This window comes from Bos javanicus, chromosome 2, assembly GCF_032452875.1.
Source record: "Bos javanicus breed banteng chromosome 2, ARS-OSU_banteng_1.0, whole genome shotgun sequence".
NCBI classification, from domain to species: Eukaryota; Metazoa; Chordata; class Mammalia; order Artiodactyla; family Bovidae; genus Bos; species Bos javanicus.
The window spans coordinates 132789962-132860399 of record NC_083869.1 but is presented as its reverse complement, the minus strand read 5'-3'; the positions used below and the strand labels follow the sequence as shown (position 1 = coordinate 132860399).

The following is a 70438-nucleotide window of genomic DNA, read 5'->3' as shown; positions in this document are numbered from 1 at the left end:
TTTACTGGGGGTATAGTTGCTTTATAATGTTGTATTCAGTTCAGTTCAGTCGCTCAGTCATGTCCGACTCTTTGCGACTCCATGAATTGCAGCATGCCAGGCCTCGCTGTCCATCACCAACTCCCAGAGTTCACTCAGACTCACGTCCATCGAGTTGGTGATGCCATCCAGCCATCTCATCCTCTGTCGTCCCCTTCTCCTCCTGCCCCCAATCCCTCCCAGCATCAGAGTCTTTTCCAATGAGACAACTCTTCGCATGAGGTGGCCAAAGTACTGGAGTTTCAGCTTTAGCATCATTCCTTCCAAAGAACACCCAGGGCTGATCTCCTTCAGAATGGACTGGTTGGATCTCCTTGCAGTCCAAGGGACTCTCAAAGGTCTTCTCCAACACCACAGTTCAAAAGCATCAATTCTTTGGTGCTCAGCCTTCTTCACAGTCCAACTCTCACATCCATACATGACCACAGGAAAAACCATAGCCTTGACTAGACGGACCTTTGTTGGCAAAGTAATGTCTCTGCTTTTGAATATGCTATCTAGGTTGGTCATAACTTTCCTTCCAAGGAGTAAGCGTCTTTTAATTTCATGCTGCAGTCACCATCTGCAGTGATTTTGGAGCCCAGAAAAATAAAGTCAGCCACTGTTTCCACTGTTTCCCCATCTATTTGCCATGAAGTGAAGGGACCGGATGCCATGATCTTAGTTTTCTGAATGTTGAGCTTTAAGCCAACTTTTTAACTCTCCTCTTTCACTTTCATCAAGAGGCTTTTTAGTTCCTCTTCACTTTCTGCCATAAGGGTGATGTCATCTGCATATCTGAGGTGATTGATATTTCTCCCAGCAATCTAGATTCCAGCTTGTGTTTCTTCCAGTCCAGCGTTTCTCATGATGTACTCTGCATAGAAGTTAAATAAGCAGGGTGACAGTATACAGCCTTGACGTACTCCTTTTCCTATTTGGAACCAGTCTGTTGTTCCATGTCCAGTTCTAACTGTTGCTTCCTGACCTGCACACAGATTTCTCAAGAGGCAGATCAGGTGGTCTGGTATTCCCATCTCTTTCAGAATTTTCCACAGTTGATTGTGATCCACACAGTCAAAGGCTTTGGCAAAGTCAATAAAGCAGAAATAGATGTTTTTCTGGAACTCTCCTGCTTTTTCCATGATCCAGCGGATGTTGGCAATTTGATCTCTGGTTCCTCTGCCTTTTCTAGAACCAGCTTGAACATCAGGAAGTTCATGGTTCACGTATTGCTGAAGCCTGGCTTGGAGAATTTTGAGCATTACTTTACTAGCATGTGAGATGAGTGCAATTGTGCGGTAGTTTGAGCATTCTTTGGTATTGCCTTTCTTTGGGATTGGAATAAAAACTGACCTTTTCCAGTCCTGTGGCCACTGCTGAGTTTTCCAAATTTGCTGGCATATTGAGTGCAGCACTTTCACAGCATCATCTTTCAGGATTTGAAATAGTTCAACTGGAATTCCATCACTTCCACTAGCTTTGTTCGTAGTGATGCTTTCTAAGGCCCACTTGACTTCACATTTCAGGATGTCTGGCTCTAGGTCAGTGATCACACCATCGTGATTATTTGGGTCGTGAAGATCTTTTTTGTACAGTTCTTCTGTGTATTCTTGCCACCTGTTCTTAATATCTTCTGCTTCTGTTAGGTCCATACAATTTCTGTCCTTTATCGAGCCCATCTTTGCATGAAGTGTTCCCTTGGTATCTCTAATTTTCTTGAAGAGATCTCTAGTCTTTCCCATTCTGTTGTTTTCCTCTATTTCTTTGCATTGATCGCTGAGGAAGCCTTTCTTATCTCTTCTTGCTAGTCTTTGGAACTCTGCGTTCGATGCTTATATCTTTCCTTTTCTCCTTTGCTTTTCGCTTCTCTTCTTTTCTTCTGCTTTACAACAAAGTGAATCAGCTGTATGGATCCACACATCTCCTCCCAATGGAGTCTCCCTCCCTACTCTCCCACCCTCTGAGCCATCCCGGAACACAGCTCTGGGCGCCCTGTGCCATACGGCAGGTTTAACTCATGCGGTGTATGTGTCGATCCCAGTCTCCCGACTCATTCCAACCCCAGCCCCAAGTGCACACAGCCGCTCTCTACATCTGTGTCTCTATTCTTGTCCAGCAAATAGGTTCATCTGTACCATGGCACCCCACTCCAGTACTCTTGCCTGGAAAATCCCATGGACGGAGGAGCCTGGTGGGCTGCAGTCCATGGGGTTGCTAAGAGTCGGACTCGACTGAGCGACTTCACTTTCACTTTTCACTTTCATGCATTGGAGAAAGAAATGGCAGCCCACTCCAGTGTTCTTGCCTGGAGAATCCCAGAGATGGTGGAGCCTGGTGGGCTGCTGTCTATGGGGTCGCACAGAGTCAGACATGACTGAAACGACTTAGCAGCAGCCGCAGCAGTACCATTTTTCTAGATTCCACAAAAATGCATTAATATACAATATTTGTATATTAATATTGTAATAATATTATTATTTGTATATTTGACTTACTTCACTCTGTATGACAGACTCTAGATTCATTCACTTCTCTACAAATGACTCAACTCATTCCTTTTTATGGGAAAGCCCTGTATTTGGTTACATCTGTCCAGCAAGCACTTTGAGCAGGCACTGCATGACCCACTCCTTCAATTTTCACAGCTCTTCTATGGTTGTATCAGTTAGCGCTATAATACTGGATGCTCTATAACAAATACAACTTAACTTTTCAGGGGTTTAACACAACTGCAGTCTGCCATCCCCTTCCCTAACAGTCCATTGCGGGCGTTCCTGCTCACTGGCGGTTTTCCTCTTTGAGGTGGCTCAGGGACCCTGGTCTGGAAGTGACACGTTTCTCAGTGGTAAAAAGTTGTCTTTGCATCTGGATGCAAAAGGGGCTGGAAAACGGAGACCATGGTTGGGCAGTTCCCACTATGGAAGAGGAAGCATGGGGTTTTGGTGGACAGCTAGTTATCTGTTTTGTAAATATCATCATCACCGTCCTCATCCCCATTTCTGGATGGGGAAACGGAGGCTCCAGTACTTAAATAACTTACCTAAGGTCATAGCTGATAAGTAACAGAGGCTGGACTTGGAGCCGGGCAGTCCGTTTTCCAATCCCACATGCTTGCGTTGTATCTGCTATCTCACGGTGATGAATAACAGGCAGGATCCACTATGAAGGAAAAGAAAATATCAGACATGCTCTTGAAATTTTATTTTCACGAATAAAGCTTCTGGGACTTCCCTGACAATGCATTGGTTAAGACTGCATTTCCACATCAGGGGATGAGGGTTTGATCCATGACCGGGGAACTAAGATCCTGCACGCCCTGCAGCCCTGCCAAAAAGAAAGAATAAAGCTCTTGAAATGAGGTAAACAAGCACTTGAGAAGAAGTGCTCTCACAGTCGCTCAGAGCTCAAACGCTGCATTCTCAGAGAGGCCTTCCCGCTCCCCTTACCTTCCAACAACCCTGCTCCCCCAGATACTCTGTCTCCTGTACAATTGTGTATTTTCTCCATAGCACTCTCATTATCTGAAACCAGGGACATATTTGTTTCTTGTGGATGGACTGTGTCCCTGACTAGAATAGAAGCTTCCTGTAAGCAGGGAGCTGGTCTGTCTTGCTCACTTTGTACCCCAGTGCCCGTCACGGAGCCTGGCACACAGGAAATCCTCCAGAGATTTTTGTAAAATGGGTAGGTGTATCTGCAAGGTACAGATGCATTCATTTATTCATTCTCACATTCTCACCACATATTAGTCATTCATTCATTCAGTCATTCATTCACTCTTTCTCAAATGCCTGGGCCTCATCTGAGGATTAGAATCTGATGCGTAGAGCCTACTCATTGGAAAAGACCTTGCTGTTGGGATATATTGAAGGCAAAAGGAGAAGAAGGCAGCTGAAGATGAGATGGTTAGATATCATCGCTGACTCAGTTGACATGAATTTTAACAAACTCTGGGAAACAGCGGAGGATATAGAAGTCTGGTGGGCTACAGTTCATGGAGTCACAGTCAGACATGACTTAGTGACTGAACAACAGCAACAATAATCTGAGGATAGAGAGATGATAGTCCTTGGTCTACGGGTAACTTGTGAAACCTTGGAAGGCTTCCTCTAGGAGGTGATATTAGAGCTGGAGGGAATATTTAATTGTGAATTGGAGAAAGGGGTGTGTCATATTACTTCTCTTGATGCTTTTACATCTCCCCTTGGTCTGTAACCAAATACACTGCTCCCCTGGGCTTTGTAAACTACCATTGTTCAGCACGGAGACGAGCCTGGCTACCACTTTATGATGGCAAAGTTCCTGAACCCTATCTACAATATAAAGAATAGAAAGTGGACTCACAATGGGACAAGGTGGGCTTGTCCTTTCTGTGTCTCGTAGAGGGGACAGGGGCAGGTTCTAGGTTTACAGCAAAGGGTTGGTAGCTTTCTTTAGCTTATAAATAAAAACGACCCAGTCATCCTTATGATGGCCAACCCACCTCAAATTCCTGGTCACAGCAACGCCAGTGTCACAGCTGTAAGCATAGTGTCCCTAAGGAGAGGTGTTGTTTGGTCGCTCCGGTCACTCTGCCACTCCACGGATTATGGCGCACCAGGCTCCTCTGTCCATAGGATTTCTCAGGTATGAATACTGGAGTGGGTTGCCATTTCCTTCTCCAGGGGATCTTTCTTATTCAGGTATCAAACCCAGCTTTCTTGCGTCTCCTGTATTGGGCGGCTGATTCTTTACCCCTGAGCCACCAGGGAAGCCCAAGGAGAGGTACTCAATGCTTTTCTTAGAAATTTGAGTGGCTACTCATCAATTTTCTTTTTGGGCAAATCAAGGCAGTGGATATGACAGCTACTTATTTTTGGATACAACGAATACGCTTAGATAACGTCACAAGTGACACGCCTGCAGGAATCAAAGTTAGGCTCAGCTGCTGGAGAATGAACCCTTTGACCTTTCCCAGTAAGAGGCTGCTGCACTGTGAGTTCTGATGCTAGCAGGAAGCTTTAGGAAAAGGATAAGAGCAAAGAACCAGGTGTCCCAAAGACATGGTTTTGGGAATGTTTTTCTTATTACCATTGTAATAAAGTTTCAATGTCTGAAATTCAGAAAAATACAAACGTGCAGCAATGCAAACAAAAGGAAAATAAAAATCACCTCCATTTTCAAGAGCCCAGAGATAGTCAGCTGAGCATTTTGGTGCCTACTCTTCCATTCTTTATGCATGTATATGTGTGTCCTTTTTATAAACAGAAATAGGATCTTTGTGTGTGCTCAGTCGCTCAGTCCTGTCTGACTCTTTGCAACCCCATGGACTGTGGCCCACCAGGCTCCTCTGCCCATGGGGATTCTCCAGGGAAGAATACTGGAGTGGGTTGCCATGCCCTTCTCCAGGGCATCTTCCCAACCCAGGGATTGAACCCAGATCTCCTGCATTGCAGGCAGATTCTTTACTGTCTGAGCTACCAGGGGAGCTTTATCTCTTTGCAAACTGCCTTTTTCATGTAATAACACACTACATATACATGATTCCGTTCCACTTCATTTGATTGATCATCTTTGATGAGACTATTTGGAATGTCTACAGATATTCTATGGCATGACAACATCATAGTTCATTTGACAAATCTACTCTTGGTGGATATTTAGGTTGTTTATAATTTTTTCCCATGATAACAAATGGTGTAATGATTATTTTCAAAGCTCAGCATCCAGTCAAGTGGTGTGCTTATTTCAAAAGCATAACTTGTTCTTTACCAGCAAAGTGAAGTCCTAGCGGCTCTAGCTGAACAAATTAAAATAAAGGCCAATTTAAATAAAGTGTGTGTCTGTATATAATGGTAAATACAAAAATTAAATGCTCTTTTCTTTGAATAGATCTACTCCATGGGGATCATTTTGACCCCAATTCCTTTTTCATCTAACTGGAAAAAAGGAGATGTTTGCCAGGGGAAGAGTAGGTAGGTGGAACCACCAGATTTTACCTCCTTTTGTTATCCACTAGGGTTTTTGGCCTCCTTAATCAAGAGAAATTGATCAAAGGCCAGACAAGAAATTCAGGCAAGGCTTTACTGGGGCCCCTCCTGCAGCAGGGTGGAACGAGAACAAACAGCAGTTTCCCCTGGGGGCTCGCTCCCCAAGCACGCAAGCTGGTTCCTTATAAGCGCTGGGTCCAGGGGTGGAGCCAGAGGGGTGGCTCAGTGGTTTGCCCACCCTTTTGGTGGTGTGTGTGCAGGGGGTATGCTCAGCACCCTGCTTTAGCTCCAAGATCTGCAGGAGTGGCAGTTGGACTTTTTGGTCTCTTTGTTGTTCAAATTTGCCCCATCTGTGCCTGCGCCGTTATTTTTAGTCGATTATGGTTTTTTCTATTTCGAGTTCCAGACAGAGACGTTTGTCCAGGTGCAGGGCATTGCAGGACTGCAGCAAAAGGTCGAAGGTCCCAACAAGTCTCATTTTCAGGAGGCTTTTGCACCTGGAGAGTTCACATAGGATTCTTAGGTGAATATGGGCACATTCTTTTTTTTTTTTTTTTAAAGATTCGCTGATACACACCTTTTCCCCCTTCCATCTTCTCTAAGAAGAGAAAGGGACACAGAAGAAAAGGCAGCTTCCTGGGATGTCAGAGATGTACCTTCCTCAAGGGACAGACATGTTCTTGGAGAGGGTTGATGACAGCCATTTCCAGGACCAGCAGCTGGCAGCAGCTGGCACCATGAGATTCTGGGTTTCTGTAACTGTGAGGAGTTTTCTTTTTCTCTCAATGAGCAGGTCCAGCTTCAAGTGTCAGAAATAGTTTCTTGCCAAACCAGCCTGCCAATAAAAGCTGCTCCCTTTTATAGGATAATCAGTATAGATTAGGCAGTTTACATCCATCAACTTGCAAAGTGGGCATCGGTATTTATTTTGCAGGTGAAGAGACAGAAGTTGAATGGTTAGCTAACTTACCCAGCATCACATGTTCAAGAAGTGGAAGGTTCAGGATTCTAACTCTACTCTGATTCCAGAGCCCCTAAAGTCTTGTCGCTATGCCTCATTGCTCCTCTGGTTTATTGTCATCCTTGCATTTTTCAGTTCATTTTACAGATAATTTAAACTCCTCAGAGTTAAGATTTTAGCTACTAAAGGAATTGAGTTTTTTTTTTTTGGGGGGGGGGTTGTCTGTGTTTTAAGGTTCCAGCAATGCCATTTCCTACCAATCATATATTTTAATTGTCAAAAAAACTGGGGATAAATTCTCAGAGAATTCTGAGACATGTTGACATATTCTCAATGCCTTTATCTAAAAATGTGGGCTTTTGCTTGCCATGGTGAAAGGGACTCACCACCTTTCAGGAATGGCCTCAGGATCCTCTGGGAGCTTTTCCTGATGTTCCTGGTCTGCCCTTCACTTCTGGATGGCAGGTCCTAGCACCCCAACTCTGGCACTAGAGATGTGACATCACCATGAAACGTGCAGTCTTGATGTCCACCTCTCCCAGACACGAGAGCCTTCTTATCAGTGGTGTGCTCTGCCTTGGGTACCCAGCAGAGGAATCCAGGCTAAATTTTCTAGAAGAGCAGTCCTTACTCATTCACTTCCTGCACTTGTCCATTCCACTCAACACCCATTAATGGGGCCTCTAAGGCCATAGATAATTAATACAGAGTTCCAGCATGTACTGGCCCAGTCTAGTGGAGAGAGGCTGATAGCAACCCTGAATATTTAAAAGCAAAAATTTGAGAATTAATCAACAAAAGTGACATGCATCAACATGGATAAAGTTAATAAAATATAATGTTCATACAGATAACAAATAGGCACATGAAAAGATGCTCAATATCACTGATTGTTAGAGAAATGCAAATCAGAAGTATCATGAGGTACCACCTCACACTGGTCAGAATGGCCATCATTAAAAAGTCTACAAGTAACAAATGCTGGAGAGGGTGTGGAGAAAAGGGGCCTCTCCTGCCCTGTTGGTGGGAATGTAAATCGGTGTAGCCAATACGGAAAACAGTAGGGTAGCTCCTTAAAAAACTGAAAATAGATCTGCCGTGTGACCCAACAAACCCACTCCTGAGCATGTCTATGGCGAGAACTGTAATTTGAAAAGAAACACGTGCCGCAATGTTCAGGGCAGCACCACTTACAGCAGTGAAGACGTGGAGACAGCCTCACGTCCACTGACGGATGGACGGATACAGATGCGCTGTGTGTGCATACATACATATACATACAATGAAATGCTACTCGGGCAAAAAAACAGAATGAAATAATGCTGTTTGCAGAACATGGATCAACCTAGAGTTTATCACACCAAGGTAAGTAAGTCAGAAAGAGAAAGACAAATCCCATATGATACCACTTATATGCAGAATCTAAAATATGACACTAACTTATTTACAAACCAGAGACAGACTTACAGGCGTAGAAAAGAAGCTTACGGTTGCCAAAAGGAGAAGGAGACGGGGAGGGATAGATTGGGAGTTTGGGATTAGCAGATACTGATAGATAAATAGATACATATTATATAAAAAATATAAAATTATATATAGATTATTATATATAAACAAGGACCTACTGTATAACACAGGAAACTATATTCAGCACCCTGTAATAAACCATAATAGAAAAGAACGTGAAAAAGAATAAATGTATGTATTACCGAATCGCTTTGCTGTGCCCTGGAAACACAACATTGTAAACCAACTACTTCAATAAAAATGATAAACAAGTCATAGAAGGATACATTCACTTTGGTATCGTTTATGTAAAGTTAAAAATGCTAAACCATACTGCATGTTGCGTAGTGACATAAACCTGTGCATGATAAACAACAAATTTATGAGTGTGGTTACCCCAAGGAACTGGGAGGGAGCAGGTTTGGGGGAGCATGGGTGTGGGCTTCAGCTGTATGTGACATTTTGCTTCGCAAGAGAGGAGGGTCAGGCATGTTAGCGTACGCTGCATTACTCTTAATTCATGTTTGTAATCGTCAATATTTCATTTTAAAAGGCAGATTTTAAAAATGCACACACCTGCACATACAGTCTCATCTTAATTTTGTATTTAAAAATGCATTTTGTTCATCATAGAGAAAGGGTGGGAGGAAATGTGAGGTTAAACCACATGAAACTGTTATTTTTGTAGGTTATAAAGTGGTCAATTGTCAGCGATCTCATATCAACCTCATACACTGAAATTGCAACAATCACTATCTCTGACAGCGGGATTATGGATGAGTAAAAAAAATTCTTTAACGTCTTTTCAGGTTTTCTCCTGTGATAGGTTGTATTTTTCCTATCAGAAAAACTTCCCTGCGGATTGTCTGGGAAGAGAGAAAGCTGTCTCTCTGCTGCCCCCTTGTGGGCCCTGCAGCACAGGGCTCCTCTGCCCAGCGCCTGCCAGTTAATCCGCGCCGCAGCGTGGGGTCCTGGCACGTGAGCTGATGAGGCGGCTTCAGGTGGTTTGCCCAGATGTCTGATGATAACCACGGACACTGCGGGCTATTAGGATCCTTGGCACAGAGACACCAAACAAAGAAATTGTTCTGGAGCCGTACCGATAAGTCCTGCAGCTCAAGGGCTAGAAAGTGATTTTGAATGAGTATGAGCATCTCCTCCAGGACTGGGGGCTCCCATTCCCACACCCATCACCTTTCATCGCCTTCAAGGGGCATTGATAAAATGGAGAAGTCAAATGAGGGCTGCGTGGAAATAAAAACTTTGTTAACATTTTTTATTTTTAGAATATCACTCTATGATTAAGGGAATGTTCTTTTCAAAGAAATTGGGACAATTTGGTCTACATTATAATAGTGAAATACTGTTTAAGAGTCAGTATTACTTCCTTTAAAATTTTTTAAATTTTATATCAGAGTATAGCTTATTAACGGGCTTCCCTGGTGACTCAGACGGTAAAGAGTCTGCCTGCAGTGCGGGAGACCCGGGTTCGACGCCTGAGTTGGGAAGATCCCCTGGAGAAGGGTGTGGCAACCCACTCCAGTATTCGTGCCTGGAGAAGTCCATGGACAGAGGAGCCTGGTGGGATACAGTCCACGGGGTCGCAAAGAGTTGGACACGACCGAGTGACTAACATACACATAGCCAATTAACAATGTGATAATTTCAGGTGGACAGCAAAGACGCTCAGTCATACATATACAGGTATCCATTCTCACCCCAATTCCCCTCCCATTCAGGCTGAAAAACCTGTGTCTGTTAATCCCCTCAAAAGCCAGGTAAAATATTCTGTTTAGTTGCCAGGAAAATTAACAATGTAGGATATTGAACTATTCACTTTACATGTAAATGTAATTTGGTATTGCAGACATGAAATTAAAAGACACTTACTCCTTGGAAGGAAAGTTATGACCAAACTAGACAGCATATTAAAAAGCAGAGACATTACTTTGTCAACAAAGGTCTGTCTAGTCAAAGCTATGGTTTTTCCAGTAGCCACGTATGGATGTGAGAGTTGGACTACAAAGAAAGCTGAGTGCCAAAGAATTGATGCTTTTGAACTGTGGTGTTGGAGAAGACTCTTGAGAGTCCCTTGGACTGCAAGGAGATCCAACCAGTCCATCCTAAAGGAGATCAGTCCTGGGTGTTCATTGGACGGACTGATGCTAAAGCTGAAACTCCAATACTTTGGCCACCTGATGTGAAAAGCTGACTCATTTGAAAAGACCCTGATGCTGGGAAAAATTGAGGGCAGAAGGGGAAAGGGACGACAGAGGATGAGATGGTTGGATGGCATCACCGACTCAATGGACATGGGTTTGGGTGAACTCTGGCTGTTGGTGATGGACAGGGAGGCCTGGTGGTTCATGGGGTCGCAAAGAGTAGGACGTGACTGAGTGACTGAACTGAACTGAATATATTTTTACATAAATATATATATATATAATTTATATACATATTTATATCAGTTTTATAGCCATTTAAGGGGAACTGGAGAGAGTCAGCAGTGGTGAGGTGGAAAAAAAGGAGAAGTAAGGGAGAGAGGAGGCAGGAAACTCATATTTAATGGATTGGGCACTTTCTGAGGGTTGTGATATTAACATCTCAGAAAAACTCAGAGAAGGAGCCACCGCTGCCCTCATTTCTGGGACAAGGAAACCGCAGCTTGGGAAGATGATGGAAAGCAGGGCTGGTCACACAGGAGGCTGGCAGCAGACATGGGGTCTGGACTTAATTCAGCCTGACCGCTCCGAAAGCCTTTTCTTTTTCATCTACCCTATGCTGAGGGAGTGAGACAAAGGAGGCACTGGAGCTTCAGAGAAAGATGCCGAGAGGGGAAAACGAGAAGGACAGAGGCACCCACGGGGAGCAGCCGCCACCAAGAAGAGGGGCCGTAAAGGGAAAGAGGCAAAGGGGGGACAAGGCTTCACGCGCGTGTGCACACACGCACACACCACCCCCACCAGACACAGAGGACGCCCGAGAGAGACAGAAAAAAAAAAAAAAAAGACAAAACGTTTATTTGACTGTGTCACGCAGGCTTTTGGTTGTGGCATGTGGGATCTAGTTCCCTGACCAGAGATCGAACCCAGGCCCCCTGCATTGGGGGGCGCAGAGTCTTAGCCACGAGACCATTAGGGACGTTCCAAGACTTTTGCTGAACAACATTCTTCCCTGTGGCCTGCTATGAGACGGAACAGAAGGCAATCAAACCGTGCTGCATTGCCACAACATTAAGCACAGAGGATGAAATGAAAGACCTGGCCTTGGTACTCTCTTCCCTGAACTTGTCCTCTGAGACTCTGCCAACCAGCCAACTGCACAGAGCACCCACCCTGCCCAAGTGAACATGCAGAGTGGTTCCGGGGGGTGGGGCGAGGGGACGTTCTCTGTCCTGAGTACTTGATGTCTACATATCCGCTGCATGCCCATCAAATGGAATGACGTGTCATTAACTCAAATTTAGTACTAAAAACATCTGTGATAGTTTGGACATGGCTGAGTTGACACTTGATTTTGCTTAGAAAGCCATGTCCTGGGACTTCCCTGTGGTCCTGTGGTCAAGACTCTGCCCTTCCTGTACAGGGGGCATGGGTTCTATCCCTGGTTGGGGAACTAAGATGCTGCACGCTATTGAGAGGCCCAAAATTAAAAACAACAAAAAAAGCCAGGTCCCCACAGGAAGAGCAAATTAACAATACAGTGAGATTGATCTGAGGGTGGTACAGTGGGAAAGGCAAGAAAGCAAGATGCTAACGACGCTTAAAAGACTTAGGGAAAAGCAATATGCTTATCACCAATTCGTCTTACCTGATAAAGCAGGTCCCCCAAAACTCTATTGAGCTTCAATGTGAAGGAAAGTATAGATTTTATTAGCCCAGTAAAAACAAGAAGGCAATGGCACCCCACCCCAGTACTCTTGCCTGGAAAATCCCATGGACGGAGGAGCCTGGTGGGCTGCAGTCCATGGGGTCGCCGAAGGTCGGACACGACTGAGCGACTTCACTTTCACTTTTCACTTTCATGCATTGGAGAAGGAAATGGCAACCCACTCCAGTGTTCTTGCCTGGAGAATCCCAGGGACGGGGGAGCCTGGTGGGCTGCCGTCTGTGGGGTCGCACAGAGTCGGACGCGACTGAAGCGACTTAGCAGCAGCACGTAATATACAACCATATTGCACTCGTTAAAAAATAATGTGTAAAGATAAACGCACTGCTGCTCTTTCCTCCCTCCTCGTTCCTGTCAATTTGTTATTTATATTTCCAGACCTTTTTTTTCACATATTTAAGAACAGCCAGCATGGACTTCCCTGCTGGTCCAGTGGTTAAGACTCCTCCTGCCAATGCAGGGGACATGGGTTCCAGGCCTGGTCAAGGAACTAAGATTCCACACATGCCATGAGCCACGTTCTCGGGCCTGCGTGTAGTAACTCCTGAAGCCTGTGTTCAGGCTTCTAGAGTAACTACTCTCGAGCCATTTTCTGTATCAAGAGAAGCTACAACCATGAGAAGCACTAGGGAAAACCCACGCACAGCAGCAAAGACCCAGCAGAGCCCAAGTAAATAAATATAAATAAATACAACCAAACTAAAAAGGAACAGTCAGCCTTCTGTATCTGGGAGTTTCCCACCCATGAATTCAACCAGTGGTGGATCCAAGGTTGGTTGACTCTGCGAGTGGGGAAACCGTGGTTACACAGGAAGGACTGTTACAGTTGTTTTATACAATGGATTTGAGTGCCTGTGGGTTGGTACCACAGGGGTCCTAGAGCTGTTTTCCACACATACCAAGGAGTGACCATACACATGTATAGTAGAAAACATATAGCTCTTCTGTTTTGTTGTTTTTTACAAAGATTACGTGGAATGGATTGCTTTGCCAGGTGCTTTTTCGTTCTACCGACATTCAGGAAAGCTACCCATGTGAGCTCATCCAGACCTGCCTCATTTTCCCTTCACCATTCTTTTAAATGGTTGCCTAGTATTTCACAAATGACTACTTCATAGTTGAAGAAGCTCTTTGCCTCCTGATGGGTCTCACTCTATTTCTGATTACTTTCTTTTACTCACTGCTATGCCACCTCCTAGTGCTGGTGTGCAAGATTTGTTTTAGAACAGTTAACAAGATGGGATATTTCTAAGTCACCAGCATTTAAATGTTACCAGAGACTGCCCAAATTGCCCTCCTAGTGGCCAGACTAGTTTACCTCCCAAGGGTAGTGTGTGAGATTTCTCATTTCCTCATACTCTCACTGTATATTCTTGCAAGTCTTAAAACTGCATTTCTTCACTAAAATTCTACTTTCTTGTTGTTAAGTCATTAAGTCACGTCTGACTCTGTGGCCCCATGGACTGCAGCACACCAGGCTTCCCTGCCCTTCGCCATCTCATGGAGTTTGCTCAAACTCATGTCCATCGAGTCAGTGATGCCATCCAACCATCTCATCCTGTCGCCCCCTTCTCCTCTTGCCCTCAATCTTTCCTGGCATTAGGGGCTTTTCCTATGAGTCAGCTCTTCGCATCAGGTGACCCAAGTATTGGCGCTTCAGCTTCAGCATCAGTCCTTCCAATGAATATTCAGGGTTGATTTCCTTTAGGACTGACTAGTCACACTAAAAATTTTTTAAAAAACTAATTTTATTTGGCTGTGCTGGGTCTTAGTTGTAGCACATGGGTTCCTCAATCTTCCTTGAGGCATGAGGGATATTTTCAGTTGCAGGATATGGGATCTAGTTTCTTGACCAGGGATCAAACCTGGGGCCCCTGCATCGAGAGATGGAGGCTTAGCCATAGGACCAGCAGGGAAGTCCCTAGTCACACTTAAAAAAAAACTAATTTGGACTAAATGCCAGTCAATGAGGTTCAATGATTCTTTTAATTAATTCTGGAGAAGCTAGAATTAGAACGTTCATTTTTATTCACTAGTCGTCCCTTCCTTTGGCCTTTAGATATAATTTATAAGCAGTATTGACTTTCACTCAAAGGGAGACATTGTCAAACACAGGCCTGTGATGACAGAAGAAAGACAAGCTCGTTCAAAATTCTAGGCATGGCCTGACAGGTCAAGGGCTTATGCAAGAAAAGATTCTACAGGAAGGGCTGCAATACGGAAGAACGGACCTGCCTGCGTATTAGATCTGCTTTTTACTTTAACCTTTGATTCGATTGCTTTTGCTTCCAGTTAAGAATGTTGCCTATAGCCTGAAATACACAAGATAGCCCATTCTCAAGGCTCTGACCTTTAAGGGTATAACACTTTTCTACTCATATAGAGAAAAGAAGTCGCAGAACAGAGAATAAGATTTGTCATATTGATGGTTTACAAGAATATTGTGACCTGACCTGTGTGGACAGCTGCAAGAACAAAGGATTTCTACACTAAGAAGTCTGGAAAAACCAACTAAGACCCTCTCTCACCTTGTCTTTGAAAATGGCTTGCTGAAACCCTTCTAGGAGTTTGGAGTTTTGGGGGCTCAAGTCACCCATCTCCTTGGGGCTTCCTAGGTGGCATTAGTGGCAAAGAACCTGCCTACCAAAGCAGGAGATGCAAGAGACACTGGTTTGATCCCTGAGAAGATCCCCTGAAATAGGAAATGGCAACCTGCTCCAGTATTCTTGCCTGGACGATTCCGGGGACAGAACAGCCTGGTGGGCTATAGTCCATTGGGGTTGCAAAGAGCAGGACACGACTGAGTGACTGAGTGACTGAGTGTACATGCGCGCACACACACGCACTCCCATCTCCTTGCATGGCCCTGCAAGAAAGCTTTCTCTGCTCCAGACACTGATGTCTTGGTTTGTTTGGCCACATGAACTTGTGCTCAGTGCGCAAGTCTTTGCAGTTGTCAGTATTCCCACGTGTCCTGCCTTTCCGCGTGTTTGGGGAACTCTTCTTTTGTGGAAACTCTTCTTTCCTGGTTTCTGAGGTTTGCAGTGTCACTCTTTGCCCTGAGCCCAGGAGTTTTCCACAAACAGAGGGACGATTCAAACAGCTTAACTGTGCTGGTGCCTGCTGCTGACCTGGGGCTTTACATTTTTATGTCATTTTTACAGTGCTTCCTCCCATTCTAATGTTATCTTAGTCGTTTTGCAGAATAGAAAGCTGAGGTTCAGAAGTTAAATAACTCATCTAAAATGAAACCAGGATAGAAACCCAGGCCTACCAGGCTCTGAATCTTTATGATGCACTTTAACACGGAGAGAGTGCAGATGGTAGTGATATCTGACAACAGATACAGTAGAAAGCCTGTATCGACAATTATGGGCAGTGTAAGGCAGTTAATAATGAGATAAATTCAGGTGTTTTGTAGAGGGCTGTCCATAGTTTAAGAAAAAGTTACATGTGTGGTATAACACAGTGGTTAAGAGCACATACTCTGGAGCTAGGTGGCCTGGCTTCACATCCTATCTCTGCCACTGCCTGGCTGTGTGACTTTGGGCAAGTTACTTGACCTCTCTGTGCCTCAGTTTCCTCAACTACAAGGTGGGGATTAAAAATAACACGTTTCAGTAGGTCAGACAGAGAAAGAGAAATACCATATGATATCATTTACATGTGGAATCTACAAAAAGGGTACGAATGAATTTCTCTACAAAACAGAAGCAGAGTTACAGATGTGGAAGACAAATTCATAGTCATCAGGGAGTAAGGCAGGGGAGGGATGGACTGGAAGACTGCGGTGGACACATACACCCAGCTAAATATAAAACAGACCACGTAAGGACCTACGGCACAGCACGTGGAACTCTACTGCATACTCTGCGACGGCCTATACGGGCAGAGAACCTAAAAAAGAGCAAATACACGTGTACGGATAACAGACTCACCGTGCTGTGTACCTGAAGCTAACATGACATTGTAAATCAGTCATCAGTTCAGTTCACTTCAGTCGCTCAGTCCTGTTCTGACTCTATGAAACCCCATGGACTGTAGCCCACCAACCTGCTCTGTCCATGGCGATTCTCCAGGCAAGAATACTGGAGTGGGTTGCCATGCCCTCCTCCAGATGAGGAATACTCAGCTCAGTCCAGTCGCTCAGTCGTGTCTGACTCTTTGCGACCTCAGGGACTGCAGCACACCAGGCTTTCCTGTCCATCACCAACTCTTGGAACTTTCTCACACTCATGTCCATCGAGTTGGTGATGCCATCCAACCATCTCATCCTCTGTCGTCCCCTACTCTTCCCGCCTTCAGTCTTGCCCAGCATCGGGGTCTTTTCCTATGAGTCAGTTCTTTGCATCAGGTGGCCAAAGTATTGCTTTTTCAGCTTCAGCATCAGACCTTCCAATGAATATTGGTGTGTGTACTCCTTTCCCAATTTGGAACCAGTCCGTTGTTCCATGTCCAGTTCTAACGGTTGCTTCTTGACCTGCATACAGATTTCTCAGGAGGCAGGACAGGTGGTCTGGTATTCCCATCTCTTGATGAATTTTCCACAGTTTGTTAAGATCCACACAGTCAAAGACTTTAGTGCAGTCAATGAAGCAGATGTTTTTCTGGAATTCTCTTGCTTTTTCTATGATTCAGCGGATGTTGGCAATTGGATCTCTGGTTCCTCTGCCTTTCCTAAATCCAGCTTGAACATCTGGGAGTTCTTGGTTTATGTACTGCTGAAGCCTAGCTTGGAGAATTTTGAGCATTAGTTTGCTAGTGTGTGAAATCAGGTATACTCCAATAAAAATTAAAAAAAAAAAAGTTCAGTTTCAAAAAACCCCCCCAAAATTTCCCTGGGTTGTTGTAATGATGAAATAAGGTGGTATTTGTAAAGAATAGAACGATGCCTTTACCTGGTAAACACTGCGAAGCGTATCATTACTACCACCGTGATCGTCTGTGGTCTGCACTGTTCCTCCCGTTTTATAGGTGAGGCAAAGGGTAAGCGACTCACCCACGATCGTGGAGTGAGCCACGAATAGACTTGGGCCACAACCTGGGTCCCTACCATCCTGTCCAGGGTTCCCCACTCCTATAACTGCCTCCCAACTTCACTAAATGTAAGCAGAGGGGTTGCTGCAGGCCTTGGAATGTCGGTTGCAATTAAAGACGGGGCCAGGTATAATTCATGTTCTCTCTGAGAACAAAAGGGGGATCTGTAGAGGAGGAATTTCAGGAACTTCAGAGAAGCATGTGAAACATTCCACAGCAGTTCAGTCCAATTCTGTTTCATGAGCTTTTTCTAGCACGTGAATCCATCTTCCCAATCTACCACTCCCCTTTCTCTCCATCCCAGACTCAGCATCACATCCCCATCACCTGTCTTTGGATAGCTACAGGAACTTTCTGCCTGGCATCCTACCTTCAACACATTCTCCTAACTAAAGCCAAAGATATATTTTAAAGGTAAGCCTACTCATGTCAGTTCTGGATGAAAATGCTTCAGTGTCTCCCCATGGCTCTAAGGACTTGGACTAAACCCTTTCCTCTAGCCTGCAAGACTGGGCTCAGAATGGACCCTTCCTTTCATTTCCTATCTCATAACTCATGTTCTGGGCTCCTCGGTCAAATTAAACTTCCTTCAGTTCCTCAAAATAGAGCTCTGGTGTTGGACACACAATCCCCTCTCTTTTAACCGTCTTACTCTGGCCAAGTCCTACTGATCCTCTGAGCTTCAGCCCAGAATGCAGCTCTTCTGGGAAACCTTTTTGCATTTTTCACTCCACTTTTTGCACTCTTGATAACACATGTCATGCAGCATGGAAACTGCTGTATCCTTGACTGTATCTCTCACTGGAATCTGGGCTCCTTGAGGACAATAGCCGTGCCTCTTTGATTCAATGCTACACCCACATCTAACACAAGAGCTGAAGATAAATACACTAGTTGAAACTGAGGACACGGAGGCTATTCCCAAAGAGGAACTTGTAGGTAGAGTGCGAAAATAAAATTATTAAGGGCAGAAACTTTAGGAACATTTCCAGAAATGGTGAAAGAGGCTGTTTGGAGGGTCAAGGGGTAGGCAACACCGTGGCAACACCTGTGGGAAGAGAGCGGTAAGAGAGCCCGGAGCGAGGCAGGAGAGGGGTTCTGCAGGGGAGAGGCGATTACTGACGGAGTTAGCTTTTAGGGGAGCTAGATGTGGATTAGGGTTACCCAGCTACTTTGGTTTGCCTGGTGCTGTCCCCGTTTTAAAATCGAAAGTCCTGTGTCCAGTGAAAACCCTGGGTTCAGGCAAACCTAGGTTGGTGGCGTTAGGGTGGAATCCAGATTATTAGAGGAACTGGTGGTTCTGGACAAGGGCTACTTCTCTCTGAGTTATGAGAGAAGGCAGAGAAGGAGAGAAGGGCAGGATTAAATCAAGGGTGTGGGCTGAGCCATCAGGCTTCCCTGGTGGCTCAGATAGTAAAGAGTTCAGTCGCTCAGTCGTGTCTGACTCTTTGGGACCCCAAGGACTGCAGCACGCCAGGCCTCCCTGTTCATCACCAAATTCCAGAGTTTACCCAAACTCATGTCCTTTGAGTCGGTGATGCCATCCAACTATCTCATCCTCTGTCGTCCCCTTCTCCTCCCTCCTTCGAACTTTCCCAGCATCAGGGTCTTTTCCAGTGAGTCAGTTTTTCCTATCAGGTGGCCAAAGTATTGGAGTTTCAGCTTCAACTTCAGTCCTTCCAACGAACACCCAGGACTGATCTCCTTTAGGATGGATCGGTTGGATCTCCTTGCCGTCCAAGGGACTCTCAAGTCTTCTCCAACAGCTCAAAAGCATCAATGCTTCGGTGATCAGCTTTAAGACAGTAAGGAATCTGCCTGCAATGTGGGAGACCCAGGTTCCCTCTCTGGGTTGGGAAGATCCCCCTCTAAAAGGGAATGGCAACCCACTCCAGTACTCTTGCCTGGAGAATCCCATGGACGGAGACTACAGTCCATGAAGTCGCAGAGAGTCGGACACGACTGAACAACTTTATTATTTAATTGTTCCTCATCGGCTTTGGAACCTTTCCCTGTTCTCTCTGGTCCCAGCGGCGCCGCAGTTAGGAGGTCTGCTCACCGCTAGGGGGAGGAGCGGCGCAAACAGACACGGGGAGAGCCCCTCTAGCTCTCGCCGACGAGCTCTCTATGGCGCTTGTCAGCCCGGCCAGGCCGAGGGGGGGGGGGAGGGGGTCCCGCCACGTGACCGAGGTGCCTCTCCCTCCCCCCCACCCCCCCGCCCCCGCCCTCAGGCCGGCGCAGGCGCGGTGGTCGCGTCGCCGTCGCCGGGCTCCGTAGCCCGCGCCGCTTCTCCTCCTTCGGCCCCTGAGGCGGCCGCCCCGGCGGTGCTGCGGCTCTTCCTCCTGCGGCTGCGGGCCGCGGGGGCCGAGGCCATGTCCCGGAAGCAGGCCGCCAAGGGCCGGCCGGGCAGCGGCAGCCGCAAAGCCGAGGCCGAGCGCAAGCGGGACGAGCGGGCGGCGCGCCGGGCCCTGGCCAAGGAGCGGCGGAACCGGCCGGAGTCCGGCGGCGGCGGGGCCTGCGAGGAGGAGTTCGTCAGCTTCGCCAACCAGCTGCAGGCCCTGGGGCTGAAGCTGCGGGAGGTGCCGGGGGACGGGTGAGGCGGGCCCGGGAGCGCGGGGCCGGGGGGCGGCGCCGCGGTTCGCGCCGGGGCTTGACCGTCGCGTGCGTCGGCGGAGCGCGGGACGCCCGCGAGCCGAGCCCGCCGGGCGCCTCGTCCTGGCGAGCTGTGGGTCCTGACAGAAGGTCTCCCTTAGATCGGTGGCCGGGAAGCACCCCCTCCCCCCAGCAAAAATAAGGTGACTCTTAAGCCGAGACCTGAGGGAATGAGACGGAGCCAGTCAGAGAGCAGGGCCGTACGAAGAGCTGTCCTGTCACAATGACGGTCAGACAGACGCAGAGAGGTGTAAGCCCCACTTGACAGGACGCTCGGACTCCTTTGAGCCCTTACTGTTGGGCATTGCCCTCCTGCCACACTCGGGAAATTGGGCCTGCGAGGCCCTGTCGTTTGCTAAGTTGAAGGCAGCTTCTCTTGATTCTTCCTTGCATGGACTTCAGTTTCTCCTCTGTAACCAGTGGCGCTTACCCAGGGTTGCTTGGGGGGTTTAGACAGGAATCTAAGTCCAGCTTTGTAGGTCCAGCTTTTTGAAAGGACACGGGGTAAACAGATGGGATAGTAGGAGGGAGAGAATGGATGATGGGAAGGAAAAATGACCCCAGGAAGAGGGATATGGATCCAGGAGTGTGGAGGAAAGAAGAAAAAGGGAAGGGAGAGGGGAGGAGATCAGTTAGCATCCCCATTGTGGGGGTAGGTAAACGGGAGTCTGGTTGCAGGAGTGTGGCACTGTGGAAGAGGCAGTATTAATAACAGCCTGGCTATTGTTTCTTCCTTCATCTGGGGGCTCAGCTAGGCAAAGAGGCAAGAAAGATGAAGCTGAAGACCGTATAGAATTGCCTTAGCCTTAATCGTGGAAGAGGAGCAGGAAAACGTTTTTTGGATTACATTATGTTGCACCTTATTAATCAAGACTGTTCATGACCTGGCCTTAATTTACCTTTCCCAGTTTTCCTACACGGAGAAGGCGATGGCACCCCACTCCAGTACTCTTGCCTGGAAAATCCCATGGATGGAGGAGCCTGGTGGGCTGCAGTCCATGGGGTCGCGAAGAGTCGGACACGACTGAGCGACTTCACTTTCGTTTCTCACTTTCATGCATTGGAGAAGGAAATGGCAACCCACTCCAGTGTTCTTGCCTGGAGAATCCCAGGGATGGGGGAGCCTGGAGGGCTGCGGTTTCTGGGGTCGCACAGAGTCGGACACGACTGAAGCGACTTAGCAGCAGCAGCAGCAGCAGTTTTCTTACATATGTGCAGTGTTTTAGGCAGATTGGATTTAGAGCTTGATTGCAATTTATTCGCCACCACCTAACACACTGCCTGGTACATTAAAGGCATTCACTGCATTTTTGTTGAATAAATGATGACAAGAATATCATAGAGGAAGGCTACCTAGGCCCTTAGCAGGGCCCCTCAAAGAGGTGTTTTCTTAGTGGAGTCGCTACAGTTCAAAGGTTGCTTTGCTGGGTCTTGCTTTTAGCCTAATAGCTTGATTTTTGTCAAATATAGTTTATTAAATATTCTGGGCACTAGCCACTCATAAGCACAAGACATTGGTATATAAACCGAAGTACTAGTTGAATTTGGTGGGTCTGAGCTGGTGTCTGACTCTTCCTTACAAATGATTGGATTGCTTGTGTCTGCTATACTGGGGATGGTATTCCCACTGTCAGTGTGTCCAGGAAACTGACATACTCAACAGAAGGTTGCTTATGAGCAGGAATTGCGGCACAGGGAGTTGTAAGATCTTGAGGGAGTTTTCATAATGCTGTGGGAAACTTGGGGAGTACTGCTTCTGCTCCCCTGCCCCTGAAGAGAGCGTATTTCTTTAGTTAATTCGGCAAGCGTTGGTTGAGGAACGTGCTGGGAATACATTGCCTAGTAAGAGAGAGACAGGACAGCAGGTCTCAAACATTCTGGTCTTAGGATCCCTTTGCCCTCTTTGGAATGAATGAGGACTCCAAAGAGCTTTGGCTTATGTGGATTACGGTTATCAGTGTTTACTATATGAGAAAGTAAAATAGAATAAAAGCATGGTATGCAAACACATTATATTAGCTTTCAGAGTGATAGCATCAGATATCGTATATCAAGTAGCCTCTAGAAAACTCCAGTGTACACTTGTGAGAGAAGTAGAGTGAAAAGGATAACTGACATTGGTTGCGGAGTCAGAACTCTGAAAAGGCCTCAGAGACACCCTCCCTTCCCAAACTGGGCCGTACTCTAAGAATGAATGGTATAAATACTTAAAATACAAGTTGACATATTCTTTACAGTGACTGATTACAGCATACTATTGAGAAGAAAGCGGCCAGCACTCCCTGAAGTGGCCAGGGAGGCCGCGTCCATTCAGCACACGTTCATCGAAACCTGCCCTGCGCTAGATGTCTCTCAGAGAAGGCCATGCTCAGGCTGGGTCATGAAGGCCAATAGAAATATGCCAGGAGAGCGTTCTGGACTGAGGAGTAATATGTGGAAAGGCACAGGAGCGCTTTATTTTTGAGAGATCTGCAAAGTGTTGAGTATGACAAGGCCGGAGGCCAGCTTGACTGCAGTGCTCATGTCTCTCCCTTCTGACAAGCCTGTTCTTTGGACAGTGTTAGGTCAAATGATAATGGTAATTCCTCCTCTGTGGGCTCCGTGAAGCGAACCCCTTTCCGTTCACAAGTTCTTCCCATGGGTGCCATGCAGTGGGCTGTTTAGTCCTCTTTAGTATTACCCACTCCAGTACTCCTGCCTGGAAAATCCCATGGACGGAGGAGCCTGGTGCGCTGCAGTCCATGGGGTCGCTAAGAGTCAGACACGACTGAGCGACTTCACTTTCACTTTTCACTTTCATGCAATGGAGAAGGAAATGGCAGCCCACTCCAGTGTTCTTGCCTGGAGAGTCCCAGGGACGGGGAGCCTGGTGGCTGCCGTCTGTGGGGTCGCACAGAGTCGGACACGACTGAAGCGACTTAGCAGCAGCAGCATTGTCAGTTTTGGATATGGTGAAGACAGGCTTTATCACCATGCAGTGGGTGGTGCTTCCTGTGTTTGTTCGGGTTGGTAGATATCAATGGATTATTTTGTTTGTTGATATTTCTTGAGTACTCTTGGTGAAATATGAAGTTAGGTAATGAAAAAATAATCAAGTCTGCACTCTTCTGACTTTCCATTCTGGTCTGATAAGAATATTGAATAGCCCGAGATAGCATCTCGCTATATAAATGTATTCATTGTTGGCAGTGTGGCATTTGTAGCGTGCTAGAACCTTTGGGTGCTTGGGAATAAACCAGCTGGTGTTCTGTAATGTAGCCTGCATGTGGGCTGGACCAGTGTGGCATGGGTTAATCAGGGAGCCGCTTATGGGGTGTTGTGATGCTTCGTGGGCCACCTTCATATTTATTGTGTTGTCTGCAGGGTGGCCCCACATAAATTGGATTCAGTTTCAAAACAGGAAATATTTTAACCTTGATGTGGTTCTTAAAAACATGATTGAATGTAGCATGAACAGAATCTAATTGGATTAGGCAGTACAATAGTAACATTTCTCTGAACTCGATCCGGTTGTGTCTTCCTAAATGTAGCCTCAAATAACAGGACTAACTAGTAGTGTTCTAATATTAAAGCATTAAAGAGTCATTAATTTTAGCTACTTATTTCTGTCTCAGACAAGTTGTTTTATTTTTAAAGTTTTACCTTGTTTTTATAATTGTAGGATTTTAGTGACAGAAAGGTATCTACAATACCCGTTAGTTCCTACATCACGTGTATAGCAGCCTCATCTTTTGAGTCTTGCTCAGTGGTTTTCCACCTTGGTGGCACAATAGAATCACTTGGGGAGCTCTGGAAAAAAATACAGTGAGTGGGCTCTGCCCCAGATCAGCCACACCAGAATCTCAGGCAGTGGGGCCTGGTTGTGAATAATTGGGAAAAAAAAAGTCCACATGTGATTCTCAAGTGCAGTTTTATTGAGAACTGCTGATTTAGAGTCTAGACCCTAGTGCTGCTCAAACTTCAGCATAAAACAGAATCACCTGGAGGGCTAATTAAATCCTCAGTGAGACTAGATTGCTGGATCCCAACCCCAGAGAGTTTGACTCAGCGGGCCTGGGGCGGAGGGCTCAGAATTTTCATTTTGAACAAGTTCGCAGGTGATGATCAAGTTGCTAGTCAGAGATCACACTTTTGAGAGTCAGTGATTGAGCCCATCGCTGCCTGATCGAAATCAGAACCACATGTATAATTTGAAAATTTTTCAGGAGCCATATTAAAAACGTAAAATGAAAAGATGAAATTAATTTTAGTATATGCGGCAAGCCACTGTGTCTAAAATGTCATTTCAGCATATAGTCAATGTAACAAATTTTAATGAGATACTTTACATTTTAAAAAAAGTGTTCAGAATCCAGTATTCAACACTGAATTTGGATTAACCACGTTTCAAGTGGTTAGTAATCACCTGTGGACAGTGGCAACCGTCTTGTATAGCACATAAGTGGACAGTTCCTGAGGCTTGACAATAGAAATGTACAGAGTCCTTAGTCTGTGCAGTCTGTCTGTATAAAACTAACACAGAGTCGCCTTTTGTTTGTCTTTGTCTCTGTAGCTTCCTTGTTTTGGTTTTAGTTTTATTGCACAAGGATAACATCCCTTTCACCATGACAGACAGTTGGAGGCAGCTTTCATGTCCCCTGGAGCCTTCTTCTGGCTGAAGGTCACCAGGTTTAAAGCCACATCACCTCACTTGAACATACCTTAAAATGTACTGATAATAATTATATCTAGTACTCTAGCAGTGGTCTGACCTCAAAAGTGAAAGTCACTCAATCGTGTCCAACTTTTTGCGACCCCATAGACTATACAGTCCATGAAATTCTTCAGGCCGGAATACTGAAGTGGGTAGCCATTCCCTTTTCCAAAGGATCTGCCCAACCCAGGGATTGAACCCAGGTCTCCTGCATTGCAGGCGGATTCTTTACCAGCTGAGCCACCCTGGAAGCCCAAGAATACTGGAGTGGGTAGCCTATCCTTTCTCCAGCGGATCTTCCTGACCCAGGAAGTGGACGGGGGTTTCCTGCATTGGAGGTGGATTCTTTACCAGCTGAGCTACAAGGGAACAAAACCTGACCCGCCACCCATTTTTCTGCATATTGTACTATTACTGCACCCTGTGTGTGTTTTAAGTCGCTTCAGTCGTGTCCAACCCTTCGACCCTATAGACTGTAGCCTGCCAGGCTCCTCTGTCCTTGGGCTTCTCCAGGCAGGCATGCTGGAGTGGGCTGCCATTGCCTCCTCCAGGGGCTCCTCCCAGCTCAGGGATGGAACCCAGGGCCCCTCTGTCTCCTGCACTGGCAGGCAGGTTCTTCACCACTGGTGCCACTTGGGAAGCCCTACTGCACCCTAAGAGCCCGTTAGTTATGTTCATGCCTGTGTTGCAATATTGTCTCGCGCTAAATTGTTGAGCCCCCAAAGCCCTTGGATGCTACTTGTGTGATTGATGACTTGTGTCTGTGTATCTGTAGGGATGGTGACGTGGTTCTGAAGTGGGGAGGACAGCGGCTGGAAATGCTTTTGGCTGTCCCATTGGCAGGAGAGCAGTGGCAGTGGTGCTCGCGGCCTCTAGTCGGTCGAGGCCGGAGATGCTGCTGAACACCTTCCGGCGCGTGGGACAAGGGACTGTCAGAAGACCGGCAGTGTGAGGGCGGAGAGGCGCTGCTCTCGAGTAGTAGGTGAGGGCGTGGACCCGGAAGACAGCGGGTCTCCTGAAGGCCCTCGGGCACTGGCCGCACTGTTCTCCTGAGGGTGGTGCGTGCTCTTCCTGGGCTCCCTAAGCGAACCCTGGTCATTTGTAGCGTGTGTTCACATTTCCTGTGTCATTGCCTTATAACTTAGGAAAGGAAGTGATCATCTGTCTTGATTTTTCATTTTGACTATTTTTAGTGAGCTCGAGGAAATTTTTTTTAAATATAGAAAAGTATATTTAACATTTTAGGTACTCCCAGCTACCCAGGGGTAACTTCACTAACATTTTGGTGCCTGGCATTGAGTCCTGGATGCACCACCTACTGATTTTGTGACCTTGGGCACTTTACCGTAGGGGGTAGTGATTGTGCCTGTCTCATAGAGTTAATTGTAAGGACTGAATGCTTTAGTGCGTGGGAAGTGCCTGGAACAGCCCCTGGCACGCTGTCAGAGCTGCGTAAGTGGTGGTTTCCGTGCTTTTTCCCGCGTACATCTGTGCGTGTCTCTGCATCTGTGTACGTGGTATGCAGATGAGCGTGTTGAGCTTATGCAGTGTACACAGTTGTATACCTGCTTTTTTGACTTGTGTGTGGAATATTCGCCCGTTACTGAAAGTTCTTAGAAGACATGTTACTTTCTGTAGAACACCATGAATTTTGAGATATCAAGTGTAAAATAACTTCATATGTAATTTTTTGCCAAATCGCACCTCTTAAATGGAGTTCAGGAGTAAACTAGTGGTAGCAGTTGGTAACGGAGAAGGTGCTGGCCCCACCCCAGTGCTCTCGCCTGGAGAATCCCACGGGCGGGGGCGCCTGGTGGGCTGCGGTCCACGGGGTCGCTAGGAGTCGGACACGACTGAGCGACTTCACTTTTGCTTTTCACTTTCCTGCATTGGAGAAGGAAATAGCAGCCCACTCCAGTGTTCTTGCCTGGAGAATCCCAGGGACGGGGGAGCCTGGTGGGCTGCCGTCTATGGGGTTGCACAGAGTCGGACACGACTGAAGCGACTTAGCAGCAGCAGCGGCAGTTGGTAAAGGTTTAAGAAAAGTTTGAGAGGGAAGCTTAAAATGGAGAACATGTTGTCCACTGGCTTCCTTTTTTACCCCTGTGGTGGAAAAAAGACCACCATTGTTAGATTTGAGCAACAGACCCCTCATTCTAGTGTATAGGACTGTTACGTTCTAGTCCCTTCTAGAATGTTGCCCCAGATAGATGCAGAGTTTCTTGGATTCTTTTGTTTATAGAATCTGTTGCCTTTTAAATCTCCCTTCTTACCTCCCCACCCCCCAAAAAAGTATAAATCCTTATACGTTTGATGAGATTCCTGCCTCTCCAACTTTCTGTTGAAAACTCACTTTTCTAAGTTGAAAATAAAAAAAACCTCCGTCACCAAACACTTAGGTCTAAAGCCGTTTGAGAAGTGATGAGTTTATTTTTGGGATTAGAATGTCATAGATTTTCATTTGGAAGAGTGAACAGTTTGATGTGAAAGTGGGCAACTGTTTGGCTTCAGAACGGCTCTTGCCTTAGTTTTGAGGATGCCAGATTGTGTTCCAGTCTCTGTGTATCTGGGCTCTGTGTTTGTGATGTAGTTTGGAATTTTAGAAGCCGTTAAGGGGTGTGAAAATAAACTCTTAAGATTTATTACCAGCATTTTAACTTTAGGAAGAAAACAAAAGGAAAACTAGGAGAATTTTCATCTGGCAGAAGTAGAAACATCACTGTGGCTCCTCGAGTAAGAGAAGAGGCGCCAGGGAGGGAGAGTGTCGCTGTGAGCTTGCCTGTGGGCGGCCCCAGTGCTCTCCCTCCCAAGCCTTTCTCCACTGTGTCCTCAGGACTCAGAACAGGGTGGGACGTGTGATTGCTTCTATTGGGAGCTTGACAGAGTGCTGTGTTTTTGATAGTTGTTGATTAGTTAGCTGTGCAGCCATAGTGGAAGGGCTTTCGAAAAAGAGGTAGTAGATACGATTTACCATTTTGGAAGGAGATCTGAGCGTCATAGATAGCCCTTAGATGTGGAGTGGCCATAGTGTCTGGACCCTGTCTTCAGGTGGTTAGTAAATCACCAACTCCACTTGAAGCAGTGGAGGCTCAGAGAAGTTCAGTATCTTTCCCGAGTCAGCCAGCTCGTAAGTGGGGAGTAGATTCTTGTTTGTTGCCTCTCAAAAAGGTAATGTGGTTGAATATCTTCCCTGGTGCTCTCCTGCCCCTGGTATCTGGGAAGAATCCTGGGCAGTCAGAGGGTTGAAGCTTTATCTCTTCTCTGTGTGAAAGATTACCTTGGATGGCCTGCCATGAAGCATCATTGTTTGAGATGAACTAAGCTCATTTTTAAAAGGTCTTGACCAGCATTTTTGTTTTGATAGCAATTGCCTCTTCAGAGCTCTTGGTGATCAGTTGGAAGGACACTCACGAAATCATGTCAAGCACCGACAGGAGACAGTGGACTACATGATAAAGCAGCGGGAAGATTTTGAACCCTTTGTAGAAGATGACATTCCTTTTGAGAAACATGGTAGGTTCACCGTGGGACACTGGATCCTCCAGGAGTAACGCATTGGGCAATTAAATCCGTTAGCATCCCCGACCCTCCCAGCTAGGGGTTTGATTACATAAATTATGGCATTTTTTATTCAAAAAATATTTGTTTGTCTGCTCTGTAACAGGCAGCATGTTAGGCAGTTAAGAATCAGTACGTTTAGATGTGGGTGCCATTGATAAAAATGATGATAATTAACTAGAAAAGTGACTTTATTTGGGGTGGAGGGGAAGGGAGAAGGGGGAAGCAGGTTATAAAACAGTGTGTTTAGATTGATCCTATTTTTAAAAAAAGTTTTATTTATTTTTGGCTGTGCCTTGTCTTCGTTGCTGCACACGGGCTTTCTCCGGTTTCAGTGCGGGGCTACTCTTGACTGCAGTGCGGGGCTTTCTCACTCCAGGGGCTTCTCTCGTTGCGGAGCGCAGGCTCTGGATGCACAGGCTTCAGTGGCTGCAGCATGCAGGCTCATGGTTGCGGCTCAAGGGCTTTGGAGTGCAGGCTCAGTAATTGTGGTGCACGGACTTAGTTGCCCCGCAGTATGTGGGATCTTCCCAGAGAGGGATTGAACCTCTGTCCCCTGCAGTGGCAGGTGGATTCCCATCTACTGCGCCACTCCGCATTCCAAGATTGACCCTATTTTTAAAAGGTGTGTTTATACAAAACACATTAGGGAAGGTCTGTAGTAGGTGTCTGACTCTCTGAAACCCCATGGACTGCAGCACGCCAGGCTTCCCTGCCTTTCACTACTTCCAGAGCTTACTCAAACTCATGTCCATTGAGTCGGTGATGGCCTCCAACCATCTCATCCTCTGTCGTCCCCTTCTCCCGCTTTCCATCTTTCCTAGCATCAGGGTCTTTTCCAGTGAGTTGGCTCTTTGTATCAGGTGGCCAAAGTATTGGAGCTTCAGCATCAGTCCTTCCAATGAATATTCAGGGTTGATTTCCTTTAGGTTTGACTGGTTTGATTTTGTAGTTCAAGGGTCTCTCAAGAGTCTTCTCCAGCACCACAGTTTGAAAGCCTCAGTTCTTTGGTGCTCAGCCTTCTTTATGGTCCAACTCTCACATTCATACATGACTACTGGGAAAACCATAGCTTTGACTATAAGGACCTTTGTTGGCAAAGGGATGTCTTTGCTTTTTAATATGCTGTCTACATTTGTCATAGTTTTTCTTCTAGGAAGCAAGTGTCTTTGTATTTCATGGCTGCAGTTTCATGGCTTAATTTCATGGCTGCAGTCACCACCTGCAGTGATATTGAGCCCAGAAAAATAAAATCTGTCACTATTTCCTCTTTCCTACCCTTCTATTTGCCTCAGAATAATGGGACTGGTTGCCATGATCTTAGTTTTTTGAATGTTGAGTTTTAAGCCAGGTTTTTCAGTCTCCTCTTTCACCCTCATCAAGAGCTTCTTTAGTTCCTCTTTGCTTTCTGCCATTAGAGTGATATCATCTGCAAGTCTGGAAAGATGCTAACAGTTTATGGTTGTTAGTTATGTTTTATAACTCTTGGCTCCACTTATTTATCAGAAACCACTCTCTTTCAAGAACTTCTATTGAGGGGAAATAATAGGACCTAATTTCTAGGGGGTTTTAGTAAAGAGTAAACTAGATTATGCAATTAAAATAAGTTCTTAGTAAGTGCCAGCCATCTGAGGATCCTGGGACTATTGAGTATTTAAATTATCTTCTGTAGATTTTCTGATTTTTAAGTGATTATGAATTACTTTTATAATCAGAAAAACCAGTAAGGTCATTTTAATTTCTCCCCCAAACCCAAAGACAATCTGATTTCTCTGAGGCAAGTCAGGGATTTAAATTAGTACTTTAATAGGCTCAAATCTAGTAAGAAAATACTTACGAGTTTTAAGCTTTGATTCTGACAATTATTTACTGAGACTGCTGTGCTAGGTGCTAATATATTTATGTGTTACAAATAGCATTTTCATCGCAGGGCTCATAGTCTTATCTGTCTCAGGAAAGAGAATCATTCTGTGTTTTGGAGCGCTGACTCTGGGAACCAGTCAGGAGTGGGTGGGGGAGAGACTGCGAAGGGGCTGAGGTGGAGGGCTCTGCACGTTGGTGAAGGGGTGAGCACGTTCCCCCAGGGCTCTTCCTGGGGATGATGAGTGGGTCCAGGCCAGCCCCCAGTGTGGCAGTGTAGTTGACAGGCCTCCCTGGAGGTGGCAGAGACAGAGATGATTTTGAAGTTGTGCTTGAGGAATGGCTAGGGTAGCTGTGCTTTAATAAATTAAAAGGCAGAGGAGGAACACATTTGAGCAGGAAGCTTTTCTCATTCATCACTGGGAAAGCACTCATTCATTAGGCACAAGCAGCAAGAGAGACACAGCAGCGAAACTCCACTGAGTAGTTTATTCTAGTCCCTGACTTCTCACGGTCCTCTTCCTGGATCATTTTTTGTCTGGCAGGCACCAGTTAATTAGGTGGTCACCAGTTTATAGATTAAATATGGATATATGGAGCAAGTTTTGTTGTTTAATGATATATGAAATGAGTTGAGTCATTGACTCAATAAATATTTTATGTGAAGAGAATCTTTAGTTTGTGACTTGGAGTTCTGCTTTGGCCCTCTTCAGTGAAGACCATGCGGCAGGTTTAGGGGGTGGAGGACCTTAGATGCACAGGTGCTGTGTCTTGGTTTGAGTATCACAGGGTAGTGGCTCTGATTGCCATAGCAGACAGAAGTGAAACCTGGAATCTGCACGTTCTCCTTGTGTGTCAGTGGAAGCCTGGACTTGCTACGTTTCCTGCTCGTGTAGTTATGTGTTTTTAATGTCTACCTTGTTACACTGTGAGATTCTTGAGGGCAGGAACTGTGTCTGTTCCCCACTGTGGCAATGGCTGGCACATTCCACACTCATATTTGTTGATGGAATTGAATGACTCACTTAACTCTTCAGGACCTGGTTATCCTTGCCTCTGACTGTGTCTTTTCTCTGGTCTATGGCTTTGGAGAATCAGCATCATCTTTTCCCTAACTAAACAGATACCCACCAGAAACCTGCATGTTCCTAATGCCTTCTCATACTGCTCACTTGTGAAGTCTTGTCACTTTTCCTGTAGTGTGTTTCCCTCATTTCTGCCGCCTCACAGAACCAGGCCTCTGACCATTTGCTGTGGATTGCTCTCACTGCCTCCTGACCCTTTCACTTTGCTTTCCGTGTGGAAGCCAGAGAGGTGATCAGACATATATTAAGTAGGTCTTCCCCCGTCTAACACTTGTAGGCAGCTCCCCATTGACCTCTAGAACCTTCCAGCTCTTTAGCCTTTATGATGTGTGATTTTCTTGTTCCCCTACCCTCTTGCCATTTCCCAGTATATTTTCTTGCTCCCCCGCCCTGCCATCTCAGCATTCTAAGTTCCTGCCAGTACTGTGCAGTCCGTAAACTCATTGTGTTCTCTTTCTTGCTTCTGCTTGGAACACCATCCATTCCTCTTCTGTTTGTCTTTTACCTGCCCTTTGGGAAGCATTGTAGTTGTCTCAGCTGAGAAGCTTATCTGGTACACCTCCCCACCCCTCCCCACTGTTCACACTGGCTTATGTTCCCCACGTGGAGTTAGCCAAGCTGCAAGGTTTGAAGACACAGTCTTAAGACTGACTTCTGACACCAGCTGCAAATTTGTGGTTTCTCAGAACCATTCTCAGGTTTGATAGTTTGCTAGAAGGAATCACAGAGCTCACTGAAGTCTGTTATACTCACAGTTATATAGTGTATTACAAGGAAAAGATCCAGGTCAAATTAGCCAAAGGGTAGAATCGTTAGAGAAGACTCTTGAGAGTCCCTTGGACTGCAAGGAGATCCAACCAGTCCATCCTAAAGGAGATCAGTCCTGGGTGTTCTTTGAAAGGACTGATACTGAAGCTGAAACTCCAATACTTTGGCCACCTGATGCGAAGAGCTGACTCATTTGAAAAGACCCTGATGCTGGGAAAGATTGAAGGCAGGAGGAGAAGGGGACGACAGAGGATGAGATGGTTGGATGGCATCACTGACTCAATGGACATGGGTTTGGGTGGACTCTGGGAGTTGGTGATGGACAGGGAGGCCTGGCGTGCTGTGGTTCATGGGGTTGCAAAGAGTCGGACACGACTGAGTGACTGAACTGAGAATCTTGGAAGGTTATACAAGGGTAAAATATCGGAAGGTTACACAGTACACAGTACTGTCAACCAGGGAACCTCACCCAAACATCAGTGTCCGGAATTTTTATTAGGCTGTCATCATGTAGATGTTATTGATTGATTGCCTAAGTGGTTGAAGTCATTCTCTAGTCCCTGAGGTCTTCCTAGTGTGACTTGACCAGAGAGGTCCTCCGAAAGTCACCTCATGCATAAACTTAGCATAAACAGTTAAATGTGGCTGAGGGGCCCACTGTGGATAATAAAGACACCCCTGTCACTTGGGAAATGCCAAGGTTTTAGAGGTTCTCTCCCAGGAGCCAGGGGCAAAGGTCAGACTTCTCTGTGTAAGGCCAGATGCTTTACTTCGTGTTTCTTTCCTGAAGCTCCTGCATATCACAGTGTCTGTTTTCTTGTTTGTCCCCCACTGGTTGTAAACTCCTTGAGGGCAAATTGTGACAGGCTGTATAACGGAGTGGCCAAGAGCCAAGATCTTGGAGTCAGGATGCCTGGGGTAGAACTCAGCTCTGCTGTGTACTGACTTGTGACCGTGGACACAGTTACAAACTGCCCTCTGCTTCAGTTTCCTCATCTGTAAGACGGTGTGCATGGTAGTACCTCTTTCACTTCTCTCAGAGGGCCGTTTTGAGGGTTCAAAGTGATTTATGAGATAGAGAACGAACTGTGAACATGCAGACTGCCAGACTCTGACAAAGCCATTGGACTTTGCTAGGCATATACCCTGATTTCTCAGTTGTGGAACTAAACAAATACCAAAGCGTGTTTGCATTTGGGTTTTTCCATTATAAAGACTTTGTTTTTCTTTCCTATTTCCTTCATACAGTGGCCAGTTTGGCAAAGCCTGGAACATTTGCTGGCAATGATGCAATTGTAGCCTTTGCAAGAAATCATCAGTTGAATGTGGTGATTCATCAACTTAATGCCCCTTTGTGGCAGGTAGGTCATCTATTGAGGAATTTATGTTAAGCCTTCATTTAAAAATTATCGTTGGGGATATCCTAAGATAATGGGGCTTGACTGATAATATTGAACTATGCAGGGTAGCTTGGACTGTGAACCTCACCAAGCTTGTGGTGGCTTGGAATTAAACCCTGCATTACCAATGGAGGCTGAAGTATAATTCAGAGACTTAAAATGCCAGAAATACTAACTAACTAACTAACTAATACTACTAACTAACAGTTAGTTAATTGGGTGATTTGGGGCAGAGAGCGTAATGTGGAAATAGCATAGATAATTTTGTAAAAATCTCTGGATGAGAATTCAGAGGATTTGCATGCAGATTCTAGTGTGAATATACCTGTTCCATGTGTATGTTTTTGTTTTTTAGATGCAGAGAAACAAAGACCAAATTGACTATAATAAAGTGTTGCTAAAAAAGAACTTTTGAACAACAAAATTTCATGGCCTAGGGCGTCAAGCTCTATGTCTGTGCTCTCCCCAGCTAGCCGTAGCATTCTGATAGTGTTTCTGCAGCAAGTAGGATTTCACAAGTGTTCAGTTTGTGCTGTGGGATGGCAGAGCGTGATGTTGAGCCGCTTAGGCCTCCCTTCCCCTCCTCATACCCCTTCGCCCTTGCCGTTGGTATTCTAAGTTACCTTTGTGTTCTAAATTAACCTGATCTCCCAAACAATCCGTGAAACCAAACATTCTGGAGCGTGGAAGTCAAAGGTCGGGATGAAAGTGTGCACAGACCACCCCTGCTCGCCTTCCTTGCACTTGGCACCCTGTGGCTCAGCTCCTGGAGACCGGCCAGGCGGTTCCCACCAGACTCCTCCCTCCCCTTCTCTACTGCTTCCCCAGTTCTAGCTTTGTTTACATTAGAAAGTAAAACATAATGATTATAGAACAATTTGAAAATTCAGAAAAGCCCATAAAGGCAAATAAAAATCACCCACACTTCCTAGAGATAATTGCTGTTAACATTTTAGTGTGTATCCATGTTATTCACACCCACTTTTAAATATACAAACATTCGTATGCGACTGGGAAGAGACATACCACAGTGCCACAGTTTAAGAACTGGCTCAGGGGTAAAGAATATGCCTGCACCGCGGGAGCTCCAGGAGACTCTGGTTCTGTCCCTCGGTCGCGAAGGTCCCTGGAGGAGGAAATGGCAGCGCACTCCAGTACTGTTGCCTGGGAAATCCTGTGGACAGAGGAGCCTGACGGCTACAGTCCGTGGAGTTGGACAGAGTCGGACACGACTGAGCGACTGAGCATGCACACACACATAGATACATCCGAATGTATATATCTACACACAGTATATATCCCTATATATCATATTACAAACGTAGCAATGACCTTTCTTCCCTCATTGTTTTCCTGTGAAAAGCGAAAGTTTTAGTTGCTCAGTCATGGCTGACTCTTTGGGACCCCATGGACTGTAGCCCGTCAGGCTTCTCTGTCCAAGGGATTCTCCACGCAAGAATAGTGGGGTGGGTTGCCATTTCCTTCTCCAAGGGTACTTCCCAACCCAGGGATCAAACCTGTGTCTCCTGCATTGCAGGCAAATTCTTTTTTGTCTGAGCCACCAGGGAATCCCATTTTCCTGTACCACCTGCATATATATTCCTTTGTAAATTGCTTATTCCTTTGCTTAGCTTTTGTTCTTTAAAAATAAAGTCAATTATAGATACATAATTTACATATATCAAAATTCACCCTTCTCTGGTGTATAGTTTGTGTTTGGACATAGTCATGTAAATGCTACCATTACCTCAGTTCAGTTCAGTCACTCAGTCGTGTCCTACTCTTTGTGACACCATGAACCGCAGCATGCCAGGCCTCCCTGTCAATCACCAACGCCCGGAGTTCACCCAAATTCATGTCCATTGAGTTGGTGATGCCACTCAACCATCTCATCCTCTGTCATCCCCTTCTCCTCCTGCCCTCAATCTTTCCCAGCATCAGGGTCTTTTCAAATGAGTCAGCTCTTCACATCAAGTGGCCAAAGTATTGGAGTTTCAGCTTCAACATCAGTCCTTCCAATGAACATCAGGACTGATCTTTAGGATGGACTGGTTGGATCTCCTTGCAGTCCAAGGGATTCTCAAGAGTCTTCTCCAATACCACAGTTCAAAAGCATCAATTCTTCAGTGCTCAGCTTTCTTTATAGTCCAACTCTCACATCCATACATGACTCCTGGAAAAACCATAGCCTTGACTAGACAGACCTTTGTTGACAAAGTAACAGCTCTGCTTTTTAATGTTCTGTCTAGGTTGGTCATAACTTTCCTTCCAAGCAGAAAGCATCTTTTAATTTCATGGCTGCAGTCACCATCTGCGGTGATTTTGAAGCCCCAAAAATAAAGTCAGCCGCTGTTTCCCGATCTATTTGCTATGCAGTGATGGGAGCAGATGCCATGATCTTAGTTTTCTGAATGTTGAGCTTTAAGCCAACTTTGTCACTCTCCTCTTTCACTTTCATCAAGAGGCTTTTTAGTTCCTCTTCACTTTCTGCCATAAGGGTGGTGTCATCTGCATATCTGAGGTGATTTATATTTCTCCTGGGAATCTTGATTCCAGCTTGTGCTTCTTCCAGTCCAGCGTTTCTCATGATGTACTCTGCATATAAGTTAAATAAGCAGGGTGACAATATACAGCCTTGACGTACTCCTTTTCCTATTTGGAACCAGTCTGTTGTTCCATGTCCAGTTCTAACTCTTGCTTCCTGACCTGCATCCAGGTTTCTCAAGAGACAGGTCAGGTGATCTGGTATTCCCATCTCTTTCAGAATTTTCCACAGTTTGTTGTGATCCACACAGTCAAAGGCTTTGGCATAGTCAATAAAGCGGAGATAGATGTTTTTCTGCAACTCTCTTGCTTTTTGGATGATCCAGTGGATGTTGGCAATTTGATCTCTGGTTCCTCTGCCTTTTCTAGAACCAGCTTGAACATCTGCAAGTTCACAGTTCATATATTGCTGCAGCCATGCTTGGAGAATTTTGAGCATTACTTTACTAGCGTGTGAGATGAGTGCAATTGTGTGGTAGTTTGAGCATTCTTTGGCATTGCCTTTCTTTGGGATTGGAATGAAAACTGACCTTTCCCAGTCCTGTGGCCACTGCTGAGTTTTCCAAATTGGCTGGCTTATTGAGTGCAGCACTTTCACAGCATCATCTTTCAGGATTTGAAATAGCTCAACTGGAATTCCATCCCCTCCACTAGCTTTGTTCGCAGTGATGCTTCCTAAGGCCCACTTGACCCCGTATTCCAGGATGTCTGCTACCTGCGTATAGAATATTCCCACTGCCCCAAAAAGTACCTCATGCTTCTTTGTAGGCACTAGTCCCTTCTCCTCTTTCCCAGATTCTTGGAACCACTAATCTCATTTGCCTCTTGTAGTTTTGCCTTTGGTTTTCCCTGGTAGCTCAGCTGGTAAAGAATCTGCCTGTAATTCAGGAGACCCTGGTTTGATTCCTGGGTCTGGAAGATCCCCTGGAGAAGGGATAGGCAACCCACTCCAGTATTCTTGGGCTTCCCCAGTGGCTTGGACAGTAAAGAATCCACCTGCAATGTGGGAGTCCTGGGTTCGATCCCTGGGTTGGGAAGATCTGCTGGAGGAGGGCATGGCAGCCCACTCCAGTATTCTCGTCTGGAGAATCCCCAGGAGAGGGAACCTGGCGGGCTATAGTCCATGGTGTTGCAGAGCTGGACACGACTGAGCAACTAAGCACAGCACAGCACGGTTTTGCCTTTTCAGAGTGTCATATAAATGGAAATATATCACTTTTTGTGTCTGGCATAATGTCCTCCTAACAATCACACTACAACAGGATCAAGTAGCTACTGCCTAGATGGGTGAGGACTCTTACTTTACAGGGACACGGCGAGCCGGAGGAAACGGTATCCTCGTGTGCTGTTTGCTCTGGGGCAGTGTCGTCGCGTGTCCTCCCAGGAGAGCCATCATGTTACTGAGGCGCGCTCTTCCTCCGGATGTCTTTGAGTCAGGAAGACTGGTTACCTCCTTCATTGTCCCAGTTCTGTACTGCTTAGCAGAAGTCATCAAAAGCATTTGAATATACAGCATAACAATCCTATTCTTGAAGGAGTATACTCTGTGCCATCTTAGTAACTACAGCTTGCCTATTGCTCCATCAATAGCTTTTTTAAAGTTTCTTAATTTTCTAGGTAGTTGTGGAAGATATTTTTCAGTTAGACTTTTTTTTTTTCTCTTAAATCCATGTATTTCTGTAGTGTTTCCTTTTATGAATTGCTTTTTTTCCCTCTTAAATCCATGTATTTCTGTAGTGTTCCCTTTTATGAATTGCTTAACAGTCAAAGTGTGTGTTTTCAAAATAAATACATTTTCTGTATACTGTAATTATCCACTAGGTTTCCCCCATCACCCCCTACCCCAGTGAAGCATCTTATAAAATTTGAGAGTTAAAACTGAATTAGCTTTTATATTAATAATGAGGTTTATACTCAGCCTACTATTTTTTTTTTTTTTTGGCTGCAGATAGAATATATGCTTCTGTAAACAGTATAGACACATGTAAGTATAGACACGTATAGAAAGTGAACGTCCTCTGTGAGCTCCCTCACCTTGAGCAGCATAGTTAACACTTTGGTGACTGGTGCTCAAGTTATTTTTTCCTCTGGATAATACATACATAGTGTGTTGTTATTATTTAAATATGTAAGTGCTGTAGGGATGACATCACTCACAGATTCTGATTGGCTAATTTCCTTCCCAGTAGTCTTCCTGGGAGATGAGCAGTGCTCTCTGTATTTTCTATGTGTCAAAACCAGACTCTATGCCCTTTGAGACCTAGATACTCTACCTGGAGAAAACTGCTGTGATTCTGACCGCTAGACCTGTGTGGTTCCTGTTTGTTTCATGGTTTTGCTATGTTTTTAGACCACAGATCAGATCAGATCAGTCGCTCAGTCGTGTCCGACTCTTTGCGACCCCATGAATCGCAGCATGCCAGGCCTCTCTGTCCATCACCAACTCCTGGAGTTTACCCAGACTCACGTCCATCGAGTCAGTGATGCCATCCAGCCATCTCATCCTCTGTCGTCCCCTTCTCCTCCTGCCCCCAATCCCTCCCATCATCAGAGTCTTTTCCAATGAGTCAACTCTTCGCATGAGGTGGCCAAAATACTGGAGTTTCAGCTTCAGCATCATTCCTTCCAAAGAAATCCCAGGGCTGATCTCCTTCAGAATGGACTGGTTGGATCTCCTTGCAGTCCAAGGGACTCTCAAGAGTCTTCTCCAACACCACAGTTCAAAAGCATCAATTCTTCGGCGCTCAGCCTTCTTCACAGTCCAACTCTCACATCCATACATGACCACAGGAAAAACCATAGCCTTGACTAGACGGACCTTTGTTGGCAAAGTAATGTCTCTGCTTTTGAATATACTATCTAGGTTGGTCATAACTTCCTTCCAAGGAGTAAGCGTCTTTTAATTTCATGGCTGCAGTCACCATCTGTAGTGATTTTGGAGCCCAGAAAAATAAAGTCTGACACTATTTCCACTGTTTCCCCATCTATTTCCCATGAAGTGATGGATACTATTTAATAATAATGTCTTAGCTGCCTATGACTTTGCGCAAAGATAAGGAGGTGCTGATATTTGGGGGATTTAACAGACAGTCTCAGCCTTCTAAAGGACAGATTGAGGATTACTCTGGAGCCTCTGTGGAGATGGTGGTTTGGGGGAAATGCCTAGGCTGCATCTCAGGGCGTGTGTTTCGCATGACTCCTGGGAGCGCTGTTCTGGCTGGGTTGTGCTCCAGGGGTGCAGTCACACAGAACACTGTGAGAGCAACACCTCTGGGGTGTGCAGTGCAGGAGTGCTGCTCAGCTATACGTGGTTTTGTTTTGAAATTGACATAGATGGGACATTTGTGTGTTTCTCAGTATGTGTTTGATGAAAAATGCTGTTTTTATTTTAAAAACAGGGTAGATTTTCTGTGAAGCCTAAGTATGAGGTCTTTCAATTTTATGGCCCCCTTTCAAGGTCTTGGGAAGGGTGATAGCAATTTTATATATTTTTTTCATCAAAGAGGGCCCCCAGTTTTCTGAGATGCAAGGCTCACAAATCTGCATCCTGAGCATTTGAGGGGCTGAGGGGTCCTGATGCTCCTGAAACTTAGACTTACTTAACTTTGTGGTAAATTTGCCCACTTACTTAACTTTGTGGTAAATTTGTTTTTGAACATGCCTTTTCAAATGGCTTTATTTCTACTTAGTTGCATATTAAGTACATGGAGTCATACACACATGAGTGGGAGAAAGATGATTCAGAACTTGGTTAGGACGCATCACAGTGGTGCTCCCAGTCGGTGTTGTAGAGAGCCTGTGGACGGGGCGTCCTGGGGGCCAGGTGGCCTTTCTCTTCCGACGTGGACACCGCAGACCCTCGCTGGCATCTCCTCTCCCTCTGCCTGCAGATCCGCGGCACAGACAGGAGCAACGGGCGGGAGCTGCACATCGCGTACCGGCACGGCGAGCACTATGACAGCGTGCGCAGGCTCAACGACAACTCAGAGGCGCCCGCACGCCTGCAGACGGAGGTGAGCGGGCCGGCGTCCTCTGCTCTCAGCCCTGTGGGGATCCGGTCGGGGGCTCCGAGCCCTGGAGCCAGAAGCCAGGCACGTTTTCATAGAAAGCTGCCTCTAAGAATCTGTGGGCTTGTTTTTTTTTTTTTAAACTTTGTTCATTTGGGTGAGGGCAGTGGATAAAATTGTCATTCTGCTGCTTTCCCTCACAGTGATGGCTGTGGTTGCATGACTATAATTTATATAAACATTTAAAATTACTTCCATGTTTTAAAATTGATTCATGCTTCGTATCTAAAATTTGGGAACTATAGAAAAAGTAAAGAAGAGAATAAAACAACACGAATCAGCATTTTTGTAACTGTTTTCGTATTTGTATAGCTTTTCCCATTATTTCCTATGTCTTTCCTCACGTGATCAGACACTTTCTTTGTAATTTAAAGACACACGGTGCGGGTCACTCTGTCCCCGTTTGCCTCTCTGGTGACAGTGGGTGCGGCCACTGTTGTTAGCACACCGTAAAGCTGCCTACAGGTGTGTGCGTATCAGGCATCACGTGCGTGTGTGCATGTGGTCTAGCTTAGCTAGAGTGCGCGCTCCTCACCCACAGTCGTGGCATCCTCTGCGTAGCGTTCTGCGCTGCACGTTTCAAATGGAACATATCTCGGACTTTAATTCATAGCAGGACATAAGGAACTTCCTACATCTTTTTAAACGGCTCCGTGGTTACTTAGTGTGTGGATGCATTATGATGTGCTTCATTAGGCCCTTCGATGGACTTTATATGGCTTTCAAACTTGGTTTTTACAAACAACACACAGTGCCTTACATGCATGCTTTTCACACACGCGCGGGTGTATCTGTGGAGTAAATCCCTAGAAGGCTCTTTCCGCGTGGAGGATGTGTGCGTCTATGGCTTGGTGGCTTTGCCAGGCTGTTCCCTGCCGCAGTCTCACCAGCCTGCCCTCCCACTTGCAGCGTGTCTCTTCTGTACCTTTGCCGACACAGTGTGTTAGCAGTTTTTAAATCTGTGTCACTCAGCGAAAAATCCTAACAGAATTTTAATTTCTATTTTTCTTATTAATGAGCTTATACATCTTTTCTTGTGTTTAAAACCAGTTTGTACTTTCCTGTGTGTGAACTGTATGCATGTTCTTTATTTTTTTTCTGTTCAGTCTTCTTAATGATTTTTGGGAAATCCTTTATGTACTAGGGAAATTAGCCTCTATTTGAGATATGAGTTGCAAAATTTTTTTCAGTCTGTTATCTTTTTATTATTTCTCATATTGTCTTTGCTATGAAGGAATTTTAGATTTTTATGTGGTTAAATTTATCTCATTTTCAAGACATCAGGTAAATGTCTTCTGGGTTTTTGGGTCATAATTAGGAAGCTCTTTCCCATTCTGAGTTTAAAAAGAATTTTCACATACTTTATTTTAGTACTTCTGTATGTTCATTTTTTAAAAGAAAATTAGGTCACGTCTCTATTTGGTACTTACATTGTACAGATGTGAGTGTATGGATTCAACTGTATTTTTCCTTGTTGTTACTTCCTTGAGCCCAAACTGTTTATTTTTATAATTACACGTCTTTTTCTCCATTGATTTGGCTTGCTGCTGCTTCCATGTACTAAGTTCCCATATGTAGTTGGGTCTATTTCTAGACATTGAGTCTATTCCACTGTTTTTTTCTGTTCAGATGTTCATGTGTTCATTGTTTTAATTAAGAAAGTATATTTTAAAATCTAGTAGAATTTTTCACCCATCATTATTTTCTTTTTTTATGGTTGCCTGTATATTTTTGCTTTTTTGTTTTATATATATGACTGTTAGAATAAGTTTGTCTAGCTAAAAAGTCCTGGTAGTATTTCCTTTCATTGTAATCTCGTTAAATTAACAAACAAGCAGACACTGACATCTGTATGATATTGGATCTTCCTAGCCGGGAACCTGGTGATCTTTTTATTTGTTTAATCGACTGTTTTCAGTTATCTGCAGGAGCGTTTTTTCATATAGATCTATCCCATTTTTTGCTGATCTTACTCTTACATGTTTTGTGTTTTCCGTCCCTTTTGTAAGGAAAGGGTCTTTTTTCCCTTTACATTTGTAGATATGAAATTTGATAACAAAATATTAGTTATGGATATACTCAGCTAGCCTACAGAGTTTTCTTTTTAATTGAGGTAAAGTTCACATAACGTAAAATTCACCATTTTCATGTGTACAGTTCATTGGCACTGAATACACCCACAAAGCTGAATAAACACTTCCTCTATCCAGTTCCAAATAATTTTCAACACCCCACAAGAAAGCCTGGTGCCCATTAAGCAGTTACTGCCCATTGCTTTTCAGCCCCAGCCCCCACCAGTCTACTTTCTGTCTCTGGTTTTACTTTTTCTGGACATTTTTTATAAATGGAATCACACTCTGTGTGGCTTTTCAGGTCTGGCTTTCCTCAGCGTGATGTTTCTAGGTTCATCCACGTCACTGCACATCCCATTACTTAGTTCCTTTGCAGGGTCGAGCAGTACTCCCGTTTTATTGATACACCACGCTTTGTTTACCGTTTCATCTGTTGATGGGCATTTGAGTGGTTTCTGTTCTTTGGCTGCTGTGAATAGCGCTGCTGTGGTTATTTGGGTGTAGTGTTTGTTTGCGTACCTGTTCTCAACGTTTTGGGAGTACAGTGACCTTTGAACAAGGGGTCAGGGGTACCAGTGATGCACAGCTGAAAATCTGAGTGTAACGTACAGATTCACTTGCAGATCTGAGCTTCTGTGTCTGCAGTTCTGCACTTAGGTTTGGCCAGTGCTGAATTGCGCAGCACTAAGGCCTTGGCCCCTGGGAGCGTCTGTGTGAGCGCACCTGTGCGGTCCAGGTCTGTCAGCTGGCTGTGGGAGTGACGCGCTGGGCCCTGTGCTGACTCTGCCTTTAGCTTTCTGGGAAACTACCGTGCTGTTCTCCGCAGTGCATAGCTGCTCTGTTTCACGTCCCCACCAGCGGAGTACGCAGGGCTTCACTTTCTCTCCATCCTCACAGCACTTGTTATGTTTCCTTCTTTCTTGTTAAAACTGCGGCCAGCCTACAAGATGTGAAGTGGCATCTTGTGGTTTTGATTTTCATTCCGTGTGATTAACGATATTCAGCATCTTTTCATGTGCTTGTTTGCCATTTGTTTATCTTTGAAGAGATGTCTGTTCAAGTCCTTTGCACGTGTTTTAATTGCACTTTTTGTGATTTGGTTGTTGAATTCTAAAAAGCTCTTTATATACTCTGGACACTAGATTCTTATATGACTTTCCAGAATTCTTTTTGTTTGAAGTAGTTTTTTTTGTTTTGTTTTCTGTCTCTCTTAAAGGTGTAGAATTATCTGCAAATAGTGATAACTTTTCTTCCTTTTCAGTTTTATACTTCTAATTTTTCTTTACTGGGGGGCTAATTGCATTGCTGTTCTCCAAGACGTTGTTAAATAACCACGGTGGTGGTGAAGCTCCTTATTGTGTTCCTTACTTGAGTGGGAATGAAGCTCCATTCTGTGGGTAATTTAACTACACCCACGCTCAGAAACCTGTAGTTGTTGGCAGTTATTCACCACCCTTCGTGGCAGTGGGATGAGCACTTTTACATAAATCCTTTCTATCTGTGATATTATTTCCTTGGATAAATTTCAAAGAATCCTGATACACATAGCCAAACTGTTAGGGTAAAGTTTTAGAATAGGTTTTGCTTTTTATTATACATTCTATGGAATATACTGCCCGTCGCTGGCTCCCACTTGCCTTTTATTGGCAGAAAGCGAAAGTGTCCTTGCTTATGTTCCACTCGCTGCATTAGTAGCAAGCAGAGGGAGAAAGTGGTCGGAAGCCACGGACGGATGACTTTAGCTTTTCTGAAATGGGCTTAGGTCATAAAGTCCTGTGGACACCAAGTGAGTGGCCCTTGGTGGCTTTAGAATTGGGACTACAGGTTCCCATGAGTGTGGTGGTAGTACGGGAAGTTGGCAGACTCACGCTCACCTGTGATGATCTGCTCTGGACAGGAGCTCCAGCACACAGCTTGCTGAGCCAGTAGAGCCTAGGGAAGCAGGTGAGAGTCGGGTGTGTGTCTCTGCAAGGTGAGCTGTCCTGCTGAAAGAGCTCATTGGGTGCTCACGTAGAAGACTGATTCTGTTACTAGGCCCACAGTTCTAGAATCCAGCTGAGACAAGTATGTGCTGCCCGAGTCAGCAGTCATTGCCAAAATGTTGGTCTCTAATGCCATTTTTAGAGAAGGCAATGGCACCCCACTCCAGTACTCTTGCCTGGAAAATCCCATGGACGGAGGAGCCTGGTAGGCTGCAGTCCATGGGGTCGCAAAGAGTCGGACACGACTGAGCTACTTCACTTTCATGCATTGGAGAAAGAAATGGCAACCCACTCCAGTGTTCTTGCCTGGAGAATCCCAGGGGTGGGGGAGCCTGGTGGGCTGCCGTCCATTGGATCGCGCAGAGTCAGACCCGACTGAAGTGACTTAGTAGTAGTAATGCCATTTTTACTGAACAGTTTATCCCATATCTTAGGCCTTCTTTAAAAAAAAAAAAAAGCTTTATTTGTGCCAGGTCTTCGCTGTGGCACCTGGGGCGTTTGATCTTCACCGCGCCTTGCAGGAGCTTCAGTTGTGGCTGTGAACTCTGTGTGGCGTGTGGGAGCTAGTTCCCTGACGGGTCAGACCTGGGCCTGCTGCATTTAGGATGTGGGGTCTTCGCCACAGGACCAACAGGGAAGTCCCTGGGCCTTTCCTCTTAACACTTCAAGCCGTGGCCTGGAGTCTCAGTGTGTGCATGAAATGTAGCTTCGTGCTTTCTGTTCCTTTAAGATGGTTTCTGAATGTTTTTTCATATATTTGAATGTTTTGAGAAGATGGAGTATTTTCCTGTATTCAAAATTCTGAACATAAGTTGCTAGAGTTCCATGATTATCACTCTTTCTGCGTCCTTTAGTTTCAGATGCTTCATCAAGATGAATCAAATAAAAGAGAGAAGAGCAAGGCAAAGGGAGTCGACTCTGAGGATGACCTGCGAGATGAAGTAGAAGATGCTGTCCAGAAAGTCTGCAACGCAACTGGGTGTTCTGTTAGTATTTGTCGTGTGGTAACTGTGATTTAGCAGCGGTCCCTGACCTTTTTGGCACCAGGAAGTGGTTTCGTGGAAGACAGTTTTTCCACAGATCAAGGGGACCTGGGGGATGGTGGTTTTGGGATGATTCAAGTTCATTACATTTACCGTGCACTTTATTTCTAATCTAACGCCACCGCCGATCTGATAGGAGGGACTGGTCCGTGGCCTGGAGGTTGGGGATCCCAGGTTTATAGACAGGCATTGTTGAAAACCGGTCGGTACAGGTTTAACTTTTTGAGAAACTGCCACACTGTTACGGCCTCACTCTAGCATACCAACACCTGGTGAGCCAAAGCAGGCCCATGATGTTTGTAGTTTGATTTAGTTATGTAGTGTGACTTACTGAGAGCTGTTTATTCGTTTCTGTCTTGTTTTCTCCAGTTTACCCAGTATTGTTCAAAATCCTAAGAAAGTATGTGGATTTATTATTTTCTGACTAGTGCACTTTTATACGAATTCACTTTATTAAACAGTTATTTCAGGTGTTCACCTTACTGAGAATATTAAGACATTTTCTAGATAGAAAGTCTTGAAACCTTGCCTCAGTTGCATCATTTTGTGCATCAAATTGTTGACGTAGAGATGGATAGGAAAGTACACCCAGGTTCCGATGTGTTCTTTGTTTCTTTCATAGGATTTTAGTTTGATAGTTCAGAACCTAGAAGCTGAAAATTATAATATTGAATCTGCGATCATTGCCATGCTGCAGATGAACCCGGGGAGAAGAAATAGTAAGTCTGTGATTGATATTCCTAAGCTTTCAAGATGATTATGTTGGTGATTTTTCAAATATTTAATTTTAATATTTTTATTAATAATTGGAGAACAATCGCCTTATAATGTTGTGCTGGGGTCTGCTGCACAACAGCATGAATAAACTCTTAAGTACGCATATATCCTTCCCTGTGGGGCCTCCCCTCCGCAGTCCCCCCCAGGTCATAGGTCATCATAGGCCACCAGGCTGAGCTCGCTGTGCTGCGCGGAGCTTCCCGCTGGCCCTGTCTACACGGGGTGGTGTGCATATGTCAGTGTCACTCTCTCAGCTCCTTTCCACAGGTCGGTTCTCTGTGTCTCTGTCTCTGTTCCTCCCTGTAACTAGGCTCATCAGTGCCGTTTTTTTAGATTCCATGCGGTGCATTGATGGGATCAATTTTTCACTTTTAATCACGTGGCAGGTAGTTAACTGTATTGTCATTTATTCATTTAGCAGTTGTTTATTGAGCACCTTGTGTGTGCAGGCGATTTTTCCTGGGTGCTAGCTCTGCATCAGGAAGCGTGTAGTCTGGGGGTGGAGGGGCAAGGTGGAGGCAGGTAAGTAAATTGGCGTAATCATATGTAATGAAGTTGGGGTACAGGGTGCTAGGGCGCGCATGTGAAGGCCACCTAGCCAGTTTTGGACGAGTGGACAGTGTCAGGGAAGACTTATCCTTTTAGAAAGAAGATTCCGTTATAATACCAGAATGATAACTGAAGTGGAATGGAGAGAAAAATTACTTTTCTAATGGAAATATTTACATTATTAGCATCAGTCAACTGGTGATGATTCAGAATTTTTCTTTGCTTAAACTGAGTTTAATTGTATGATTCAGAGGAAGGAAAAAAATGTTAATATCTGTTTTTGCAAGTTATTTATTTTTTGAATGATTTCAGTATTCATTGCCAGACATTTTATGCCAGATACTGTTCCTGGCATTATATTAATACTTTTCTGATTGGGTATTTTATTATCCTCCTTATATGTTTGTTGTACCTTCTTAGAAAGCTGATCGTGTGATTTTAAAGCAGCGCCAAACAGAGTCTGTGCTACCCCGTGTGGGTAGGCTAAGTGAGGGGGCTAAGTGAGGCTGAGGAACTAAACTTAAAATTTCATTTAACTTTATTTTTAATTTAAACAGCCACATGTGGCTAGTAGCCACTGTATTGGAGAGCACAGTTTTAGAGCTTATTTCCTTTCTGTTTTAGGGGTACAAATGAAAGATTTCTCCCTAAAAATTCATGTTAAAAAGTGGTTTAAACTGATAAAGCACTCAGCTGGTAGGAAGCTGATGAGAGGATTGGTCAATGGGTTATTATAAAATTTCTCTTCCAAATTTTACCAATAATTTTTTCCTTATGTTCCCCACTGTATTGACTTGATACTGGAATTTTGCCTCAAGGAAACTTGCTCTCCGAATGACAGTGATATAGGGAGCCAGGTACTTTGAGTCTTTTAACATTTGTCATGGTGTGTAACTATCTTAGATTTTCAGTTTAACAAACCGTCTTTCTCTGAAAGATGCAGAGGAGAAGCTTGAGCCCAGTGGTGGAGTGCTGACGCAGTGCGGTCCTTTATGGGAAGAGGGTGGCAGTGGCACCAGAATCTTCGGAAATCAGGGTGTAAATGAAGGCAGGACCGAAAGCAGTAAGGCGCGGGCCAGCCCTGCTGAAGAAAACACAGCAAATAAAAACCAGCTCCCAAAGGTAGGCGTGCTGGGGTTGCCGGGGTAAATGGTGAGTGAGTGAGTGAGTGAAGTCACTCAGTCGGGGCTCTGTAATTTGGCAGCTGTGGCGGGAACTTGGAGCTCGCATTCGTGTGTGATTTTATTTTGATTTATAAAGTGGTTACTGTAGGAAGTACGGGGAGTGCCTGGGGGTATATGATGAAGCGGAATGAAGACCCCACTTGTCCCGGTTGGACTTTGCAGTGACGCACGGAAGGAAGTATACTCTGAGTTCCTGCTCTGTACACACAGATCGGCTCCTCCTCCTGCCTAATGTCACCGCGTGTGGGTGGCTTTCTTGGCTGATCATGTGATTGCATCCCATTTGTTGTAAATGCTGTCATCTTTAGCGAACACCTTGTGTATAAATCTTTGTATATTGCATTATTCACTTGGCTAGAGTCCCAGAAGAAGAATTAACAGGTTAAAGGGCATGGAAATGTGAATCTTTTTAAGATCTTCTGGTAAGTTGTCAGATGCTTCCAAGAAAAGTTGTGCTTCTCCCTTCCCAGCCCAACACTCAAAAGCAATATATGACGCCATGACTTTTACTGAATTTGGGACCTCTTGTTAAGATTTTTACCAGGAAGTTCTGAGCTTAGAATGTAACGTAATGTAAAAAGTCACAGGCAGGGGCTGAGATGCAGGAAGCTTGTAAGGATTCTGTTAGGACCCCTGGGGCAGTATACACAAAAAGGCATCCTGTGGCATTTTTGAGCATTGTCTCCAGCTGGCCTAGGGTTAATGTTTCTTTAGGTCACTTTGACTTACTTTATGAGGAGAATGGAATTGCCTATATTTGCTGGCCTGGTGCGGGGGTGTACACTTGGACTGACTCACACGGCAGTCTCCTCTCTCAGGTCACAAACAAACAGAGGCGAGAGCAGCAGCGACTAGAGAAGAAGAAACGACAGGAGGAGAGGCACCGCCACAAAGCCCTGGAGAGCAGGAGCCACAGGGGCAGCAACAGAAGCGAGGCTGACGCAAGCACCCAGGTCACCTTGGTGAAGACCTTCGCGGCTCTCAGCATCTGACTCTGGCCTCCTGGGAGTTGGGGAAGCGAGTGGAAAGTGGAGGGCTGTGTGCCAGGCTTTCCAGTAAGGCCGTCCTTTTACAGAACAAAACTCAACCCACAGAATCACTCACTGAGTTAGTTTCCTTCAAGCTGCCTCTTTTTTGTTCAGAGTTTTGTCCAGTGATGTGTTTTATTTAATGAAAGTGCAGTGAAGCCATTCATGTTCTGTGTTTAAAATACCGAGTTTTAGGGGTGGATAGTTAGGTAAAAAAAAAAAAAACACAAAAAACTTTTAAGTGTGGTTTTATTTGTCCTGAAAATTTAGAGTTTGGTGACCCTGGGATCTTTCCTTAACACTTGGGGTGAGTTTTGCTGTAATTGTGGATGAAGTAGTTTAGATTAATTGCTAGAAATTCAGAGGACAAGTTTCCTTTGTTTCCGTTTCATTTTCAAACAGACATTAATATGCAGGATAGTTTATAAATGATCTCCAACTCAGGTACATGTTTAGAATTAACTTTCTTCTACTCCAAGTTAATCAGAGAATAATTCAGGAAATGTTTTTCCAAAGTAATGTGATAGGGAGGTTGTGGCCTGTAGTCAGGGTGGCGGTTAAACAACCGCGTTTCTCTTCCTGGTGGTGATGTTCAGATGGGATTGCAGGCACTGCCGGTTCGTTTGTACTCAAGCCATATGATAAATGGGCCTGACTGTTAACTAGGCCTGGGCCTTGCGGGAAAGTTGGTCGTGTTGCTGAGTGTTTGATACTTGCTTCTTGGTGGTAAGAAGGTGTTGCATGACTGCTTATGATACAGGTCTGGGATTCTGAAAGCATGCAGTCCAGAATCCGTAGTTGTGAAGGGAAAGATCACGAGAGTCTGAGGTTTTGCATAGGAGGAGTCTGAAGAGTTCTTTTTGTTTTGTATGGAGAGAGTGTCTGGAAGACTTGCTAAGGTTTTTCATGTTCACATTTTAAGTGAGTGACTGTCTTTTCTTTCTTGCTATTCTAGATTTAGAGAGATTCCTTCAGAGGGAAAGTAACTTGAGCTGTTGCTTAATTTGTTAGTATTGTGAAAATGAAATCCCATAAAGTGCTGCACTTTCTTCTTTCTAGTTAAGCCCTGATTGGGATTTTGCTCTTGGGAAAACTCTCCAGCACCCTCTGGAAGTCGTCAGGGACTTAGGTTAGACCAGCTGGGCTGAGAAAGCACTGTGGCTGAGGCCCTGCCGTGGCTGCACAGTGCTGAAATAGTCGGGTTTGGGCAGTGGGAGGCATCGTTCCTCAAACTGAGTTAGATGGATGTGAGCTTTAAAACTGACCCTTCAAGTGGCCAGTCTTGGACCGTTTTGCCTTTTGAGGACCTGGTATTGGAAGAAATAATATATGCTGAACTGAAAGGTGAACTACTGGTTTTCTCCTCCATCTCAAATTTCAAAATTACAAGAGTTCCAAGGCAAACGGAAAACGACAAGAAGGTTTTGACATGTATAGACATAGCATTGTGTGGGCTGCCCTTGGATTCAGCGGGTTGTCTCTATCAGCAGGTGATTTGCTTTCTTTGGTTTTGATTATGTGTTTTAATTTTCTGTGTGTTGGACTTTGGTAACTTTTCATGGTTGGAGCCTCAGTAGTCTCTTGGAGGTTGCCCCCAAGACACGCTGGTACAGTACATGAGCCTAGCAGGTTTAGAAACGACAGAGCGTTTTTTCTTTGCACACTGCAGAGTGTGAGTAAGAGCTTCTGGCGCTCAGTGCGAGGAGGTGAGCCGTCTCTGTTGCCTCGCTGTCTCCAAGGGAGCGCGCACCACTGCTTCAGGCTCTGTTCTCCTGGCTTTCCACTGTGGCCGAGCATCTGAGTGGGCGCTGCTTCTTGAATGTTTGTACTGTGAGGATTCAGGAGACCAGCTCCTCTCACACGATTAAGCAGTTAGGAGTCTGAAATAGCTGAGGGAGACCCATCGTCAGAAGTAGGATTGCTTTATTTTCATGGCTAAAGATCGTGGCCTTGGGCTCTGTTGGGTTTTAGAAGTTGCTAAAGAGGTACTATAGAATATTGGGTGCATTTATTTATGAATTACCTAATTCTGAGGATGCGCTTCGCCTTTTCTTGGGTAAAGTAACTGGTTTTAAAAACTAATCTAGTGGCTTCAGTAATTGTCTTTTATTACTATTTCACAGTTTTCCAGTTATAATTGGTCCGTGTTCAGTATGTTAATTATTAGGGATGGGGTACATGTATCCAACTGTAGTGACACCTTCTAGCTAAGGGTTTAACTGTAAACCTCACTGCCTCTGTCCCACCAGAGTATGAGGTAGGTGCAATCCATGTGGTGGCTGGTGGCCTTGGTAGGCTCGGGAGAACCCCCTTATTGGCAGCCAGGTGGGGGCCTGGCGTGTTTGCTGGTCCTGGGCTGACTGCTCAGTGCCGGTTGCCCGTGCAGTTACTCAGGGGCACAGCATAGTGAGGAGTGACGTTTTCTTAACCTCTGAGGCTGTTAGATGTTTGTTCTGGGGGGTTATCTCCGTAGCTTTGGTCAGGAGAAAGGGGATGGGGTGGTGGTCCATAGCTGCTTACTTGTCTTATAAGCTGTACATAAAAGTTTCTTGAATTTTTTTTAAAAAAAGATTTTTTTTAAAGGTCAAAATAAGAAATAAAATTTTAGTGGCAACAGCTTTGTACTAGAGAGGTAGATGCATTAAAACAGCATAGAACCAGAAATTCTAAATTAATATAGTTGCCACCAGGAGATGTTAGAGAGAAGTTGTGTATGTATATTGGATTTTTCAATAATAGCGTATGCTTTTAGGAGTGAAGTCTGGCTGAAGAATTGTGGCAGAAAGGAGTCTCAAAGGGTCGAGCTTGTCTGTGGTTCCCCCTGTAAGCTCTGAATACACTTCCACACCCCGTGTGATTCCGAGGGCTGGTGAAGTGGGAGCTCTGCTGTGGGGCAGCTGGGGCCGGGCTTGGAGGGGGTGGTTCCTGACGCGCCGCCTCCCCGCCCAGGGAGCTCTGCCGGCGACGGGGGCGCCGCGCCGTGTTCCATAGGTGGGATCAGGACTTGGCACAGGGCCGTGCCTGCCTCGTGGGAGTCCTGTCCTCGGTGTGCAGTCTCTCTCACTCTGAGAAGCTCTCTAGACTGCCTGGGCGTTACCAGGTCCACAGGGAACACCGTCAGGTTACCTCTGTGAGACGTTCAACCCAGAGCGTGCAGTCGGCTGAAGGAAACTCGGGTTCCTCGTCAGGGCTGGCTCACACTCAGCCTGGCCAGAAGGGTCGGTGTGGGCGGCGTGACGGGGGAGCTTCTTGCTTTCGGTGCCGTGGCCCTCTGGCTCCACTTGGGGTAGACGCGTAGCTCTTCACCTTTTTACCTCAAGGCTCTGTCTATCTGTGGCAAACCTTTAGACTCAGAGTCTGATGCAGTTTTTTTGTTTATTTTTGTTTGTTTGTTTTGGCGTTTTCATCATTCACTGTTTCGTCATCTCAGCTTTCAGAACAAGTGTTGCTCAGACTCTGGGGCCTCCGACGGCTGTTCTGAGGCGATTTGATAACGGCACTTTCCACGAGGTGTGTCTTTCTGACTCTAAAGCAAACTGTATGTTTCCACTGATGTCGTTAAGTTGAAGATCTCGATTTTAAATGATGGCCGATCTTCTGCCGTCACCTACGAGAGAGGGGACCGACAGTTGGTTTGCAGCAGAGACACTGAGCAGCAGTCACGAAGTGCGTGCACGGAACTGAGCTCAGAAGGTGCCCCCAGAACCCGGCCCTGGGCAGGATTTGGGCCTTGTCCACTGCCTGTCCCCATGTGTCCAGGGTAACATGCCCCGTGGAAACCTCAGGCTCTTACCCATTTCCTCAGAGGGATTACCTTCTAGAGTCCTGCTCCCGTAGTTCAGACTACTTTGTAACTCGATTAAATTGTCTAGCGTCCTTGCAGAGTTACTCGAGAAGGAGCTGATGCCAGTGAAGAAGAATTTCTGTGAAAGCGCGAACGTGTGTGTGGTGACCTTGCTGTGAGCAGGGCGTCCCTCGATCCAGAACCACTGGTGCTCGCTGTGCCGCAGCGCCGGGCAGTCACGACCGCTGGGCAAAAGCTCGGCGGCCCAGCCTCCCGCTCCCATCTCAGCATCCACCGGGGCACCGTTGCCAGCTGTCCGTGATGGGGGTTTGAGTGTGGCCCCAGGCCTCGGCCTGCACGCCGATCCCTCGGCCACAGCTGGAGTGCGGCTGGGGCTCCTCTCCTGGTTCATCTTCTGGGGGGAATGGCCCTCGGCCTCCCCGGAGCAACCCTTCCAGCATCCACCAGCAGTGAGCACCGTGAGAAGGGAGGAGCCGGGAGCCTGACGGCAGACCTCTGTTCCCCGTGCTAACGGGGAAGCGCTGGTGGGCGTTAGTCCCCTTGGCGAGGGAGGGCAGGTGGGTCTGTGGAGAACACCAGAGCCCCTGTGGCTCAGCCACCTTCTCTTTTTCTCCTAATTGCACTATACTTGCTCTCGCTGCAGTCCGGAGATACCCAAGACCTCCGTGGGGTCGTGACCCAGAGACTTGGCAAGTCTCGCCTTATCTGTGGAGCTCGACAGGGAGAAATGTGACCATTGTCTGATGTCTGTAGTTCATTTCTTCCTTCTTTGCTTGCGTTGTGTTACTCTGAAGCGTTTTGTTTTTATTTACCAAAGTACTGTACTTGGCTATTTGCAGTGTTTCCAAAACCAAATATTTTCCTTTTTTGTGTTTTTAATCTTCAATACTTGGTGCAATAGAAGCTGCAAAGATGTGCCACTTTATCTACGAAATGGAGTTTTGTACACCAATAAATTCTAGTTTAAAGACAGAGTTTCGAGTTGTCTTTGTCACTATCTGACCGCCGTTTGACGGCACGAGATGGAGAGCCTGCTGGTCCTTCTCAGAGACTTTGCAGGAAACTGGGCCTGTTCTGCCCGTGGACAGTCGTTTGGGATCTCACTGAGCTCAAGCATCTGATTGCAGCTTCCGTCCAGATGAGTGTGGCCGCGCACACGGGGGGCCCTCCTCCTCTTTCCACCTGGTGTCTAAGAAGGTCTCTCATAGTTAGCAGTTGTCTAAATACAGAGCAGCTGTCTTTTGGCTGCCCTGAGGGTTTCTCTAGAACTCTGGGGCTTGGTTTGACTCCATTCCAGGAGGGATCGCCTTCCCCCAGACACACGTGGGCAGCAGTGACTGCACAGGTTACCTGGAAGAGGTGCTCGGGACGGGGAGGGGCAGGCGGCCACAGAGCGCCAGACGGATGGGACCCCTGGGCGAGACCGCCGGGGCCGGTCCCGAGGCCAAGGTTGCTGCCGTCTGGCCAGCCGCATCGCAGCTTTCTGGTTTTGGCCTCTGGGTTCCCGCCTGATCTTGTTCTGTGTGCTCATCAAGCAGCCTGTGGATGGGCTCCACGGTACCTCGACACCGAAAGGGCTCTGCTGCCACCCTGGGTGGGTGAGGACTCCAGCAGCTGGCGAGGCCGTCCCTTCCCTCTCGGTCACTGTCCTCCCCATGCGGTTTGCCTCCCTCCATGACCCGGAGACCTTGGGGTGCACAGATGCTACCCAGTTCCTGAGCCCACGAGGCCCAGACGCCGGACCCTGCTCACCCGACTGAGAATCTCTGAAAGATCTGCTAGGACTGGAGTGCCGCCCCATGTGGGGATCTGTCCCCCGACCCCAGGCGGAGAACGTCCACGGCCTCCTTGGTGCTGTTCCTCAGTGGTTCACCTGGGGCTGGGGCCAGGGGCTGCCTGCTGGGCTGCGTGGTGGTCCTGGGGCTTCCTGCCGGAGTCTTGGCGACCTGTGAGGTTGGGTGAGTCTGCAAGGGCAGAAGTGTCCTCGGGCGTCAGGGGACAATTAGAGGAGTACAGTTTGTCGTTTATGTTTTCCTCCAGGCTGCAGCCTTGCTGACTCCGCGTGAGGGAGAGTTTATGGTGCCAAAGACTGAGATGCCATGAAGGGCAAGTGGCTGTTCCCATGTCCCCTCTTGGTAACTAGTCATGGTTGTCTAGAAGAAAGCAGGGTTGGAAAACCCAGCATTAAAGTTACCTGTTCCCCAGATGGGCAGAAAGTGCATGTCAGCCTTGAGATTCAACCAAGATTTGTCATAAATGCTCTGCTCCAGTATGGGTTTAGCTGGACTGCTGGACAGAGCGGGCACTTAGCCCGCAGTGATGCAGTGATTTAGAACTTTGTACGTTAAATAGGATCTAGACCAGTCCTGCTGATTCATGGATTCTGGTTTGGCAGCAGAAAAACTTTTCCGTCTTGGAGAAACTTGTCTGAGATTCCCTATGTAGAGGGACTTAGATATATCAAGATAGTCAGCTTTTGTTCAATATATTCACCAAACATCCAGGAGTTTATCATTTACTCAACCTGTGCTGTGTTGGAATCTTTATTTCTGGGCATTGAATCAGACATGGACCTTGTCCTCGAAAACCTTTCAGCCCAGCGGTGAAAGTGGACACATAACTATGACCCAAGAGAAGACAGGCCGTAACAGGAGGTTCTGATAGGAAAAGGCTGTGAGTTCAGAAGGGAATGAAGTGTCGTTTAGATGAGGCATGAAAAGGGAAATAGGAGGTGTAAATGGGGAGTGAGGTTTTGAGGATCGAAGGGCCAGCATAAACCCCTCGAGTGGGAGAGTGGGATGTCCCATGAGTTTGGGACAGAGTTTATTAAGGATGGACAGTTCATTTGGAGGCAGACTGGGGACTCCTTCAAACGCTAGTCACATGTCTTTTTGCTCCCAGAAGACTATTCCTGCGCTTGCTGAATGAATTCCAAACATCAGGCATTCCCGATCCCTCCTGACCACGTATTCTCGATGTTCCAAGTCCGCCTCCGTGTGCATTTTTGACCTTGGCACACATCACAGGTAGCGGCCCTCCAGGAAAATGCTGCACGCCATCTCTCGAGCCAGTTTTGCCTTACTGCCTCTGTAGGACATATGTTCAGGGCACAAAAGGTTAATGATTTCCAAACACATGTCCACTGAAGATAAATGAGCACTCAGAGTAGTGAGCCAAGGGGCTGTTCAAGTAAATTAGTACAGTATTTATCATGTGTATGATGCCACTTCCGTAAAATCACCATGATCATGTATCTGTGGATTCAGTTGAACACATACTTAGCATCTGTCGTGTGATGGATTCGACAGGGGAGACAAAAACGCAAAGTGACCTAGTGCAGATGGAGCTCTCTGAGGCTCTAGGCACTTTGGATAAGTTGTCTCACTTAAACCTCAAAACCACCTGGTGAGGTTGATGGTCCTGTCCCCATCTTACACAGGAGGGAATAAATGATGGGTCCAAGACCACAGATTTCAATTCAGGGCAGTCTGCCCGCACCATGTAGGAACCCAAAGTGAGAGCCCAAATAATGGGTACGTATTCCTAGGAAAGGTAAGGACACATTGCTTGGTCCTTCAGAGAAGGGCGAGATCTCCAAGTGGAAAAACATGGAAGAGGCAGCATTTGGGATGTGCCTTCAAGCACGCGGATGTGAGCGTGGTGAGGAGTCTATGAAGAGGGAGCCTTCTAGGTTGCAGGAAGCTATTGTGGAGCTGCAAAGGGAGGTGGGCCTGTCCTAGCAGTGGTGAGGAGCATAGAGAAATCCATGTGGCTGGATGAAGGCCTGGAAAAGCCCATGAAACCAAGCTTGAATGCCAGGGGTTGGTGGACAATGGGGAGCCATAGAGGGTTCAGGGCGGAAGAGTGATGTGATAGAAATCAAACTGGGAAATGAAGCTGGGGCTGGTGGACTGGATGGAGAATGAAGGGCTGAGGAACATTTGGTTCTGAGAGCCCGATTTTGGCTCCATTACAACACTCGCTAGTGAAGAGTGACTGGTGGTGTCTGTCTGGAGGTTGGCCACATCAGACTTGTCTGTCTCCAGCATTCAGCGAGGGGCCAGGAGCATAGTTTGTATGAAAGTGTATTGAGGGGAAGAATGAAATTTAATACGGTATTCAGTTCTCCAGAGACTACAAAGAACCCTGAGGAAGCAGACAAATGTCCATGAAGTCATAATGGGACTCAACTCGGGAATTCCAATGTGATTTGATTTCTAACCACTTATTCAGCAAGTTATTTGATTGAACACTTGGTTCACAGCTTATGCTAGGGGCTAAGTGGGAACAAAAGCAAAACTCATCCAAGTCCTGTCATCAAAATCGGAGAGGCAAGCTATGACACCTTCAGGTGACAGAGCTTTCTTTCAGCCTCGGTTTAGTCCCATGCCTCATTCATTCATTCACTTGCTCAAAGAACTGAGAAACAGCATTTATAACAGTGCCTGGTGAGCGCCAAGCGCGTGATAAATGTTAGGAATTGTTACTACGACTGTCATTCACTTATGGGATTCTTTATAAGGCGCTCGGCATTATTTTGTGTACATTCATACATGCTAATTTATTAAACCTTGCTACAACCAGCTTGCCCGGGAAGTGTCACTGTTCCATTTGACAAGTGCGGAAACCAGAGCTCTGGCCATATATCAGGGCTCTTTGATTTCAGTGTATGTATGAACCACCTGGTCTTGTTAACCAGCAGGTCTGGGATCAGGTCCATGATTCTGTTCTAATAAGCTTCCTGAGCAGTGAGGTCTTGAATGACCCACTGCTGCTAACTGGCAAAGCAGAGGGCTCTACCTGGAACCTCCAACATCAACTTCAGGGTTCTGCTTTCCTCTTTTCAGTCCTTTCTACCAAGTCTACAGCTGGAAATCAAGTGTCAGGGCTATAGAGATACACAAACAGGACTTAGATGGAATCATTGACTCGTTCACCAAATATTTATTGATTCCTGGGAAAGCGAGCTGCGCCGAGGTTGTTCTCAAGTTCTACTTTTCACCCTGTCAGATGGTTAAACAGCTGTGGCGTCACCAGGGCCTCCTCCCAGCGCCACATCACGCCCAGAACACCGCCTTGCCTTCATCTCTCCCGAGTCAGACCCTTCTTCCTGGGCTTCTCGTGTGTGCACTGGCACCGTCATTCTGAGATGTCTTTAAGGACTTACTACTTCTCAGCTTGTTTATTACTGAAGATACGAGAGGACTGATTTCACTAGCCCTGAAACACACTTTGCCCGCCCTGACAAAGGGAAATCGAGGTTTAAACCAAATTTGTTTGCTCCCGGCAGCCTGAACAAAACGGACGCCAGAGGGCGCCTCAGGACCACGCTTCCTAACAAACGCGGCCCTCTCTTCCCCACCCACTCGCTTTGCACTTTAAGACCTCATCTCCTGGTGATTTTTCACACAGGATTTGAGTCAGTCACAGCAGCAAAGCACACACATCTGCCCTTCTCTTGTTTGTTTGGCCAGCACAGAACTGCTTCACCGTTTAAAATTTATGATGATCATCCTTTCGATGGCATCAGGCTCTTTCCTGCCCTCAAAGCCCTGAATGTTGTCCGCATGCCAAGAGATGGAGAGGGAGTGAACGTTTAACCCTGTCCACTGTGAGCTTTGCCCGTGCACTGCGTTTTTACATGCTTTATCTCACTGAATAGGCTCATCCCAGCCCTGGGAGATTTTATCCGCATATTACACACAGTGGAGTATCATGTCTATATTTAGGAGTAGAATCTGCTGAAGTTTATTTCTTCCCAGGTAGGCTGCATTCCAATTTGATGGGAATCCTTTGGTGCATTAAACTGGCTCCAAAGTCAGTCTCAGGATGCTGGATGTAAGATGTAGAACTCTTTCCTCTTCCCCTCCTGGTATCAGGAGCCGGGCCTGGCATGGGTATCCTCACAGCTGACCTTCCCTGGGCACTCTGGGTTGTCCATGATGACAATCAGAGGGGTGGTGGGCAGTGACTGATACCGACTCATGCAGAAGAAGGTCCACTGGCTTGGGAGTGAGGACACCCCTCCAGGTAGAACCTTCCCTCTCTGACCTCCGGGGTGCCCCTCTGCCAAGGGAGGGCTGTGAATCAGATGATTTGAGAGCCTCTTTTCACTCTAAGCCAGATTTCTAATGGGAGGGAATTGAAGCCTGATGACATGGTGGGGGCAATGTTTTTAGGTTGGCATTTGCGTGCTTTTCACATTACGCCATATGGCCAGAAATATTCCTGCTAGAGACTGCCATTATTATCTCGGATAAGACGGTAAAATGTTAGAAAAAAAGAGAATCACAAAGACTCATTGTAATGGAAAACTCAAAGGACAGAGTGTTGGAGCTGCATGCAGGGGCCACCCGAGCCAGACCCACGCTATGTCCCCGTGCTTAGCACATTTCTGGGTGCTCGAGAAACAAAGGCGTGAGTGAAACCGGAGACTGATGAACCCTGCGACACAATCTGAGGGCCAGTGTTAGAATCCTGGGCAAACATTATTCACATATCAGAAGAGGGGACTGAGATCCCAGGGGACGGGTTGTGGAATCTTCCGGGTGTTTCAGGAGTCCCCTGCCCCCGGTGTGGCTCTTTTTGAGGGCGCTGTGGCCAGGGAGGCCAGGGACGGTCCAGGGCTGAGTCTGGGGCCTCTCAGGGAAGGATGGGCTTACGGGAAAGGAGTTTTCTGGCGGGAGAGCCTTTGGTGCTAACCCTCCCGAGGCCTGGGGCCCCGGCAGCTGGAGGCCTCAGCGGGAGGCAGAGTGCACCCTTAGCAGGGCGGGGTGGGCCCAGTGCACAGCTTGTTGGGGTAATGGGCGTATTTGCGGTTGTAGGTGCCCAGGTTGCGACGAAAGCAGAGCGCGGCCTTCTTGTCACATTCGCAGGTCTGTCGCTGGCAGCTGGTTCTGCCGGCTGGATGGGATGTGGGCAGTCAGGGCCCGGGAACCTTGGGCCCGCCACTCCCAGCCATGTGCAGGGGAGCGTGCTGGGGTCCACGTTCTCTGCCCGGAAGCCCACGCTCACCAGGGGGATGCTCCGGGGGGATGCTCCAGGGTTGGGTGAGAGAACGGGCAGGGTGCTGAGGCCCTGCTGGGGCCAGGGATGCTGGAAGCCTGGAGATTTGTCCTTGCTGTCCCTTCCTCTCCCAAACCCACTCCACTCCCCTAAGCTCCTTCCCCACGGGGAGACCACTTGTCCCAGCCCAGGGAGGGCTGTGTTTCTGGGCGACCCTTCTCCCACGTAATGGATTGCTAGTGGTGTCGGCAGCCATGAACCAGAGAGGAAAACTACTGAACGGCAGCAGCTCGATCCCGGTGACCTGGGCGTGCCCCGGAGGGCCTGGAGCTGGGGCCTGCGCCTGCCTCCCTCAGCGGGGATGGAGCCCGTTTTTCCAGCATTTATCTCAGGGCTCCCCCTCCACGTGCGCACACACCCAGCCTGGGGAGTGGGGCGGGCATCAGCTCTGTGGGCTCCAGGGGCCCCAAAGCCTCCTCTTGCCTCCATCGCCTCTGTCTGTCCTCAGGGGCTCTGGCTCCTTTTTGTCCCCACGAAGACATCCCCCCAGCTCAGACATGTCCGGCTTCCTCAGGGTCCCTCGTGAAGGTCAGCCTCATTTCCCATCTGGGTTCTGCTCTCCCCTGCTCTTTCCCCAGAACTCAGATTTGGCAGGGGCTTAACAGCTATGTCAGCTCCCAGGAGCTGGGCTAAGCTGGCAAGTGTGAGGTTAGGTCTCCCTTTTACAGATGAAGAAATAGGAGGGGTTCTATTCCTTGCCCAGAGTCACACGGCGGGGAGGGGACTCCCTGAACCTGTGTCCCATTCACCTGACCCCTCCCTTCACTCACCCTCTCAGTGCTGTCCCCAACAGGTGGCTTCCCAGCCTTGCATGAACTCCCCGTGACGGGGAGCTCATTACCTGCTAAAGCCACTTTGCTGAGTGGATGGCGATGGCAACAGGACACTTGGAGCCCAGCCTGCCTCCCGCAGCTCTGTTTCTTGTCCCGTCCCGCCCCCAGGACAGACCCCAGAGATCTGAGTCTTCTTTGACCCTCCCAGCCCCCTTGTGCTGTGTCCTTCCAGCTCCAGGCCTGCCCTCCGCCTTCCAGGCTACTCCTGGCTTTGCGGCAGGAAGAAGAACCTTTGGTTCTCCGATGTGAGTTCCCTTCATGGGGCTGGGCTGCATGGAGCCCTTTACACTGATTCGGGTCCAGCTGTTTCCCCAGGCTGGGGAGCAGAGGAGAAGGCTAACTGGTCCAAGTGGGCATGGGGCCTGGCGAGGAGGCGCCCCGGTGTGGTGGGTCAGCCTTTGGGGGTCTGTGGTCCCCCATCCGAGCTCCAGCCTCTGGGTCTGGGGCTCCGCCCTCGAGGCCCTGTCCTGGGGCTGTGCCCCTAGTGGCTGCCCAGGCCCTGGGGAGGGCTGTCTGGGCACAGCTCCTCTAGGCGGGCTCGGTGCTGTCCCTCTGCTCTCCCCCCAGAGGCTGGAGCTGGTGGGGGCGCCTCTGAATGGGGGGGTGTTCCTGGGGTCCCAGGGCAGGAGCTGATGGGTCCTGGGCTCTCCAGACCGGGTGCCATGGGAGCATCTGGGCGCAGGGACACGCCTCTCCCTGATGCTGTGATGATGGAAGACCCGCCTCTCCTGCCCAGGTGACCAGGCTCAAGGGTCTCCATCAGGAGAGGGGTTCCTGGCTGAGTCCCCTCCCTCTCTAGGGGTCTGGGGGACCCCCGGGTCTGCTCACTCACCGCAGAAGATGCTGTGCCTGGTGGCTGAGAAGAGGTACCTTTCCATTTTGGGTTCACAGCCCAGCTTCTCCAGGCGCCCGTAGCAGCAGTCATGGGCATGGCAGCACCTGTGAAGGTCGTGGACGGCCTGAAGGCGCCTGTGAGCCCAGCTGGGCTGGACTGGGGGCTGCCTGGGGGGCTTAAGGCCCAAAGGGGCTCGCAAGTGTGGTGGTCATGCCTCAGCTTCCTAGGTACCCCCAGCTCCCCGCAGGATGCTCCCCCTGGCGCCTCCATCCTCCAGGCAGGACGGCGGCTGGGCCGCCTGCTCACCAGTCTGTCTTGTCCACCGGCCAGTGGGAGCCACCGACACCGCAGTAGCAGCCGTAGTCGTTGTACTGCAGTGCGGGCTTCCCCGTCATCCTCTCGATCATCACCCCAAACTGGACCAGGTTCCCGCCGGCCAGGGCCGCTGCGGGGACGGAGCGGGGAGGGCGTCAGCTCCCTCGCGGCCCCACCCTCTGTGGCCAACTGCAGTCCCCACATCTGAGTGCAGGCATCTCTCGGATCGTCTCGGGAACCTCCACCTCCCCAAGCACCTCACTCCCGATGATAAGAGTGCTAATCAGTAATACGACAGATACGACAGAGGAGATGGCTGGACGGCATCGCAGACTCAGTGGACATGAGTTTGAGCAAACTCCGGGAGTTGGTGATGGACAGGGAGGCCTGGCGTGCTGCGGTCCATGGGGTCGCAAAGACTGAGCAACTGAGCAACAATGCCAGTCAGTAGTGCTGTTCCTGTGATGCCACTGCACCTTGGTCTCCTGGTCCTCACCTGCATCGTGTCCCCACCCGACCTCCCACCCCTGCTCTCCTTCCACCGTCTCCCAGAACTCCCCCGCCCCCGGCTCATCCTCTAGGCTCCCATCCCAGTTTCCTGATCCTCTCCCCTGGTGTCAGCCGCCACCCCCGCCCCCCAGGAGCACTCTGTCCGCACTGGGTCCCATCAGATGTCGCTGGATAAATTTCCTGACTACCTGGACTTCCCTAGTTCCTCTGGGTCCCGAGGCTACATCAGTGGGGGCCCGCCCACCCGGCAGGTTAAAGGCAGAAACGGACACTCAGGTCGGGGGTGGAGCGTGGGCGGCAGCAGCTGTCGGGGGCCCCTGCCGGCCCCGCTCCCTTGTCTCCCCAGGCCGTCCAGGCTGCAGCCGTGCCCCCTGGCCCCCTCTCCACTGGCCAGTTCTTCCTGGGCCAGCACTGGCCTCAGGGTGACCGATGACACCCTCCCGGGGGCCTGGCTCAGGAGCCCCCCAGAGTATTCCCATCCGGGGCAGAGCAGGAGTGCAGGCATGAGGGTCACTTACCCAGAAGGCATAGGAAGGTCAGAAGAGGGGGTCGCTTCATCCTGGGGGGCGGGGAGGGGAGCAGGGGGCAGAGAAGCAGGGCTGCGGGAGACGGAGATGGAAGCCAGAAGGGGCACCTCTGATCTCCAGGCACCTCCCCGATTAGTTAAATACCCGGGTCCTGTCCACTCCCCATCATTAACCCCTGAGCACCCAGTGATGCAACGATGCTTCCAGCTCTGACACTCTGGCCAAGTCCCAGGGGAGGGGCCAGGCTGGGGCCCACAGCTCTGCTTCCAGAGCCAGGCGGTGGAGCCAGCCTCTGGGCCTTCTCCTTCCCGCCCTTCCCATCACTGCCCTCTGCCCCAGAATCCCTGCGCTCGCCCCTCCGTGGAGCTGGGAGCCTGGGCCGTGTCAGGGGCTTTCCCTTCGTGGGGTCTTTTTCTCACCCTCATTTTACGGACGCTGCTCCTGAGACTCAGAGAGGCTGAACTCAGATGTCCTGGGAGCAGCAGGGGTGAGCCTGGCCTGTGTCCACGCCACTGGCTACTTCAGCTTGGCTCTGACTCCCCGCCCTGCCCCTCAACCAGCCCCCGTTGGACCCCGACAGGGCCTGTAGCTTGGCTAAATGACAAGGCTCTGGGCGCCAAGAACCTAGAGTCCAAGGCTGGGAGCTGAGCCAGCTGGGCTCGGGGGTTTATCTTTCTTGTTCTTTCTTAGGTGTGCTACTGCTTGCTTGACGGGTAGCGAAAATCCTCCCGGTTGTGAACTCTGTCTCCCCAAAACCCTTGAGCGGTGGTGTAGCGTGGCTCCTGTAGAAACAGGCTCAGTCTGAGTCAGCTGGAAAACCCACATTCCAGCAGGGACTGGAAGCTTCCATCCTTTTGATGTCCTCTTGGGGCCTGCACGGCGGAGACAGCAGCTTCCTACTTCGGCGTGGCTCTGAGACTGCTGTCCCCGGAGTCAGGTCAGCATGTGGAGGCTGGGCTTCAGAGTGTGGCTGGAGGTCAGCAGGACAGAGGAGGGGACCCAGCTCTGCTGTGATCAGAAATGTCGGGGTCCCACCAGCCTCAGCCTCACCATGGCCTCGTTTGCTGGCTGGAGTCCACTCAGGCAGAATCGGACACAAGATGCCGGGACCTGGCCTGTGACTTCCCCCTGCCTTCCATGTTCCTGGTCTGCTGGGATAACCAGATCGGCCACTTCCATCAGCGTCCGGGGTCTGGGAGCTGCTTGGTCTGTGCCCCTGGAGTCCCGTTTCCGCCATTTGTTACATTTCCTTGTGAGGAATTTCGGTTTTTCCTGTTCCTATTATGAGGATAGAAGCCATCTCCTTCATGGGAAAGAAGGAACGCTCATAGCCAGCTCAGCAGTCCCCGCACCACTGTTTACTCTACGGCAGGACCATGCCAAGCTCTTCTCCAGCAGGATCTCCAGGAACCTTCAAACAGCCTCATTACTCGGTCATGGTGATCATTCCCATTTTACAGAGGAGCAAACTGAGACACACGCCTAAGTAGCTGGTGAGCCAGAACGGGGGCCCGGACAGTTCAAAGGGCTTACAGGAGGCAATACCAACAGTAGGCAGGCTGCCGGGCACCTGTGATATCTTTGAAAAAAGTGAAAGTGTTGGTTGCTCAGTGGTGTCCAACTCCTTCGTGACCCCATGGACTGTAGCCCACCAGGCTCCTCTGTTCATGAAATTCTCCAGGCAAGAATAATAAAATGCGTTGCCATTTCCTTCTCCAGGGGATCTTCCCCATCCAGGGATTGAACACGGCTTTCCTGCATTGCAGGTGGATTCTTTACCATCTGAACCACCAGGGAAAGGGGCCCTCAAAATTTTCTCTCATCTTTGAAGTCAGAGTGAATATAATCCAGCTTGGGTTATATTTAGCTTCATACCACTGTAGTCACAGCATCTGCTTTCCAATTTTGTTTTTTTTTTTTTTTTAATGAGGAGCGGGTCCATGAAAGGGAGAGTGGCCAAGGGTCCACAGTAAAAACCATCCTGTAGCCTCGAGCTGAGCCACCTGTGTCGGGCCTCCCCTTCAGGAGCTGACTGAGGGTCTGACTTCAGCATCCTTTCCTGGGGAGAAGGCTGGGCCTCAGCCCGCAGATGGGGAGGACTCCCAACTCGAATTCCCTGGCCCAACTCGATATTCCCTATCCCATCCGGGATAGAGTCCCTGGGGAGGTGTCACCTTGCGGTGGGGTGGGGAGGACTGGTGGCAGGGATCTCGGGCGGTGATTTGGGATTAAAGATTTTTTAACCCTGGACAGTAAAGCTGGGTAAGCACTGACATACATTCTGCTGCGGCCCTGCCTCCAGCCCCTCCCATTTCCTGCTCAGGACTTCTCCTGGAACCCTTTCCATGCTGGGCTGTGCTCACCCACTGGGAGAAGACTTGCGAGGAAAGGAGCCAGAGAGGTGAATCCCCTTGGCCAGGGTCACCCGGCTGTGCGGAGTCACCGTCTCCAGTGGGGGAGGGGGCGTCCCCCTCTCCTTTTGTCTTTTGAATTTAACGAGGGCGCTCCTGGCAGCCCAGGCTCCTGGCCTGGGTCATTATATCCCAAACAGTGAGTCACAGGGGAGCTACCTCCTAAATAACTGAAAATTAGCTTTGATTCCTGGGGAGGTTTGCCCCACAGCTCTTCCTCCAGCAGCATAAAGGGTGTTTCCCAGGAAGGGCCGAGTTTCTGAGACAGTCCCTTTATTGAGCCATTTTGAGTCCTGGCCTGACCAGGATGGGGCCCCTGTGAGCTCTGCCAGAGTGCACCTGCGGCAGGAACCTGAGGACTGTGGGGCCAGAGTCAGGCAGGGAAATGCAGGCAGGCTTCCAGGAGGCGGTGTCCCCAGCTGAGGTTGGAAGTGGGGACGTTTGGGAGGAGACGTTTAGGCATTCAGGAACTGTGGTTGGTTTTATGGTTTTCTCACGAGCAGCACAATGTAGCTGAAAGCTCTGGATCTCTGCATGACTGAGACAGGGACTTGAGTGTTCACCTAAGCTCCACCACCTTCAGGCTGCGTGACCTTGGCCGGTTCCGTCACCACCCGAGCTTAGTTTCATCATCTGTGCTGTTGTTGTTCAGTCGCCACGTCGAGTCCAGCTCTTTGCGACCCCGTGGACTGCAGCACGCCAGGCTCCTCTGTTTTTCACTGTCTTCCGGGGTTTGCTCAGATTCATGTCCATTGAGTTGGTGATACTATCTAACCATCCCATCCTCTGCTGCATCATCACTAATGGGGGATAATTAGGCCTACTTTTCAGAGTTTGGGATCAGATGAAAAGGAAGTGAAATGTGGAAAGCTCTTTGCAGGGCGCCGTGCCCACAGGAGGAATCCATAAACACTGGGTCCCTCCTTAACCTGGTCACGGAGGAGGCAGCTGCTGGCCTAGAAGCTCAAAGCCCTCATCCCCGCTGGAGGCCAGCGTGCAGCTGGGCCCGGTCTCCCCGCTTTTCAGTGGGGCTATTGCCCTCACTTGCAGATTCTAACTTCCATGATGGAGGAACAGGGAACAGAGCCCCATCTCTCAGCAAGGGCTTCTGTCTCTTGGTGTAAAGCTGTCCCTGTCGTGAGAAGACACCATCCTCCTCCTACTTGGCATCATCATTGTCATCCTCATCACAAACAACCACCATTTATTAAGTTCCTACAGTGTTGCAAGCACTTTGCGGAGAGCTCGTCATCTGCTCAATCTCATCCCTTCCATGCTTACCCTGGAGCCTGAAGGATCCACAGCCTCTCCCAGCAAAGTGCAATCCCCTTCATCTGAAAGAATTCATTGCTCTTCAGTCAATAAACTAGACTGAGGATCTTCTAGGTGCGGGGGCTCCACGGGAGAGCAAAGCCAGACCCAGTCTCTGCCCACATGGAGCTGGCAGTCCAGCAGGGAGACTGACATTAGTCATTGTATACTGAATGGAAACTTTCAAATAGGAATAAGTAGCCCAACCAAATGTTCCTTGGGTTTATGAGACCATTTATTGGGGATGTCTGATCTGGGCAGGGCTTCCCTGTGGAAGAAATGATTTAGCAGGGATCTCAAGATGTTAATAAGAAAGCGGGGAGAGTTTAAATGGAAGGATAGTCTGTGCAAAGGCTCTGTGGTCTGAAGGACGTGGCACTTGGGAGGGGCTGAAAGGAGCCTGGGGAGTTGGGCTGGTGGTGCGTGGGTCTTGAAGGGCATGATTCACTGGGAAGCTGATCCCGGAACCTTGACCTCCCGTTCACCTCACAGCTTGAGTCTGATGGACAAGCAGCCTGGAGCTTGCATGATGCAGGAGAGGGCCTGAGGTCCCCCATGAGAATAAGGTCCCTCTCTGCAAGACCTAAGCCTGGACAATCCCGTGGATGGAGAAGCCTGGTAGGCTGCGATCCATGGGGTCGCAAAGAGGAGGACACTACTGAGCGACTTCACTTTCTTTCTTTCTGAAAGACCTGGTGATATTTTCATCCCAACAAGGAACCTCCCTCCGGTGGGAACGGGCTTTGTAGAGCTGTCATTGCAGAGTTGGGTCCTCCCATTTGTGATGGAGGGTAAGGAACAAGGATCCTTGGCCTGGGCCTGTTGTCTATAAGGTCGCCAGCATCTTTGCAAAGTGGCTCTGCTGAGCCTTGCTGAGCTCCGTCCAGGGAACGGTGGAATGCCGTAAGGGTTTGAAACAAGTGACTTGCTTGTGTGTTTGGACAAGGTGACTCTGGCTGCTGAGAGGTGAATGAATGGGAGAGACAGCAGCCAGGAAGAGAAGCAGGCAGGAGAGCGGGGTACCGTGGACTCCAGGGTGGGCCCACGCTTCAGGGGACACCCGGCTCAGCGCAGGTGGGTGGTGGAGCCAAGGAGGAAGGATGATGAACGCACTGGGCGCCACCCCTTGCCGGGCAGGTGCAGGGCCACCGGAGGGAGCGGAAGCCGAGAGTCTCCGTCCCAGATGGCTTCAGTGCCCCCGCTGGTCCAGGAAGGGAGAAGGGGGAGCAGGGACGCCCACACAGGTACGGGCCGGGGTGCTGCACAAGCTCCTGTGTGATGCTGGCGGGGGGGTGTCTGTAAGTGCCCGTGCATGGTTGGGGTGGTGGGGACGTTCAGGCCCGCCCGCTGGGAGGGGCCCCTTTGCTCCAGGTACCATAGGGTCCTGGTTCAGATGATGCTGTGGGCTTCGTGGTCAGGCTGCTGGTGTTACCGCTGGCTGACTTGGTGTCCTCGGGCAAACGACCTCACTTCCCACACTCTATTCCTCATCTGCACAGTAGGGACGTCAGTAGAGTCCATCTCATAGCATTGTTGGGAGAGTTAACGAAATAGTACCTGCAGGCGCTTCCCTGGTGGCCCAGTGGTTAAGAATCCGCCCATCAATGCAAGGGTCACCAGTTCGGTCTGTGGTCCGGGAAGATCCGACTAAGGCTGGGGGCCGCATCTACTGAGCCCTCGTGCTGCAAATACGGAAGCCACGTGCCCAGAGCCTGTGCTGCAGAACAAGAGAAGCTGTCTAATCCAGAAGCCCTCACACCAAACGGAGAGCAGCCCCTGCTCGCTGACTCCCAAGTCCCTGTCCTGCTTGGTGATGGTCAGTCTTACTCCTAAAATTTTAACATTTTTCGGGGCTGATGAGTCCTCACACCGTGTGTCTAAATATTTAAAAGTTATCAATCAAGCCAACAGACTGGGAAATAAAGCATGTTCTATGTTTCCATCTAAATATACTTTCCCAACAATAAATTAAAGAAAATATGGAAAGCCACAGTTTTTATGAAGTTGAAAATTAGAAATATGTTCAAATCGATTGAGTTTGATTATTCTCATGTGCTCTGTTGATGGGCTGGTAATGTTTGAATGACTTATAAAGACAGACACACTTCACAAATTATTATACATTTATTCCATAAACTGTATTTCTCTTGCTTTCATTTCAGCAAAATCAACTATGCTATATTCAAAATGTTCACTAATTTGTGTTCCTCTGACAGTAATGATCTAAAAGATTTTTTAAAGATGTAATTATATTCAAAGTGTATGAAATCTAACTACGTTTCCTAAAACAGTAAATCTAAAGACAAAAAAAAAAAATATCAAATATGCAGGTGATACCACCCTTATGGCAGAAAGTGAAGGGGAACTAAAAAGCCTCTTGATGAAGGTGAAAGAGGAGAGTGAAAACCCTGGCTTCTAAGATCATGGCATCTGGTCCTGTCACTTCATGGCAAATAGATGGGGAAACAATGGAAATAGATTTTATTTTCTTGGGCTCCAAAATCACTGCAGAAGGTGACTGCAGCCATGAAATTAAAAAAGACACTTGTTCCTTGGAAGAAAAGCTATGACAAACCTAGACAGCATATTAAAAAGCTGAGACATTGCTGCCAAAGAAGGGTCTGTATAGTCGAAGCTATGGTTTTCCAGTCGTCATGTATGGATGTGAGAGTTGGACCATAAAGAAGGCTGAGCACCGAAGAACTGATGCTTTTGAACTGTGGTGCTAGAAAAGACTCTTGAGAGTCCCTTGGACTGCAAGGAGATCCAACCAGTCCACCTTAAAGGAAACCAGTGCTTAATATTCATTGGAAGGACTGATGCTGAAGCTGAAGCTCCAATACTTTGGCCACCTGATGCAAAGAGCCAACTCATTGGAAAAGACCCTGATTCTGGGAAAGATGGAGGGCAAGAGGAGAAGTGAGCAGCAGAGAATGAGACAGTTAGATAGCATCACCAACTCAATGAATATGAATGTGAGTAAACTCTGGGAGATGGTGAAGGACAGAGGAGCCTGGTGTGCTGCAGTTCATGGCGTCACAAAGAATCAGATACGACTTAGCAACTGAACAACAAAACAACTTTTTAAAAAGGTTTTTCCTCTAAAGTACTCTGAATTCTCTATGAAAGTTAAAATGCAAAATATCAATGACAGCACATGATATACAAAATTGTAAATGAAATTATTTGAATAAGTTGACTTTCTGAAAGTTTTTGGTGAAAGTTTAATCACACATGCCAAATATTTTAATAAGAATAAAACCATTCCCAATTCTAACGTTCAATGTCATTCAGTTGCCAATATAAGAAGCTGCTCTCATGACACAGTGATATGCCCTGTTGTTGTTCAGTCATGTCCAACTCTTTTCAACCCCACAGACCGCAGTAAGCCAGGCTTCCCTGTCCTTCACTATCTCTCAGAGTTTGCTCAAAGTCATATCCATTGAGTCGGTGATGCTATCCAACAATCACCTCCACTTATATAAATGTACAGGTAATACGTATTGTTTGATCTCATCAAATAGTCCTTGGAGGGTACCTTACTAGTTCATGAGCACCTCCAGACCTGTGGTTTGAACAGACACAGGCAAAGGGTATTTGGAACTCATGGGAGGTGCTACTTTGTTAGGCAAGAACTTCCCAGGTAGGCCAGTGGTTAAGACTCTGTGCTTCCGATGCAGGGGGTATGAGTTTGATCCCTTGTCCAGGAGGATCCCACATGCCGTGGGGCAACTAAGCCCGTGAACTGCAACTCCCGAAGCCCGCATGCCTAGAGCCCATGCTCTGCAATGAAGAGCAGCCCCTGGTCGCTGCAACTAGAGAACGCCCGTGGGCAGCCGCGAAGACCCCGTGCAGCCAAAAATTAAAAAAAGGAAAAGGAAGAAGAACTAGCACTTCCATCCCCTCCAAGAGGAGAGCCTGATGAGGTCATTCAACCCCAGGCTCCTGCAGCTCGTGGCCTCCCCGGGAAGAAGCATCCATTGATGACATGGCTACAGCACCGCCCACAGGGCAGAGGATGCTCGCTGGGGCCGGAATGATGTTGGATGTGAGCAGGATGCTGAGGGCTGGGGATGTCCTGCCCCAGGGCTGGGTGCTTGTCAGGGTGCAGAGACACTCCTGGGCCTCCCAACACATTCAGCGTGTGTGCGTGTGTGTCCCTCTGCCAGTGTGCATGCGGGC

The 70438-nt window shown here is 47.6% G+C and overlaps 2 protein-coding genes across 3 annotated transcripts; one reads left to right on the top strand and one right to left on the bottom strand.

The window, feature by feature from the left end:
* Window positions 1-19612: 19612 nt before the first annotated feature.
* OTUD3 (OTU deubiquitinase 3) lies at window positions 19613-53423 on the top strand. 2 transcript variants are annotated; one of them, XR_009732115.1, is made up of 9 exons: window positions 19613-19975; window positions 28092-28240; window positions 33247-33359; window positions 39833-39955; window positions 44918-45049; window positions 45729-45825; window positions 47370-47554; window positions 48435-52973; window positions 53093-53423. XR_009732115.1 is itself a non-coding variant. In XM_061394756.1 (8 exons), exons 1-8 carry the CDS (start codon window positions 19755-19757, stop codon window positions 48606-48608), a joined length of 1194 nt encoding a protein of 397 aa, XP_061250740.1. In that variant the 5' UTR covers window positions 19613-19754; the 3' UTR covers window positions 48609-53423. The 2 variants fall into 2 exon arrangements, 1 of the variants encoding a protein (XP_061250740.1); XM_061394756.1 differs by having other exon boundaries at window positions 48435-53423.
* Window positions 53424-57126: 3703 nt separating this feature from the next.
* PLA2G2E (phospholipase A2 group IIE) lies at window positions 57127-62512 on the bottom strand. Its single transcript, XM_061431276.1, has 4 exons — window positions 62252-62512; window positions 61489-61652; window positions 61180-61286; window positions 57127-59352 (listed from the first exon to the last, which is right to left on the bottom strand). The coding sequence occupies exons 1-4, from the start codon at window positions 62510-62512 to the stop codon at window positions 59210-59212; spliced, it is 675 nt and encodes a 224-aa protein (XP_061287260.1). The 3' UTR covers window positions 57127-59209.
* Window positions 62513-70438: the final 7926 nt, after the last annotated feature.

Coding starts and splice junctions, on each gene's coding strand:
- OTUD3 (XM_061394756.1), top strand. CDS start 19,755: ATGTCCCGGAAGCAGGCCGCCAAGGGCCGGCCGGGCAGCGGCAGCCGC. Junction 39,956..44,917: donor CCGCACGCCTGCAGACGGAG/GTGAGCGGGCCG, acceptor TGCGTCCTTTAG/TTTCAGATGCTTCATCAAGA. Junction 45,050..45,728: donor GCAACGCAACTGGGTGTTCT/GTTAGTATTTGT, acceptor TTTCTTTCATAG/GATTTTAGTTTGATAGTTCA.
- PLA2G2E (XM_061431276.1), bottom strand. CDS start 62,512: ATGCCTGCACTCCTGCTCTGCCCCGGATGGGAATACTCTGGGGGGCTC. Junction 61,287..61,488: donor CCGGTGGACAAGACAGACTG/GTGAGCAGGCGG, acceptor CGACCTTCACAG/GTGCTGCCATGCCCATGACT. Junction 59,353..61,179: donor CAGGCACAGCATCTTCTGCG/GTGAGTGAGCAG, acceptor CATCCCATCCAG/CCGGCAGAACCAGCTGCCAG.